This window comes from Cyclospora cayetanensis, unplaced genomic scaffold, assembly GCF_002999335.1.
Source record: "Cyclospora cayetanensis isolate NF1_C8 unplaced genomic scaffold, CcayRef3 CcayRef3_contig_1, whole genome shotgun sequence".
NCBI lineage: Eukaryota > Apicomplexa > Conoidasida > Eucoccidiorida > Eimeriidae > Cyclospora > Cyclospora cayetanensis.
Genome location: NW_020312036.1, coordinates 681,204 through 749,138, shown reverse-complemented (window position 1 = coordinate 749,138; position 67,935 = coordinate 681,204). Strand labels below are relative to the sequence as shown.

At 48.3% G+C, this 67,935-nt stretch overlaps 11 protein-coding genes across 11 annotated transcripts in view; 4 read left to right on the top strand and 7 right to left on the bottom strand.

The window, feature by feature from the left end:
• The first annotated feature begins 15,104 nt into the window (after nt 1-15,104).
• On the top strand, nt 15,105-20,410 carry LOC34618526. The gene is made up of 13 exons (XM_026336939.1): nt 15,105-15,578; nt 15,687-15,749; nt 15,882-16,311; nt 16,640-16,807; nt 17,008-17,060; nt 17,124-17,333; nt 17,782-17,950; nt 18,157-18,300; nt 18,680-19,098; nt 19,342-19,432; nt 19,572-19,659; nt 19,791-19,918; nt 20,058-20,410. Exons 1-13 carry the CDS (start codon nt 15,105-15,107, stop codon nt 20,408-20,410), a joined length of 2,790 nt encoding a protein of 929 aa, XP_026192724.1.
• Nucleotides 20,411-21,871: 1,461 nt separating this feature from the next.
• Nucleotides 21,872-24,547, bottom strand: LOC34618525 (aspartate aminotransferase 1). Its single transcript, XM_026336929.1, has 7 exons — nt 24,402-24,547; nt 24,194-24,230; nt 23,825-23,962; nt 23,372-23,471; nt 22,560-23,072; nt 22,147-22,214; nt 21,872-21,949 (listed from the first exon to the last, which is right to left on the bottom strand). The coding sequence occupies exons 1-7, from the start codon at nt 24,545-24,547 to the stop codon at nt 21,872-21,874; spliced, it is 1,080 nt and encodes a 359-aa protein (XP_026192714.1).
• A 5,702-nt stretch (nt 24,548-30,249) lies between these two features.
• On the top strand, nt 30,250-32,301 carry LOC34618524 (ATP synthase subunit gamma, mitochondrial). Its single transcript, XM_022731850.2, has 6 exons — nt 30,250-30,321; nt 30,513-30,605; nt 30,725-30,791; nt 30,923-31,152; nt 31,582-31,812; nt 32,155-32,301. Exons 1-6 carry the CDS (start codon nt 30,295-30,297, stop codon nt 32,299-32,301), a joined length of 795 nt encoding a protein of 264 aa, XP_022592009.2. The 5' UTR covers nt 30,250-30,294.
• Nucleotides 32,302-34,763: 2,462 nt separating this feature from the next.
• On the bottom strand, nt 34,764-36,759 carry LOC34618523. Its single transcript, XM_026336920.1, has 3 exons — nt 36,585-36,759; nt 35,457-36,402; nt 34,764-35,034 (listed from the first exon to the last, which is right to left on the bottom strand). The coding sequence occupies exons 1-3, from the start codon at nt 36,757-36,759 to the stop codon at nt 34,764-34,766; spliced, it is 1,392 nt and encodes a 463-aa protein (XP_026192705.1).
• A 395-nt stretch (nt 36,760-37,154) lies between these two features.
• LOC34618522 (thioredoxin-1) lies at nt 37,155-37,535 on the top strand. Its single transcript, XM_022731848.1, has one exon. The coding sequence runs from the start codon at nt 37,155-37,157 to the stop codon at nt 37,533-37,535; it is 381 nt and encodes a 126-aa protein (XP_022592007.1).
• Nucleotides 37,536-38,254: 719 nt separating this feature from the next.
• LOC34618521 (DNA repair and recombination protein RAD54) lies at nt 38,255-41,713 on the bottom strand. Its single transcript, XM_026336904.1, has 12 exons — nt 41,369-41,713; nt 40,433-41,153; nt 40,238-40,373; nt 40,041-40,168; nt 39,964-39,986; nt 39,734-39,904; nt 39,546-39,608; nt 39,156-39,335; nt 38,739-38,974; nt 38,661-38,682; nt 38,480-38,602; nt 38,255-38,449 (listed from the first exon to the last, which is right to left on the bottom strand). The coding sequence occupies exons 1-12, from the start codon at nt 41,711-41,713 to the stop codon at nt 38,255-38,257; spliced, it is 2,343 nt and encodes a 780-aa protein (XP_026192689.1).
• A 1,661-nt stretch (nt 41,714-43,374) lies between these two features.
• On the top strand, nt 43,375-43,950 carry LOC34618520. The gene has a single exon (XM_026336893.1). It carries the CDS (start codon nt 43,375-43,377, stop codon nt 43,948-43,950), a length of 576 nt encoding a protein of 191 aa, XP_026192678.1.
• A 3,364-nt stretch (nt 43,951-47,314) lies between these two features.
• LOC34618518 lies at nt 47,315-52,962 on the bottom strand (the record flags this gene model as incomplete). Its single annotated transcript, XM_026336882.1, has 3 exons — nt 47,315-47,432; nt 47,653-47,749; nt 52,947-52,962. Coding segments are annotated over 3 exons (231 nt in total), but the record flags the coding sequence as incomplete, so codon positions are not given.
• Nucleotides 52,963-58,612: 5,650 nt separating this feature from the next.
• Nucleotides 58,613-60,981, bottom strand: LOC34618517 (the record flags this gene model as incomplete). The annotated part of the gene is made up of 7 exons (XM_026338205.1): nt 58,613-58,720; nt 58,887-58,973; nt 59,213-59,349; nt 59,579-59,692; nt 60,202-60,282; nt 60,447-60,816; nt 60,940-60,981. Coding segments are annotated over 7 exons (939 nt in total), but the record flags the coding sequence as incomplete, so codon positions are not given.
• A 1,531-nt stretch (nt 60,982-62,512) lies between these two features.
• LOC34618516 lies at nt 62,513-63,366 on the bottom strand. The gene is made up of 2 exons (XM_022731842.2): nt 62,787-63,366; nt 62,513-62,646 (listed from the first exon to the last, which is right to left on the bottom strand). Exons 1-2 carry the CDS (start codon nt 63,364-63,366, stop codon nt 62,513-62,515), a joined length of 714 nt encoding a protein of 237 aa, XP_022592001.2.
• Nucleotides 63,367-66,716: 3,350 nt separating this feature from the next.
• The window catches only part of LOC34618515, a 17,874-nt gene continuing 16,655 nt past the window's right edge, over nt 66,717-67,935 (bottom strand). Inside the window, exons 17-19 of the mRNA XM_026336863.1 lie at nt 67,696-67,788; nt 67,260-67,467; nt 66,717-67,116 (exon numbers count right to left, since the gene is read on the bottom strand). Of these exons, the coding sequence (XP_026192648.1) occupies nt 66,717-67,116; nt 67,260-67,467; nt 67,696-67,788 (701 nt within the window). The remainder of the gene's footprint in view (nt 67,117-67,259; nt 67,468-67,695; nt 67,789-67,935) is intronic.

Below are 67,935 nucleotides of genomic sequence, written 5' to 3'. Positions count from 1 at the left end.
TTTTAGTGAAACTTCAAGAGAATCGTCGGCTGAGTTTGGTCTCCAGCACTTTGAGGCCTGGACTTGGGTAAGTGGCGGGGAGCCATCTGGGACTTCTTCCTTCGTTGGTTCAGAACAGCCTGACGTTGAGTCTGAAACTTCACAGCAGCAAGCACAGTCGGTTTCGTCTAATCTCAATGCTTACGCCGCCCCTTGTTATTCGTCGTGGTACGAACCAGTCGAGGTAGGAGAGGGGACGCCAGAAGGGTGGGTGGGTGGAACAGGTGAGATGCAGGAAGGGTTACAAGAGGCTGAGGAAACCTCTGCAGCACAGTACGACCCTCTTGAGCAAGGTGGTGGCCCAGGCGAAAAAGCAGATGGGCGAAGGAGACTGAAAGCGGAGGAGAAGGAAAACAGTCAAATCTTGACTTATTGAAGCTTAAAGAAGAGCTCGAGTCCCTATTACTCGAGGACCATGTAGATTCGGATTAAAGCCCAGAAGACGACGCCTAGACATTGCAAGGGGGCATGTGGTCAATACATCTCTAGCTTGGAAAAGCACTTCGAACAGAGCATCGAAGAGGAGAAGAGAAAAGAAGGCAGGGGGCACTGCATGTAGGAGCGAGGGGCTCCGAGTCGGTCAACGAGCTGTTGCCTTGACAGTTCACTACAAACAAGCATTTGTTCTTGAAGTTCACTGGAGAACTTGGCGTTTCTTGGTTCCTCCTTTTGCGGTGCAATAGATAAAAGGGGTGAGGCACTGGAGTTTCTAGTTCCTTGACAAGTCGAATGGACTCACTTCTCGCGAGCTGCTGTACTGCATCGGTCCGGAAGAAGGCGTAAGCCCAGAAAAGAGATTTATTTCAAAAGGAAATACAAGGATGATAAAGATCGAGAAAAATCTACCCTCAGTGCTCGCTTGAAGGTAACTTTCTAAGAACCCCAAGAACTATGGTGTGAGAGGTTTGCTGACATTTATTTACTTGTCACTAGGGCGCCCATGTTCCCCATGGTGCCCAATAGCGTGGGCTTTTCCATGCTCCCTTTCCAGCCTCCAGCGATACCCGCCTCATTTTTCCTAACATTGGTCATCCATACTCTTACTTTTGAAGAGCTACATCCTTGTGTTTCTAGTTTACCTAAGCACGAAAAATGCATGGGCCGCCCTAGCGTCTGTATTGATGCTTCCGTTGCAGCATTGATGACTCTCGGTTTCCCTTATCACTACTTTTGTCACGCACCACGTTGTTTGTGGGAATGTAAAGCTATATAGCTGCCTTGCTTTGCTTACGGTTTAGCTCCGGATGCAGCGGGGCTTCAAAAACGATTGTTTGGAAGCTGAAAATGCTAGCGTGCTGCCTCTATCCCCATATAAAGTCTGTTTGAAGATGTTGCAAGCATGTAGGGGAAGCAACAAACAAACGGACGCTTCTCTCCTGCCTTCCCCTGTTTTCTTTCCCTGCCCAAATCAGCATGGTTTGTGTATTTGCAGAAGGTGATCAATCACATGAACTGCAACTGGGCGACGTCCATGGGTCCGGTGTCAGTTTTGTTTTCCTTTCTCATGACGTTCCAAGCCTTTTTGAGCACGCAAAAGCTCCCCAGCTGCATTTGTTATGCTGCTCGTTCATTGTCGCGTTTTGAGGGCGTTTTCGTTTATGGCTAAAGGCAGCTGGGTAGGTGCGACTTCGATGTAAAGGAGCAGCCTTCAGAAGCTCCTTACATCAATAGTGCCTAGAAAGGGCGTGCAGCAATTAGAACAGCTCTGGGGCGATTTGGGATGATGGTTGACTAGCGAGGAAGATGACTACGAGGATAAAGAAAAGTTAGAATAACGCCTATTACAATAGATACCAATCGCAACGATATATAGCCGAATGGATTTACTGCTTTATACACGCAAACTGACAGGCGGAAAGAACGAATCCGTAGAAGAGGCTTCGATTCTAAAATGGCCATTCGTTGCGACAGGATCAGTAGGGGCCTGATCCTCAAGACAGTGAAACACTCTATACATGTGCTACCAGGCACTTTAAATAACGCTTGATATGACCACAGGGCGAGTAGATTTTGTGTATCATACCTCAGAACATGTATGTATGTATCTGATGATTGAGTTTGACCTCATCTTCCGTGGAAGATATAGCGCTCTGTAATCAAATACAAACGAATATGGCTTTGCAATGCATTTCTACCTCCATTAACAACTGCATGCACGTGAAAGCAGCTGCGCTGTATCATATCTTCGGTGCTGTATTTACTTCCCTGCTTTTGCTTTTTGAGAAAATAACTCCACGCCTGATTGCATAGACTTCTTCACGCACAGGGTTTGAGTATGAAGATGGGCAGATAGGCCTCGAATTACTTTTATGTACTTTCTATCCACGCGTGTATGAGGCACTGTTGCAAAGCCCAGCACTACACCTCAATTTTGCTACACCCCGTGTGTCCTTTTCTAGGAGCTCCTCAGATAATTTCTGTTAGGCAGCATTGTTGCTTACCACTTGGTGATATACTATACATCGGCTAACCACTATCAGAGCATCCTCAAGGCGGCAGCATCTCTTTCCAACCTTTCTGTATCATACCTCAGGGGAGCTTTGCCGTGCATGGGCTGGAGCAGGGAAGCGAGACAGAGGCAACATTCCTCTCTCCGACCTGCGTACGCTAGCTCCTCTGACTTCTATGAGCTAGCACAGTCATTATTTCTCTACTTACTACTCAGGCCCACCAATCTCACGTCCATAAGAGCAAAAACAATCACGCTGTGATAGTCAGGTGCAGCCCTAGAGATGAGTCGGCGTAGCACTGCCGGAAGTGAGATGGGAGGTTCATCGCTTCTCAGCGGAAAACGTTAAACACCCTGCTTCCATGATCTATTATTGTCTTTCTGAGGCCTTATGAATAGATCCTTTTGACCTGGAAAGGAAATATTTGCGTGGTTCTTTTTTGCACAGACTTCTAGCCGCCGGTACGAACACTGCAGCCTTTCGATGCAAACTCCCGTACCCTATACGAAATTTAAAGGCGTTACAATGATTAATGCGCTCAATGCAAAGCATCCGGGATGCGCAGAATGTCTTGTGGTCATAATTCATGGAATCATTCTAGAAAAAAATCGACAAGGAGCCGAAACATCTTGTGGTGCTACCTCTATTCTTTGGAGGTGACTCCACCACTTGCTAAATTGTTGAATCCGCACGCGCCTTTACGCCTACCAGCTAATATTGCCCTGTATACCTATGCACAAAGGTGTGCCAACTGGTTTCCCAGCCAAGTCACTTGTACCTGTGATAACCGTCTGCAGGGTTGCAAACGCCCGTAAATCTGCCAGAAATGAGCAGAGGGCTGGTGCAGCGAGCAGTGACATGGGCGTGACATAAAAACTAGAGGCTATACCCTTGCAACATATCGGAAAGGTTATCGTACAGCAGTTGAAGCTCAGGGCTTTTAGTCTCTTCGTACTACGTATCCAGCACCGCTTACATCCCCATAACGAGACAGTCAGCCCTAAGCCCTACCAGATTATACGAAAAATTAATTAGTGCTGCTTTGGAAAGGGGAAAATTTCCTTGGCCTTATTCCACAGAACTCAGAAACGAGGAGGAAACAGAGTTCAAGAATGGAAGTACTCGCATCCTCCGATTTTAATGTGCCATTTACAACATACATCGGGAGAGACTTCATCCAAGACTGAATGCAAGTTTGTGGTGGAAAATTATAAAGTGTTTTCGAAAGGACCTCCCTCCTTGTCTGGTCCATTCCCCTCAGAGTGTATGTCTGAGGGGAGTAGGACAACAAGGGTGTGTGCCGCGCACCCTCTATGCACTCCGGCTATCAAAAGCCAGTAAATGATAACATCCGGACCAGATGCACAAAACTTTTCTCCTGCACTAAAACTAAGATATACGAACAAGCTGGAGACTTAATTCCTTACTACGTGTTGGTCAAATATAACTAGTGCAGTAGAAAATGCGAAGTGTAGCTTGGCCCGCTACACGTCCACCACTTCAAGCACCCGCCCTCGCGTTCCGTACAACATGGAAACGAATATGCGTGCAAGAACGCGAAAGTTCCCGCCATCCCTGCACTATACATGTGGGCAGACATGCGAAGAACAGGGTGACAGATGGAGCAAGCGATAATTAACCCGTCACAAGGAATATAAGGGTCGAAAGACACAAATAGCCAACAGCGAACATGGGACAAAGCAAACACGAACGCGTTCGCAATTTGGTTTGCTGTTTATTGTAGCGCTAATATCTGTAAGGCTCTTGCTAAGGGACACATAAAAGGAGCATATTTGTGTCAGCTGCATCAAAATACACACCAGTGCAGCAGTACCTCATGAAGCCGTATCTGCATGCAAATACAGCCGGCGCTTGCAGCATAGTGGAACTCAAAGCACCAAAGTGCATAAGGAATAATGTGTGGACATTGGTTTGAGTGTCTGCAGATAAATCTGGATGTGGCAAACATCTTAGCAGTAGTGCTCAGAATCCTTTCGAACACTATCCACTGTGTATGGTAGCGATTTAAAGCAGGGAATGAACTGGGAATGGACAATTACAAGCGAATTTGTAGAGCACTGTCCGTGAAGAGTATCACTATGAGAGAAACAAAAATCCGAATTCTCCGGCAGGCAAAGTGGCTCACAAGTACCTCTCCTCCAGGCTGGCTGCCTAACTCTATCTCGTTAGAGCCTTCCCCCTGATGCGGCATTGGCGCGGCCGGCTAAGCTATACTTAAACACTCTTTATCACGTCAATATTCCTTATCAAAAAGCTAGTAAAGAATGTATCAATTGTTGTACGCTCATACATCCTATTTATTGCAGAGTGCCACACGCGCGATACAGGAAGACGCAGTATTATGTGCTTGTGCTCCAGGTGCTATGCACAGCTAGGTGTAAATGCCCCAAGTGCTTAGAGAACACACCCCCACGCATCCTAAGTGTACCTCTCCCCTCACATCAGAAGCTCCCAGAGGCGCGGGCAGGAGAATGCCAGAGTGCGCTTGGACACGGTACGAAAACCTTTTTAGTATGTACGGGATGGAGCCGCTCATTACAGACCCTAGCTAGGGCGTTACAGCTATAGTGACGCTGAGGTAAGAGGATGATTTCAGAAAAAGCACAAAGGGTTCTATCCTGGCCGCACTCCCAGACGCCTCCTGATGCACATTTTAATGCGCACCGATCCTTCCAAAACGAGTTTCTGGGCTCGAAACATACCTTCGACCGCCACTTATCATACAATCGTGCTTGTCCCTCTTGAATTTTGTGCATACCTCCGCGTGTACTGGACAGCTGCTTCCTGATTCGCTCTCTGCTTATGGTGGCTGCTGAGCCTGGACCACCAAGCACATACCCAGATTCAAGAGGGACACCTCTGTTAGACTCCAGGAGCGGGAGAGAAACGGACTGGCGGACTTACCTCCATATTACAGCCTCGCTGGGTGTGCGGAGGAGAGCCAAGCAATCGGCTGAATTTGTGTGAGCATCACGCTGCAGATAGTGCAGAGGAGGGGGCGTGATCCCCTCTGTCTGCCCATCTGCCTCAGGGGGGTTCGCAGTGGTCAAATTATACATTCAGCAGGCATGTAATGAAGGCAATCCAGAGCATGCCGACTATGTTTGATATCCTGTTCAAATCAATATTCCTGTGGAATTTGTACAACCTTCAAAGGTGAGTGTAAAACAACAGCGGGCCCTGTTGAGCTCTGATCGTGCAGGAGCAGAAGATGAAATGGGCATATATGCTGAGTGTCAATATTGACGTCGATTCTATTATATTCCCTCACCTCTGGAAGTCCAGCAATAAAGCTCAGTGCCAAAAACGTCGAAAACTTATCAGAAATCGAAAGGCTTTGCAGAAGATAAGGCTCAGAGCTTCACGACCTCAGCTGCTGAGAGTCCGAGGTTGACATTGCATGCTCGTCTGCCACGGAATGTATTCCACTTACCCAGAAAAGATCATGAGACCTTGCTTTCTGTACTCTGAGCTCCATCATGGCCTGAAAGAAACAAAGCATGTGCTTTGGGGAGATAGCCATCGCAGATCCAAGTCAGGATGCACTGAAAAATGCAGTCCCGCTGGGCTTTGAGCAACTGCCGGGCATCGTCAAAGTGGTAATGCTTCACCCTTTGCCATTCAGGACTTTGGAAACAGTAGTGGATGAATGTGTATCAAACGCATAAGGTGTGAGCAATTTTGATAGCAAGCGATACCCACCCACACCAGCCCGCCAGACGCGTGCCTGCGCTGTACGAAATTGAATTGATGGGGCATCGCGAGAGCGTGTCAGCGATCACGTCGGTAATGCCCTCAATATAGTTCACTGTAAAGTGGTACAGTAGGAGATGTCCAAGCTAGCGGACAACCTAGGATCATCAAAGTCCTGAAAAGCCCTTTGTCAGGTGCACTAAATACCGGTGATCCGGGTGAACATTACCATGACGCCCATAGAACTAGTGCCAGCATTTTTTCACGGTTATATGTACCACGGAGAGGATCCTTTTCTCCATCTGGAGACCGCTGCACTCATCGGTGACGCAAGGTCATTAAGCAATAACCTGCTTGCTGGAGAAGCCGCAACGTGTTGGCTCAAAAAAGCACACACTGAAAAGTCCGTATCATCTGTTGAAAGAATACATTGTCAAAATCAGACAGCACAAGCATCGGAGTCGTAAGGCGGCCACAACACGTCCATGCTGCAACATTAGCTTCCCTTCTATAGGCTACAGCACATCAGTAGAAGTAGCAGCGATCCATGTAGACCCTGAATTGAAATTTCGGGGAAGTACTTTTAGAATATTTGATGGTGATTAAAAAAGGCCACGCCTTCTTTGCTTCGAATTTCGAACAGGCCAGTTGATGTCCTGTGGCGAATACAAGAAATAGGAAAAAAGATTTTAACAAAAGTATAATGCTGGCGTACATTCACCCACCACTCTTTGTGCAAAAACTATAGCGCACCCCACAGGTGCTCTCGGTGTTTTGGAATGCATCAACTAAATGTCAACCTTCCACTCGCTTGATACCCCTTTCAGCACTCCGCAATACGTACGCATAAATCCTGCGTAGCTTGACGTTGCAGGAGCTGGGACATCACCAATTTCTAATGGCATACAGGTCTACGTGAGTGTGCGAGTGAGAGTGTTGAGCGGTTTTTGCGCCATTCTTAAGGGGGAAAGGAATTCAGTTGACACCGCCTATCACACGACTGCCGAGTCAGTTAATTCTTGTAGTGAGTGAACTAATGAGTGAAGATGAGCCATCACGAACTTCTGCCTAGCAGCAATCTTTTCCAGGGGCTTGAAGTAAACGCACGTACGCCACCATTCGCCCATTTTCATTACCTTTACCCGTTTTTGACCAAGTGCGCTGGTTTTCCTCTCTTCAACAGCCTAAATGCCTGCCGCTGCAGCTCCGCTTCATGCTGTGTCGCGTTTAATTTTACCATGCATATTTTGTGGTGGACCCACCACCAGATTGCCAGCCTACTGGAAGCTCGCCATTTTTGACGATATTCGCAAACTCACGTTTATGAGAATTATCCACTCCTTCTGTTCTGCGACTACATTTACGATCTAATTTTCAATAGAGTTATTTGTAGAGCCACTTCAACACGATGCATGCTCAGAACAGATTCTGCCTCCTGTGCTGTTGAGCCGCCCGCATGAGGACTGGAACTCGCCTTGTTGAGGCACTGACTCTGCCTCACTGCCCACAAACGAAATAACCATTGTTGAGAAAAACAGAAGGTGCATCTGCCTAGCATCACTTGCCCCACTAACGTCCACAGCACGTAGCTGCGGCCTCATGCACGCCACCCATTGGTTCGCTCATGGCATACGTAGAATTTCGCGTCCCTTGCCATGCTGGTATGTAAATCTCGAATCCGAGTACGAATGGCATCAAACTGACGTAGGGTATCCAAACCTTGCGTTCTGCTGCCTCTGAGAAAATCTGAGTTCAACACACTTCACTAGCAAGCGAACACGCAGATTGCTCTTCTGCAGCGTGTCCATGGACTGCAGTTTCTTTTCACATTTAGTGTACAGAGAGGCCTGTAATTCTTCACCGTTGATTTGAACGTGTGAAAGTGCAGGATTGAGCAGTGGTAGACTTACAAATGGGGCTCTATCGATTGCGGTCCCCTTCACTGCGCAATAGCCTCAGTGGGAGCTTCGGTATCCCTCATACTCCTGCTTTGCTTGCCAAGCAATCTGATTCCGCGAGGCCTAGTACCATTGCCAAAGTTCTTTGACCTTTCCTATGCGCATTGCAATTACGAATAAAATGCATCGATTTCTCACATTACAAGCAGGAGCGTTGTTTGGGACTGTACGATCTGGGACCACCGGTCCCCTCTGGTTTTCTTTTTTCGTTTACCCGAGAGTGTGGGCTGGGGTTGGAAACACAGTCCCCATAGCCCTTGGTTCCAGATCCCCACTTTAAGTTTCTTGCCAGCAAAAGGCGCAGAATTTGAGCTTATTTGCTTCTGAAGCCTTGGTAGTATATTATTTGTGACAGCTTCACCAGTGAGTTGCTTCACCACTGAGTCAGTGTCCATCCTGGGAAAACCTACAGTGACACTTCGGATTGATCTGCAGTAAATCACTGCTGACGCAGCTGCTCGTCTGCATCGTAGCTTTAAAAGGCCAAATTTCAATTCCCGAATATACGATTGGGCGCTAGACTCTCCTGCTTAAACTTTTCCAGCTCTCCGAAGCTTGCTGTTGAGCTTTATCTTCGCATGAACTCTGCTAGGACGTGTACAAAGGCTTGGTCCGTTGTAAGCCCTGCAGGCAGGCGACTTCCTCAGCACGAATAAAGCCTGTACTAAAGTGCCTGCCCAGCTTGCCATCTTGCCGCAAGGAGCAATCGTTTCTATTGTTCTCAAAGGTAGAAATCGAGGTACTTCTCCAGCCGGATGAAATCGTCAAGTAATTTCACGTCCATACGGCACTCACTTTTCCTGCTCAGCATGATCTTACCGGCGCATTCGCGAACACTCCATCCTTCGGCAAATTCTGCTGCTCTACCAGCTGTGGAGCCATTGCGTCCACAGCAACTTGCAGGCCGACGGCTGTCCACTCAGCGGGTGCTGCACCATGATGTAATTCCATAACCACAGGTTCATTTTCCTGAGAGTATTGCCAACGAAAAGGAATGTAGTGAAATACCAAAGAATCGATCGAAACGACATAGCTGCTGTAGGGAAACCTGACACGTCAGCACATCCACGAGTGAATGTGCGGGGAGCAGCTGCATGGAATCACGCCACAATATAGCTGTAACTAAGGTGTCCCCAAAGAGAGGCTCTATCCCACACACAATATAGCCTTTATGAAAAATTACTCAGTGTGTCCAAGAGAACATCGGCCTCATCCTACCTGCGCCCCTGGAAGCTCCTGACGTGAGAGGAGAGAGCCAGCCAAGGCACGTCTGGCTGCGTCCACTATGCATTCCCAGGGCTCAGAAAGACTTGCACTCAGCATCGAACCCAAATGTGCACCCGCGTCTTCATGTGTCGAGCTAAATGTAATCCGCAGTTTAAAAGGATGTACGAACATTAGAGCCAAGTACCCAAGTGTCTTAGCGTTATAAGTAAAGTATAAGCAAGAAGATTAGCCGTGTTAAAGTGTAGCAGTGTATGGTAGCCCGCTCAATGGGTCTTATCTGCAAGCAACATGCGCACCTGTGAAGATTCCAGAGTCGATGACCATTTTTGCTCAAGATTCCTGGCAAACCACGGCAAGTCTATCTGAACAATGAGTTAATCTTTTCGGACTTCAACCAAACACGCAAAGTCTCTTTAAAAGACGCCAGTGGAATTGCTTTGTCCCCATTGTAGCTCTCTGAGCTAAACTCAGTATCTGCTACAATAGTATGTTTAGCTAAAGATTAGTAATAGGTTGATTTTGTTGATGCGTCCGTTCGTACTCCATGCAGGTCAGTGATACTTTAAAAGAAGAAAGAGCAATATTTTTTTGGTAGATGCTTTGTGCGCCTAGGTGTGAACGCTCGGAGTGCCTAGAGAGTGAAGCCACGCAGACCTAGCTGTTTCTCGCCCGCTTGTTGTCAGAACTTTGTGGGGCGCAGGCAGAAGGATTCCCTTTCGCGAGCTCACTCAAAAACTTTTATGCTTCTCTGTAATAGGTCTGATCAAGTGCCCCTCTAAGGAGGCCTTCGAGGCAGCGTTACAGGACTAACGCTCAAGACAAAGGAATTGTCTATCCAACAAAAAAAATGTTCAAAAAGGGAATATCTGTTTAACAGCACATACGACCACAAGCCAGCGCCAAGGAAGGCACTTTTTTATTGCTACTTTGAAATTTACTTATTTGAGTACGGATTCAGGGAAATTCGGAGACTTATGGATCCGTAGCTGCAAAATACAAAGGAACTTGTGCTTTTTTTGTCGCATTGTACATTTCTTAGCATCTCTCTGTGAGCTGTAACTTGCTGCGCTGCCTCGGGTGGTTGGAGCCTCCTTTTTTCCTCGCTATTCTTCTATGTATTAAATAGCCCAACAATGTGCAGATACTCTACTGGAGCTTAAGAATGTGAAGAGAAGCAAGCAGATGCCTGTATGTATACATGAAATTTCTCTCTGCTCTTATGCAAGGACACTGTTAACAGTTTACCCAGCAGAATCCAAGCTCGTTAAACCATATTTGCTGTTCTATAGTCAAACGTGTGTAGGTAGATGCTTCTGGGTTAAGATATCTGCCTCTATCTCCTTGTGACTCTCTAGGTAATTACCATAAACTCCAGGGTACCCAATGTCGCCACTTTGTCTACACTGTGATTACTCGAGCGGTGGCCACAACATTTAGAGGGGGAAAAATCACATGAACTTTGAGCGTATGAAGTGGTAATTACAAGGACAGATATCTGCACAACTATTACAGGGACTGAAGATAGCCACATAAAGGATCTCCAGGCTGAGGGATGTCGTGTTGCCAACAGTATACGAAAACAAGGCCTGTAAAGCCAAAGACGCTGATTAACTTGAGAAGATCTAGGAAACATGGGCGTCAAACCACAGGAGAGACACAAGGAGGAGCCAAGACCACTGGTGTCATAATGCCCATGTACTCGATGACCGTGCTGAGTAAATTTATTACAAACTTCATTGGGTAACTTGTAAGTACCTGGCAACACTTCAAAACCTAAACTATTGGTTGAAAATGATTCGCCATTGGGCATCATATTAGTGCCCCCAAAGTGCTATTCGTATTCGTGCTGACCTCAGCGGACTGTAGGCGCATAAGCAGCAGCGGTCTTTTATACATTGAGCAGTTATCTCTTGCCTTGTGGCCTTTAGTAAATTTATGCTTAGAGTATACTGATAAGGCCAGCTGTATGCACGCACTCATGAAATTTTCTGATTCGCCGTTCGCATGATCCTTTTCTTCCAATTTCAAAGCAAAAGCTTAGCCATGGGTTTTATAAGCAGCGGACCTCACTGGAGAATCCTAGAAAAGAGCGGCCGCGATGGCTCCCACCAACCAATCGCTTTGGCTAATTGTATAATGAATATTTTCCCTTCAATGTGTGCTTACTCCCCACTACCCTCTAGCTTCTTGGGCTTTCTCTTGCTGCATCCCTCGCCTTCTCCCACCCTTATTCAAACGAGTGCCTCGTTGACTCTATTTAGTTACCTATCTACAGGTTTGAATTTGTCTGTACTCTGGTCCGAAGGTGTTCTTCCTTTTTTTTCTGTGTCTTAGCCCTTCGTACGCCCTTCAGTGCTGTGCTCACCAGTTAGCGTGTGGACGGAACAAATTTCAGATTCTGTATGTAAAGTGGGCACAGTGTCCCGCCTATTCCAGTCCTGTCCTCAAAAGTATCACTTCTCTTAGTGCAGCCGGATTGTGTAACGTAGTCATCCACTACCAACGCATAGGTGCTCCATATAGGTCACTACGATCTAGGGGGACTTTCCACGCTCTTTCCTTGGACTTTCCCGGAAACAAGACACTCACCTTCCCTTCTTGCTTATTACCGTGCCTGCTTCATTGTGCATATGAGAGTAGCAGATATTGAGTGCTTACTACTTAGTTAGTCTACGCTTTGTTGTGGTGGTCCCAGCTGATTGAATAAGCATGCCCCGCGTATATTCGGGTGTAAGAGGGCGCAACAGTAACAGATTCATTCTGATACTGCAGCTTTTCAACTGGCATAGATTCCCACAGCCAACTGATCGAGACTTCTGTGCCTTTTCGATTATTTGCGAGACAATTTTAAAACAGGTGGCGTAGGCTGTTCGGCTTCTGGGCCCACGAAAGGCTGCTCAGCAGCTGGCTAGGGTCCTAGTCCTCACATCCACTTTGCAGCACTTTAGAAAGAGTATTTAGACGCTCTAGGGAACATGGACAGTCTTTGTACTGGTGCCCCTTATTTGCCTACAATGTCCGGACCCATGGAGAAAATGCCATAGGATCCCTTCACAGAGCTTCTCAGAGAGGCACTCTTTCCTCAATGAAACGTTTAATGGTGTGGCGGGACATCAATTTCTAAACCGCATCTCCGACATATTTTGGATTGAAGGCTAGACTAGAATAACAGAGAGATTAATTCTTTGAGAAAGTAGCTTTCTGTCAGCATATCGGGCAAAGTATTAGCTCTGATAGCCAGAATAAACAGTCCGTTTTATTTTTAAATGGAGGAGCTTTTATAGGACACGTTTCCTTGAAGTCGATCTTTTGGCCAACTTCAACAGCAATTATCTAATTTTTGACACTACATATCACTTTAAATTTCTCTGACCAGATAACATAGCTTATGTAGAGCTCTCAACATCTCCTGTACATTACAGTAGCCGTATTATCAGATGTATGAAGGCTACTTGATGCTTTGAAGGACTGTTGGGCTATGTGTTTTGCAGAGACATCTGAGCGTATGGATTGTGACTCCTACGGAAGCTAGAACTATCTGGTGCTTTAGTGGTATGTAGTGTGGCATTTCTGTTTGTCTTTCACAGCACAAATGCATTAGACCACGACTTGAAGCACCATGGATGCCTAGATTATTGATCCCTCTGCCTCCTGGAAGCGAGCACTCTCTTGTTTCACTGGAATTACACAGCGGACGCCCTTTCCCCAGGTTTCCCACATCGAAAGACTCCTACCGCTGCACCGAAAAGACTCAACCTGGATGCCCTCAGCGTACGCCTTATTCTTAAATGCTATCATGAAAGCCATCTTAGCGTACCAAAGAGACCGAGCGACAGCACACTGCGCCACTGGTAGACATGCGGATCGTTCTAAAGCTACCCGTGAAGGAAGCGACAGCAAAGAGGGGCTGTCTTAAAGTCAAATATTTTTTGATCTGCTTGGGCAATCATGGACTGCGTAGATTACTACATAACGATTGCCCGTCTCTCGATTGCAGCCTGGAGGCCTTGAATGCAGAAATTTCCTTAGAGGGTCAAGCGAGATCGAAATTTTGGAACACGGAAAAAGTCGGGTGTTTCAGATTTGAGACCTCACTAGGGTTTGGATGCCATTATGGAGTTTTATAAGGATAAGTATACACTGCTTGAGTAGCACTCCAAGACAAGCTATGCTAAGCAATACATCAACAAAATTGCCCTCTTCCAGGGCCCTCCCCTTATTGCCTAAAAGAGCGAATGACGACCGGCTGAGGCCATACACAGCACATGCTGCAGAGGCTCTCTGTAGTGATAAATGCGCTGGGCCAAGACACTCAAAAAGTGACCAGTTGAGCTGTGTTTTAAAATTGACGTGTTTAAGTCATGAACGTGTTGCCTGGAAGGTCTTTCGCTACACTCGATACGGAGCGTAATCTATCTCGTAGCGTAGTAATACACGCTGAGTGACTCTGCTGTAACATAAACTGAAAACTGTGTGTGAGTGCCCACACCGCTCGACGGGTGCTGGCTGTCGCACTTTGATCTCCTGAGAGCCAGCAGGGAGCGACCTCTTTGGACAGCAATAACAAGGTTTTGCTTCGATATGTTATTTGTGGTTTAGGCGAAGGTCTCCTTAGCGCGATCTCAGGAGGAGCGTTTTATTAAAACAATTGCATCAACACGGAAAGGCAGTGCAGAAAGCACCCCAGTTGTTTTGGCTTTGATCAGATCGTCGTGATAATTTTGAATTCTCTTGACACTTTTTTTGTAATTCCATAGCACTCAATTCTAGTTTGTACCTCTGCACGTGGTTGGACGCTGCAACCTAAACACGATCGAGCCAAACATATCATTGCCTGCCTGGGATTAGCACCCATGATGAGCTATGAAATCCCTAGGGCAAAAATTAGGCTTATGTACGCAAGTATGATGGCATGGAGTCCAGGAAGTGGATGCAGGGAGTGTCGTGTGCGCCAAGAAGCATAGGGTCACTTGGACGTGTAGAGGGTGCCCACATTAGATGGGAAAGCAAAGTGTCACTTGGTGAAAGCAAGAAATCCATTTACAAATCAAATTAAATTTATGATTTGAGTAGTATGCGCACAGATATTGGTGGAATAACCTTAGAAAGGCCGCATGTATACGTGCAAACGCACAGGGGAGACACATGGTGGTGACACAAGACTTGAGCGGTCTTTTTATTTCCCAGGCTATTTTTGATAAAGTTTATCCTGTTTAGACCAATGAAACAGGTGAATTTCGGGTCTATTCTGAGGCCAAAAGAAGTATAGTAGATCGCACATTTAGAACAGACTACCTGCACAGGCAAGGCCAACAGCGCCCCACATAAGGGAATCGCGCTTCAACTTTGCTGCTTCCTCTTTCTTTCTTCCTTTTTCTACGATGCGCTTCTGCCAGCATTTTAAGTATACATTTTCGTGTTGAAGGGATTTAACTCTCACCCAAAAAGGCAATGACAGGCTGGCAGAACACGGACTCACCACGCCAACTATGAGGTGGACAGCCATCGCGGCCCTAGGTATCAATTGACAGGGAATGAGGAATGCAATCGACTTCTTCCGATTCTCTAAAAATCACTCAGCCACTAGCTTGCTTTAGGATTTCCTTGTAGCAGCTGTGATCACAGCAGCAGCCCCAGTTGCATATCCCCTGCAGCAAGAGCACCTAGCGTGTTCATCAAAAAGCTAAACCACACAGCAGTAAATCAGGGGCAAATGATGAGTGATGTGGTGCACCGTTTTCTTGCAGGCCATCAATGGCCACTTCGCTTCTTCATTCTATTCTTGCTTGCCTTATCCCCTGCAGTTTTCGGTCAATTGCGAGGGGGAGAAGAGGTAAACCAGAGACTCAGCACAGTGACACCTACAAACAGCTCTGCCTCTACTTCCCTGAAACCTTCTCCGACGGCCAATTTAAGGGCTAGAGCTGCACATGAGCCTGCAGAGGTCTGGGCGCCCCTTGCCCCAGAGAGCATGGGTGGTAGGGGGGCCCTCCGGGCTCAGTCAGGAAACCGTTCCGAGCCTTCACAGCCAAATGAGTCTCAAAATATGCAGTCAACACCCCCTGAAGGCCCCACAACAGGGCCTGCAGTAGTGCTGCCGTCCAGCGGCCTCCATCCCTCTCCATCGTCTCGAGGCAATATCCGACCGTCACCCAGCCCACGGGCACAACCACAGACAAATACCCAGCAAGTGGATGGCCAAACCTTATATACAAATGCCCAACAGAATGAAAAACCCCCAGAACAGGAAATCACAGAACAACACCAATCACACCACCACCAGCTGCGGCGGCAGCAGCCAGAACAGCAACTACAGCAACAGTCGCAAATACAACAGCCACAGTTGCAACAGCAAATGCAGCAACAAAATCAGGTGCAAAATCAGCAGCAGCCCTCTCAGCAACAGATGCGGTATGAGTCCCCCCAACCCCCAAAGCAGTCTCCTCCAGTAACTTCGCCGCACGTGCATCCCCCGGAGCAGCTTTCTCTGCAGGACCACCCTGCCTATCGCCAGGATCCTGCTCAGCCCTCTGAAGGAGCACTTGCAGGGGTATCCCATGGCTCAACTAGGACGGTGGCACCTACAGGTGTTGAGGATACACAATCGGCGAACGCGCATTTGGCGTCTATGGTTTCTGCTATGTCCGAAGGAGCAGTGATTTTAACTGACGAAACGTTTGATTCGTTTGTTCAGTCCGAACCATTTGCGTTGGTATTATTCTACGCGCCCTGGTGTCACTGGTCCAGAGCAGCCCTCCCCGAGTTTGACGCTGTGGCACGCTTCATGGCAAAGGTGGCCTCTAGACCGATTGTGCTGGGAAAGGTGGACTGCGCCGACAACCCATTGACGCAGAAAAAGGAGCATATTATTGAATATCCAATTATCAAACTCTACATAGACGGCAAACCCAAGCAATATGTTGGTCCGATGAGCCACTAGACGCTAAAAGGGGAAGGGGGAAAACGGTAAAATGGGAGGGCGAGCGTGACAGAGGGCGCGCTGTAAGGCAAGAGTTGGCATATGCACAAGACATGCTGCACGAAAGGGCAATACAGATACATGGAAAAGCTATAAGCGCATCTTTGCGTATTCACGGTGTCCCCTCAAGCCAAGGCTGGTTTTCGGCTGGTTTTTCTCAGCATTCTAAATTGTCTTCGTAGAAATCCTTATGAGCTACTAAAGCTTGTATTCTGCCAATTTCCGGCTTTATGCAAAGCATTCGTGCCAACATTTACTGTGTTTCTTCTTAGGCGGACGCCGGAGGACTCAGATTTTTGCGTGGCTGAACCACAATCTACAAAGGGACGAACGACTGGACACTCTACCCCATTTCGAAGAATTTATGCGCAACGGAGCGGATGGCCACCAGTTGGTGGTTGCTGTAACCACTTCTTCCAATACGGGTGGCAACGGTAGCGGTAAGAATCCAGATAGGGGAATACGCCGCCTTTCAACTCTTCTTAAAGTGTAGATTCTTCGAGCCTTTGCGAAAGCAGGGCATCGGACCGTAACAAAGCTTCGACACCTAAATGGAGACCCTTAGTATACATCTGAGTAGTCTTACCTGTTTCCAGGTATCTGGCAGTTTTATAGCGTGCCCAATGTTTGGCTTTAAGAGTGGCGGTTGAAAGAAAAACTGGTTTGTCGACTAGAGGAGCGTCTCTGGGAAGCGTATGCAAAAACTCATAAAATCCTTAGCGTTGTTTTGCATCATTTTTGAATTTAAAGCCCAAGGGACTTCCATGCACGAGTATATATCTGACCCCGTCTTACGCGTGCTTGCTTATTTTAGGGGACTCGTCACTGTTTGACCATGAGACATTTCGCCACGTGGCGCGCACTTTCTCTGATGATGTCCTTTTTGGGGAAATCCACGAACCTGTTATCTTCCAGTACTTCCTGCATCAATACATATTGCCAAAATCTAAGACATCTGCAGAGATGGTGAGCGTAAATGAAGTTCTCTGTGCCACCTTAGGTGGGAAGGGGAATGAGGATGGGATCGAGTTTGGCCGCTAAGTTAAGCAATCAACATGCAATGACCCCAATTTAAAGTGTTCAATCGGGTTGTTGGGGCTGTGGAGCGGAGAGGAGAGGCAAACCCTACTTATTCTGGTGTTTGAAGCTGCGTTCCTCCTTACGTTATGGCATGAATAGAGACATGAAGCTCAGCATGCTGAGGTTAGGCAAGAGGGAGCCACTACGTGGAGCCTGAGCGGTGTTCACATGTGTCTGTATCTTAGTCCAGATATAAAATTCGTATATGTATATGTCTCAGTATGCAAATCATGGATCTACACCTTTTCGCGTCCCTCTCCTCCCCTTCGACCTCTCTCGAAGTTCATCCCCCCGCGGGAGTGTTGTCTTGTTGGCTGCCTGCTTGTCTCCTCAGTGGCAGCCGCCGTTCGTGGTGACTGCCCCATTGGACCCCTCAGATCCGCCATTTGTAAAATATTTAGGGCAAGGAGATGACAGGAAAGCGCTGGAGGGGTTTGTTCATAAATACAGATTCCCACAAGTTCTTGCCTTCGAGCCGGATACTATTGAGGACATCTTCGAGGGTCAGCCAAGCTCTCTCGCTTCTTCTCTGGCTGTATGGTCTGTACCTAGGTATCTCTATCTGCCTCCTCCAATGCTCGTGGCTTTAGCTGGTTGCATTCTCCTATTTTTCTGTGGCTTGGCTTTTCCTAATATCCCTTTGTGTTTGTAGCATTACCTCCTAATCATTATCTGTTCTCTCACCTATTTGTGTATTCCTGTACTACAGATGGTCGTTCGATTTGTATATTGCTTTTGGATGGGGACAGAGCTGCTCGGTCTCTGACAAGGGAGGGACTTGTGGATCCGGTGGTTGCGGCTTTCCATCAAGTTGCTGGGGAATTCAGGCAAAATCTCATCTTTACAATATCAGGCAGGTTGACAGTCGTGTACGAAGGCTTCACTTTTGAATGGGGCAGCAATAGGGAATCACCATCCAAAGTATACACATGTAGAAACAGTAAAATACCGACGCGGGAGCTGGCAGGCAAATAGTGGATTCTGAAGGACACAAAAGGGTTGGGTGGTATATTGACAGAGGAGAGGTCCTGGAGACACTGGACAACCCCAGCTTGGCAGAGCTCCGAAGCTCAAATACAAGTAGATCGAAGGTTTTAGCAAGCTAGGAATATGCAGTCCACGAGACAAACAGCGAGCAAGACAGTAATTAGACTAGACCTTCGGGCTTCGTGTCGAGTCCCTCCCAGCTGCTGTAACCTCACTTTCTCATTCTTCTCTCATTCTCTGCACAGGCAATAAGGAAGCCCATGAAAGGCGTATCTTTAGTCTCTTAGGTGTTGATGACACCATAACTAGCCCGGAATTCCGAATCGCCACCTTTAACCCCAGCGGTAACGGCAAATACTATCCAGCAGAAAAATACAAGCCATCCACGCCACTGAACAGCCGCTCACAAAGCACAAACATCAGCGTTGAAAAGGACAACAGCAGTAGCACTACTGACAAGGCGAACAGGCCCGCGTACTCGTTCAGAAATACATCCCCCACGCATAGCCTCATAGTCAACGCCCTCAGTACCTCTGCCAAAGCACGCAACTCCTTACGCTCATCAAAAAAGAGTGGCGAGGGGCCCCCTGAAACCCCTCACGGGCTTCGTCATGAAACGGTCTTTGATGCACAGCAGAGGCAGGATCAAGGTGCAGCCGAAGAGGTGGGAACTGCTGATTCGCGCTACAGGGCGCAAAAGATGACAATCAGTCGGCATATGGGCTGTTGCTGTTATCCGTCTGCATATCTCCTGGTCTATGGCACATCTGAGCACGCACCTTTGCCTCTGCCTCTGCGCACTTGTGTGCCGTCGTCAGTTGCCTGCATATCTGAATTCGTCTTTTTCCGTGTGCCCCTAACTTACCATAGCTTCCTCTGTGTAGTTTTGTGCTACTTGTTTCCTCAGTATATACGAAACTTTGTTTGGGCGTTTATTGAGGGCGATTTGGAGCCGTACACGAATAGCGAGCCAATTCCTCCGGTCTCTCAAAACAGCGGTAACAAAACACACCCAACATGCATCATGCCGGGGAGCCTCCCCACTTAAGTGCCACTGAGAAAAAGTCATCGTGACCCTCCAAGTGCTCCTACATGGCTGACTAGAGGCAGCTACAGGTTTCGGCGGGGACTGTGCAGGCCCTGTAAAGACCTTCGTTGGCCTCAATTTTCAAAAGGAAGTTTTGGATTCCCCACACGATGTCTTCGTCTCCTTTGGGGCTCCTTGGTGCGATGAACCTGAAACCATGAACTGTAGCTTCTGAAGCTTTCCCGAATTTAAACTCCGCATTCGCACTCATATGTTCAACACCCTTTGACCTGATTTCAGTACACAGGATCTGTTGTAGGAATGTGCAGGTGCGGCCACTGCCGGAAGTTGGAGCCGGCCTTTAAGCGGGTGGCGAAGATTGTAAGTAAACGATCCTCGCTCGTCCTTGGTCGCATTGACGCTACCCTCAATGAAATTGACGGAATTAATCTATCTGGTAAGCTAGATGGTGCCCTTACTGGTCCTTCGCATACTTAAGGCGTTGCTGATGTTGGATGATGAGGCTTTTTTGGTCGTGACCTTCACAGCATACCTGTCATGTAAATTCCAAGCCATGATACACTCCATGAAGACAGAGAAACATAAACCTCCCTCTAAGTCTTTTGCGGCCGTTTGCTTCAATTCATGTGCCGCGTGCTTTCAGTTCTTTATAGATCTACCCTTGTATCTCCTTGATTCTTGTTTGCTGGGAGTACTGTGCGCAGGGTACCCGACTCTACTGCTCTTTCGAGCTGGGTCAAAGAATCAACCGCTGATGTATGAAGGAGATAGAAGCGAGTCTGATATGCTGTTTTGGCTGGGACGTAATGCACAACACAGCAAACTTGACGGTCGTCAACTACAGGAGGACCTTGGGCTGCTCCTCACTGAGGAGAGCGGCACACAATCCGCCCGACGGGCAAATACAAGCGTTCTAGAAGAACTTTAGCCAGAGTTGGAAACTCATATTGAAGCGATAGAAAATTCGGTGTTTCAAAAAACAAAATACTGAGGACGCGCTGAATCAATGTGGAGAGACACGTCCACACTTCTTATGTTGTATCGAATGCAGTTTGTTTTTGCCGTTGCGGCTGCCGTTAGCTGTTCCAAATAGCTGCCATTTTCATTGGAAAATATATCAGGGGCCTCAGCTTTATGGTGAATCCTCCACCACGGCTTTCTGGATGATAACCTGTGGGTCCCACACCACATTCACCCGCATCCCAGCCATATGCGTATCTGCAGAGCGTTCGCACTAAATAAACCAATGCCCAAAAAAGTCACACAACCGGCCTCCCGCTCCCCCAGCGCCTTTTATTCTGCCAAGGCACAGGACACACGCTAGGGCATGCTTTACAGAACCATTGCCCAAAGCTGTGGCTCCCCCTTTCCTGTTGGTCTCATCTGTAGCGCCTTTCTCACAAACGCCTACTACTGCTCTCAGCCAGCTTCTCCTCTAAGTCAGCATGCTCACCCTATGAAATAGATGGGAAATTTTTTCTCTGAAGTGAGAATCAACCCTCCCTTAAAACGTGCTTTCCGTCCTGCAGTAATCCCGTGTAGCTGAGCTACGCGAAGAGGCGGATATGGGGGCTAGGCACGTGATGATTCTATAAAGGATCAGAAGAGGAGGAAGTAAACTGAGAACGTGTACATTTGAATTAGTTCTGTATGTACACATACACACGAAGGGATGGAAGCTGCCTATGGAGAACTATGTGCAATTGCAGTTGCAAGATGAGAGAGAAGGAGACGGCTGCGTAGCTCTACATTTGACCAGCCCAACTATGTATTGTGTAGTAAGCTCGGTGGCCTGAAAACGAAACGTTTTTCTGAAATGCCAGTATCCCAAAAAGCGCTGCACCACCAACCTCCCAAGCCTGCAGCGGTAGTTGGGGTAAAGTTCCATAGGGAGGCATTAAACTCCAGAATCGATCAAACTCAGTCAAGAGGTGCTGAGTATTCCTCCAAAGCAGCCACCTCTTTTTCCAGCCAATACCTCTCACGATTCCGATATGAGAGAAGAAAGACAGAGAGGGTGTGCACAGCTGCGCCCTCTGAGAACTCCGAGCATTTAAAACTAGTTGTGCATTTGCTGCTAGTGCACACCCACACAAAACTGTGTCTTCTTGGATAGACCTAACAATGGTTCGTATATTTCGTCATAAATACAATATGTGAATAGGCAAGCCAATTAGTCAACTCTGTACTAATTCTTATTTAAATATGGGTGGTTTAATAGAACAATGCAGACGTGTACAATAGCTCGTTAGTCATAATACAAAAGCATTCACACCTATGAAACACACCCTGCTAACGGAGGCACTCCCCTACATTCATGCGGCGGTGTTTCGGCAGCCAATAGAAAAGCTAGGGGGTGGATCAGCATGGGAAGGAAACAAATGGACCATTAAACTGAGGGGATCGTCCTGATGACGTCATCCATAGCGTTCACAAGGTAGTCGATGTTGCTGCTGTTTACACCAGCCTGTTCAGACATCACAAAAAATTCCCCCAAATCAAGAATCCTTAAGATTGTTTTATTGCAACACCCATGGGAATCATACGCGATATGTTTGACAACAGTGATGTGGCCAACTGAATGCGGCAAAGCATGCATGGAAATCTCGCAATATAAACCCTGATCAATTTCCCCCAGACTGTTCCGTAGCGGCTGCCTCTCACCATGCTGATACGACCGTTTTTCAGGAGGTAGATGTGCCACTTGCTAATGAGCAGTTCGCACTGCTCTTCTGAGGCCAAACAAACGCAGCACAAAACAATATGTGAAGCCAGAAGATGCAGTAAACAATTACACGCACGAGGACTCGAGAGAAAACACTGTTACGGAGATCAAAAGCAATCGATGCTGAATCATTCTTAATCCCTGTCTCGTATTTTCTCGTTCAGTGCGGATCTGCCAGCATTTTCCCATCGTGCTCCACTATTCTCGTTGCTCTCGTGTCTGTGAGTGCGTGTCTGCCAAGCTCTGTACTTGCGCTGCGTCTGTATGCTGCTTTTATTCTTCCTTCCCCTCCTTTTGCCTGCCGGTGCCCACTGTTGCTGCCCCCCCCCATCCCCTGCGTTGTTATGCCTACTGGTCAAGCCGGTGTATGAAAACATTCCGATTTGGTCCGTGATATGATTCCACTGCCCTGGAGTTCCCTTCTGCTCCAGTCCCTTCCTTAGAAGCCTCCTCATGTCTTTAATTCTCTCTGCCACAAGTTTTAGTTCCTCTTCCCACTGTCTCCTTAGCTGCTCGTCCCCCAGCACCCGTGCTACAATACGGGCTCCCTGAAGGGGAGGACTGCTGTAGCACCGCCTGGCCACAATCTTAATCTGAGACAATACTGCTTCTGCCTCTTTGGGACTGCCGCAGATCGCATGTAGCATACCCACTCTCTCTCCGTACAATCCGAGGTTCTTAGCAAAAGACTGTGTGACGAACAAGACTCCTTGGAATTTCGTGGCAAACAAGCGCACTGAAAACGCATCCCGCGAGAGATCCCCAGACGCGAACCCCTGGTAGGCCGAGTCCAGTACGGGCAGCAGCTGCCGAGACTCACAAACAGACAAGATTGACTCCCACTGAGAGACACTTAGGTCTACGCCTAAACAGCGCACGCGAAAACAGACACAAGTATCACACATACGGTGCAGTAATTACACAGTGTGCATAGATACAGAAGAACAGAAGTGCGCAGCTTTGGAATTAAATGGTGTACGCAGCGCGAGGAAGCTGCTCTACCGCTGATTTTGCAGTTTTCACTGCTGCTGCAAAGGGAACTACTGCAATAGCACCAGTAGCAGTGAACTCCGTGAGCCCATTTGCATCATTGGATAAAGTCCAAGAAGCCCGCATCTTGCTGCACAAATCATCATTCGGAGTGTCCGTGCAGATAGGGCATACCTGTTGGGTTATGTGCGCAAGCGTGCAGCACAACTGCTGAATTGAGTGGGGCCTCCTCCAGGGTTTTCATCATCCTCTCAAAGTCCACATTCCTGGTTGCCTGCGTTGAGCCGCAAGACCTGGAGACAATGCCGTGTATCTCGAAGGAAAATGCAGTGCCTCTTGGCTTTTAGCTCCCCACTCCGTTGAATGTATTGAGGACGATGCAAGTCCCTTATGGCACCCTTAAAAAGTTCCCTGGTGTCCACAGTCCTCACGCTATTCCAGTAAGGGTATTCGCGGATGGTAAGGCCTGCGCCCGGGCCAAAGACGTTGTGATGGTTGGACCACGTAGGTGTGCTCATGTAAACAAACTGCAGCCAACGCAGTAGTCCTGAAAAAATTCAATACTGAGCTACAAATCCCATACGCCACACCTCAGCATTTCGAAATTAGCTAGAGGGGTTGTCTGACCTGACAGGCTGGCAAAAAATGCTTGATGAAGTCTCCCACTAGCCGCAAAGCGCCTGTTCCCGAAAGAGACTGGGAAGAGGCGATGCGCCCTTCCTTGATGGCAGGGCAGTTGGTGCCAAACAACACATTTTGTGTTAACTGAGGGGGCAATACAACGGCAACGATACCGACTGCGACATGTATGCAAACTACGAGGTCCAGCAATTCTTTAGCAGCGATACCCAATGAGTCCTTGTTTTAGCCGATGTGCTTAGGATTAGGAACGTGACAGGAAAGCACGTAGGACATTTTCACTTTATGGAATGTTTCTTAACCCACCTGCTTCAGCTCTGGCAGACCATCAATGGGCAGGTACTCCTTGTCCAGCACCTCCTGCAGTATGCCCGCCTCAGCGGTCCGCACTGCTCTGCAAATCTCAACAGCAATACCCCGAGAAGCAAGCCTTCGCCATTAAACCTCCGTCTGTATTTACTGGCAATTAAGTGTGCGTGTGTTATTGGTTCGCTATATTATAAGACGCCCCATTGTCATCAGTCCGCTCTTCCGTCTTTAAGTGTCCTGCAGTCAAGCCCCTCACTGAAAGACGTAGGGCCTTCCGTCATCGGTGCGGTAGGCCCCGATTCCCAGGTTAATTTTCTTGGGGTTGGTGTCTGCCTTGAAAGCCACGGCTGTGCCAAGGATGGGGTCCGGAGCTGCTAGGGGGACTTCTGAGAAAAGTGACATTTTCCCGCGGGATGTCAGGGGTCGAGGCTGGTCACGGTGCTGGAAGGCGCGGGTAAGGTCGTGGGACTGGGAGCAGAAAAAGGGCTCTGAAAGGGAAGTTAGCGGGGAGAATATGCAAGAGCTGCGAGATAAAAAAACGATGATGATAGAAACAGGCTATTGAGGCAGACCGAGAGGCAGAAACAGTCTAGTATGGACCCTCCAGTCATCTGTCTCCAGGAGAGGCAAGAGGGCCCCTGAGTGTGCAGGCTAGCATTCACGAGGGGAGAAAGACACTAACAGGCAACGCCACGAAATGTTTTTGCCGTTAGGGACAGTTTGGTGCGTAGCTTTCCCGCATATGGGAAAGAAGACAAGTGGCCTTAGACAAACGGAGTCTTTAGCCCATAGGCTCGTGACAATCAGATTCCGTTGGAGAGACTCATTAGTTACTTAGGAAAGACTCAAATGATCAATAGCTGTTACATATACATCGAGTCGCACTAGGGAATGGGAAGTGAGAAGAAGCAAAGTTGGTGGCACTAGCTCAACGGCAGGGTGATATTTATCCGTGCGTTGAGCGATGTGTCAATAGTACCCCCAGGAAAGGACTTTATCTAGTACTTTCCACTCCATAAAAAGTATAATTCTGCCTTCAATTTCATTACCAATAAGGGTTTATATTAATTGCACAGAAATGCGTTTTTTGGGAATCTACCAGCAAAAGTCTCTACTGGACCAACACTAATGCAAGCGTAGGTGAAGGGGTTCAGCGTACAGCTAGTATCTTATTACTGCCACTCAAATTCGAGGATAATGTAGAGCATAATAGACTGAATTGCTTTGAGACCATTATTTTGAGCTAGCCTATGCGCAGGGTTACAATTGCTATAGGTGGTATGCATGAGGGGTACAGATATACCCAATCCTCTGTAGGATTAGCCTATCAATTGAAGTCGCGGATACGTAGAACGCATTTCGTAATTAGATTGCTACATATGGAAGAGTCCAAAGTGAGAAGTACATGCGACTATCTGCGGCGTAATTGTCCTCCGTCAGGAAGCAGAACCACTGTTCCATACGGTGAGGAGATAAAACGACGCTTTGGGAAAAGATGTGGGGGCCATTAGGTCGATTTCAAATGCTTACTAAGGCGTACAATGTGACAGCAGTCTACTTGACAGCTGGTTTCACATGCGCATTCCCACAAATCCCCATTTCCACTGAGGCAAGACACAAAACTACGCGTTCGCTCTTGCAAACCCGTATGCACTTTCAAATTTTAGATGCCCTGCTGAACTGCAAGGCTAGCTTATTCGGGGTGCCAATGCGCTTATCGAAAAGTGGTGGACGGCTTTCTACATGCGCGTTGTTAGCATTGAGCCCAAACCTTCATAATCACGTAGAGCATCAACAGCGTGCGCTTCTGCTGTTGTGAATCCAGCTTTAAAATGTAAAGGCACTCAAGTGCTTATCTTTTATGCGACCATTTGTGTTTCCGGGCTCCCGTGTCTTGGCTATAGGGATCGAGCCAGACCCGGCAAAAATTTGAAGCACTAAAGAGGTGCAGTCTTTCCTGTACACAGGAACGAAGAGGCTGCTCCGTTCTATCCAGTTTCATCTCATTGCCAAGATTTTGCTCCTCGGTTTGCTCGGATAGCAGCTCGTCTGACTGAACTATTGGAGAAAACGTCGTCGATGAGCTGAACGGGTTCTGCTGATGCCGGAAAATGAAAGCTCATGAGGCTCATTTCAGCTTCTCCGATACCCGCACAGCCAGCTTGTGCGCTCCATTTCCTTAATACAACCGGTGCTGGTGACGGAGCTGCGGGTGTCGGTCTTTTTCAACAGCCGACGAATTTTCCAAGTACTGAATCATCGCTTGCTGTTATTACCGCATCACTGAAACCGAGCAGCGGCATCCACTTTGGGAAAAGGACTCCATGCGGTATGGTGAGGAATGCAATTGCTGGCGCCATTTATATGGGCATCATTTTACTTTTCATGCAGATCAGCAAGCTTTAATATTCGTGCAGAAGACTGTATAGAGCCTTAATAATCCTGACATGTATCTTGGCTTGGGCACCTCCTGGACTATAACGCGATACAACAGCCTATTGAAGGCATCAAAGTCGCCGCGGAGACGCTCTGGCGATGTCTCCGCCCCTCATTTTTGTGCATTCGCTCTTACCTGCGACGATTCACTACCTTTTTTTCATATTTCGTGCGTCTTCTGATTTTGGCGCCCATGCAGCTGTAGCTATTGCTCAACTCCTAATTGGCAATAGAATAAAGCCTCCTTTACCGCCCTAAGGATGACCTGTTGTGGCTCAAAAGAGGGCAGGCATCGTTCGTACATGTCAACTTCGCTCCGCAGTATAACTGTGCCCACAGCACATGGTACACCGCAACTTTACAGGCCTCATTCTTTTGATACAGAGCAAACTCTTCTGTGCATCAAAGCGCAGGTACGAACTGTCGAGGTAGTCAGTGAATTCTTCACAGATTTGAAGAAGCATGGTTGACGCAGCAGAAAGTGCTGAAGGGTAGCATGGCCTAGTATACATACTAGTGCGACTCACTTTACAGCGGAGTGCTTTCACGGCCCTTCCGGTGGCATGGGATGCGTTCCGCGGCAGAGGACTATGAAATACATGCCCATCCTGTCAGCAGCTGATGCCACATATTTCTTCTGATCCCTAGCTCTCGCAAAGCCTTCCGACTCCTTAAGGTAATCAAAGTGATCCAGCTCTGTGCTTTGCTGTTGGACTGCTGAAGTGCAAGTGTCAGGCTATCAAATACGCCTTTGTCGACAGCCTTAACGAATATGTCCACTCCTTCCCTCTCTCTTGCTCTGTCACAGCTCAGAAGGCTGCGCAATTCTCTTTAGCCCATGTCCAGAAACACCACGGATTCCCCAAAAGTATTATCAGGTACAGGAATCCGAACCGTATTAGTTTTTTCTCCAGCGCCTGTTTGACCTGCTCACACACTTACCACGATGGGATTACCGCGAACTACCTTGGGGCACACGGGCCAACCGACAGCACCAACAACACGGTTCTGCACTATTTGCGATCCATGCTCAAAAAATGCAGCGGATCGACCTTATTTATTTCCATACGCTGATCTGTGTTACAATACAACCCTATAATCCCTAATCATTGTTCTTCTTCATCCTTGGTCTACCCTAAGGTGTTCCTGCTCGAGCCGGGCATGGATCGTTTCCGTCCGAATTAAGCAGCCCTCCTTAGTGGCAAGGAGATTTAAAGAGCATTCTGTACTCCACACGCAGGCGTGCGCACAGCACAAAGATAGCAGGCACGAAATTACGATTAGTGGGAGTCAGCTGTGTGTTTCGAGCCTGAAGATTTGGTCCTGGTGGATCGGCAGGCCCCAGAGATGCACCAGAAGAAGAGCAGACGAAGAAGTTGGGGGCCACGCGGCTAGAAATCTTTTCCGTTCTCTCACGTATTAATGCTTGTGTAGACTTTATCGACTTTTTAATGCTGGAGCTGTCACAAGACCATCAGTACTGGCCTCTATAAAAGTGTTCAAAACTCCCCGAATCGTACGTGGGCTTTGCTAGGCAGGCAAGTGGCCCTTGTAGGCGGGGGTTTCATCGGAGTGCGTGCAGGTGCTAGATGCAGGATTATGTTGAGCGTCGCGGCTACACTAAAAACGACCTCTTTAGTGGAAAGGGGTTGGAAACGCCATCATCAGTGGCTTGTTGGGGAACGGTTGCGGGCTTCCTTACCCATGGGAGAAATTGCGGTTTTGTTTGGCTACCAACGGCAGTCACCATAAACGGTACTCCTTCTGTATCTCGGTAACTGCTTCCATCCAAAGCTAAAATTCTCTGAAAGCTATCTTAATCGATGGATACTCTGTGGGACGTCCTCATTTACTATCTCAAAGGCTTTCGCTGCACTCAGATTTATGCGCCAGCACTTTCAGGCATATTGTCTCGATAACTTCGCACATGCCTGTGTTGGGGTTTTAAAAATTACCACGTTGCATGCAGTGGCTGAACTTGCATGCAGAGAGTACTCTACGGGCGCGTGCTGCTGAATCAGTGTGCACTCTGAGCTTATCCGTACACTTCGCTTATTTTGTGTTTTCTCGTAACAGGAGGCTCCCAAACTTCACCGCTTTAAGAGGAGCGAGCCGTCACTACCCCGTTGTTGTGTTCGTTTCTTCCCTGGCTCGCTGCTGGCTAATATATGCTTTTCTTCCCGTCGAATTGACCGTATCGGTTGGCATACACATTTGCTTTTATCATTTGCATCGTGTTTGCGTTTATGCCTGAATGAGTAGTGCCGTTAGGGTGCAAAGCTCCGAATTGTTTCGCACGCAGTCGGTCTCGATGTGCAGGTACACAACATCAGGGCGTATGTAGGATTGTGTCTTCTTTTTTCTAGTAAACAATGCTCCGAATAATGTGGTAGACGAGGGAAAGAACAATATGCCGACTCCATTCTTATTTTAAAACTTAAATTGAGCTAGTATGATAGAAAGCGCCAAAGTCTACCTTATCCCGCCGAATATTTCGACCCGATGTCGTGTGCGTATATGCTGTATGCTATGCGTAACTAGCTGTGAATGCGAATAGCGCAGTCGCTGCTCCTTCCACCTCATGTCACGAAGTATGAGGAGAGGAATCAGGGCAAGTAGGCGCTCTTTTGCGAGTCACTCAACGTCTCTATGTGAATTTTGTAGTGGGTCGAAAGTTACATGTCTCCTTACGGGGATCTTGGATCTCAGAAGGCGCATGAGAAACGCTGTGGGGTCAGGGACAGGAGACAAATAGAGCTTTTAACAGACATAAGAGATTGTGTGAAATTTTGTATTGGATTTGGGGCCGGTTGTCTTGTATGGAGGCCCAGGATAAAGAGCGATCCTAAGTTGACAATCTAAGCCCTCTACAGAAAGTCTGTGTCCGGCGAACCTAGAAGGCTCTTCCTTTGCTGTCATATCTTGTGTTCTCTTTCAGATCTGCTCAACAATAAGGATATCGCAAAACGAAAGCAAGTAAGAGGTAATAACCTACGCATGGGCTTTCTATTCCTTAGTTCCCTAAACCCTAAATATGCCAAGGAGGTGACAGGGGCCCCCGGGGTGTCGGTTTTACGATTAGCTTCCTTTTCGCTTTGGGATAAAATTTACAGACTATCGCCTTTCTTAGAAACTTACACGAGCTCCTTAACGAGTAAAATAATCGATATTTCGTAATCCTATCGGCTGCAGCCTGCGCGGTATCTTGCTGCATGCAAGGAGTCGGGGCTGGGGGACAGAGCACAGTAAAGACGGCTTGTTTGCTGGCTGAAAGAATTCAGGACGGCGGTGAGACCCCCAGAATCTGCTTTGCCTTTTGTCTATCCGTTAGCTCATTGGAGCAGAGTATCGACAGACTGGGGGCGACCCGGCTGCTGGTTTTTTTGCTGCAACAGTCGACACTGTTCCTGCAGAAAACGCTGTCGGGGAAGAACTTTGAGGCGCCTCTAATCGGTCATAACATTAGCCCACTATTATCAGAGGCAAGCAGAAGTGCTTCTACACCCTAACTGCGCTGTGTGTATCGGAAGCATCCAAAAATGGCTTCTCTTTGGCGAAGGGGTATCGCTGCATCCCCCACTCAAGCATTGATGGGAGCCATCCCATTTGAGGGGCCCTTTCGAGCTGCCACGGGAGGTGTACCGAGCTTGGCCCCGTGCTTACAGCAGCAGAGGGCTTTTGGCGCAGGGGACCTGAAAACAGTCGCCGCCAGAATGAAGTCTGTCAAATCGATTCAAAAAGTGAGAACACTCGTGCATTCTAGCTCCCAGCTATCTAATCGTATTTTCCTCAAAATAAATAGATACCAGGGAGTATACGGGTGTTGAAGGGAGCAGGAAGAACCATTAAGGGATGTTGATACTTAACACTTTTAACTCCGAAAATGCAATCGAAAAACCTGATTTTCCGAGTGTTCGAGCGCGTCTTGCAGATCACAAAAGCAATGAAAATGGTTGCAGCTTCCAAACTACGGATGGATCAAAAACGTCTTGAAAATGGAATGCCCTTTGCCGTTCCGGTTCAGGTAGGGGTTCTAGACGTGCTCAGCTATACGTTAACTGTGGCATGCACACACCTTAGCGGGTTAAGAGCAACACACTGATTAAGAGTAGGCTTGTGTATCTACCTTATTTTGCGGTGCAGCGTATCGTGAACAGAATCCCCGTTCCCGAGGAAAAGACAGACCTCACTATCCTTGCCCTGACCTCCGGTAAGGCCCCTACAATCATTCTGTAGGTGTCATGACGTTTCGTTCATTCTACCATTTGAGATAGAGCGTGTGGCTTTCGGGGTCAACGTGTGAACTAGATGGTTCATCTCCTGTTTTGTGTCTGAGTGCAGATAAGGGCCTCTGTGGTGGCGTAAATTCGGCGGTTTCTCGGCTGGTGCGAGACACCGTGAAGGAAACGGAGGGCGGAGGACAGCGCACGTGTATCATTGGCGTTGGGGACAAAGTGCGCTCCGCCCTGCAGCGCGTATTCGGTGACAGATTTAGCAGGATGTTGACAGAGGCCACACGTTTCCCGTGGAACTTTGCCACTGCGGCAGTCATCGCCGACCGGATTATCAAGGTGAGGTTTTATCAGACAAAAGGTAAAAAGAGGAACGGTTTTCAGGGGTGAAGCTTCAGCACAACCGACATGATAATTCTGTTGAGTTGTTCAACGCAATGATGAACCACGGCACCATCTACTAGCTGTTCCTACCATTCAAGATGGCATCTGAACGGACTCCCCTTCTCACCGCCTGTCTCGGACTTCCTTTGTGTATGGGTCCGGATGCCTGTTGTTGTGACATTTGTTGTTTATATTTTTCTCGCTGGAAAACCTCGTTCAGCCTGCATTTTCTCTATCTGCTTTGGCGCGTCCTCCCTGTTTTGCCCCCGTCCTCGTGCCCCCGCTATCCGCTGTGCGAGTGCCTATCGTTCTGCCTTTGCTCTGTCACGTCATTCCAGTATCGCGCACACATAATTTGTATCGCTTAATGCTATAACTCCTCAGGATGATCCGTCGCGACTGATTGTGGTGTACAACCACTTCCGCTCTGCTGTGGCCTACGACACCATCTCCCTTAAGGTTCTTACAAATCAGCAGGCGGCAAAAAGTGCCAAACAAGAACTCGCACTCTTTGAGGCTGAGCCGGAGCTGCCTGAATTGTGGAAGGACCTCCATGACTTTTACTCGGCCTGCACCGTGTACGGTTGCATGCTGGATAACATCGCGTCGGAACAGGTAGGAACAGTGTGCAACCACCGCTGCATGTGGCTCGCTGATGAACTAGTTGAGGGTATTTCCATGGCGAAACCGGAATTTAAAGACTACATGTGTCGCACTGAGGATTGGGTTCATATTTGTGAACCGTGTATTGCCCCAGGGTAAACTAGGGCTTCGCTGAATGGAGCAGCAGCTGGTATCCACCAGCTGAAACTACTCTTACGGCAGCCCCTAGAATTTGTTGTATGATGAAGATCAGCGTAGGCTGTACACAGTTGTATGCAGTACCATGTGACTCGATCTCGTGGTATGCTTTTCTTTTGTTTGCTGCTGTTTGGTGGTATTGTTCAATGCATTCAGTCTGCGCGAATGAGCGCTATGGACAATGCTTCCACGAACGCCGGGGAGATGATATCGGCTTTGACCCTCAAGTACAATCGCGCGAGGCAGGCTAAGATCACCACAGAGCTTGTGGAGATCATCTCAGGGGCCAACGCACTCGAATAAGAAGGCGCTAAGGATGGGAACAAAGCGTCGTAGAGGCAAAAACAGGAGGCGAAAGAGGCGCAGGGAGAGAGGATTGTAGAATGACTTGCACAGATAAACAGCCGTTGGGTCGAGTTCATAGGAGGCCTTTTGTGCGCTCCTACTTTGGGGTGTGACAAGAGGCAGTCACTAGCCGACGTTCTATATGAACATTTGTGGTTTAGTGTGTAGCTGATTTGGCTGCGAACAAAATAGTTTTAAATGTTTAATCTCTGTTTGAATTGGTTCTTTATGCTTAAAAGAGATGGGCGCCCATAGGGCTGCCAGATCTGTCCTCGACACTTAGTATCAAATAGCCAAAACTTGGCACTACTATAATATTTTCCGACTCCATGGGGGCATGCCCCAGATCACTCTGCACCCTTTTAGGTCCCACAGCAGCCGGACAACAATGCTAGCAACATGTGTGGGAATTTATGGCATTGCATGCTGCATTTGTGAGGCTGGTTGTTGCCAGCAGCAGCAGGAGAGCGCGAGAATTGCTAGTGGTTTGTCCGTTGCTCCTTCAACGATTGCCAATTCCTCGTTGTCTTCCTTGACTACATCTACAGGAAGGAAGGCCACTGCCTGCGTTTTACGGGGGTCCTCGTCGTCCATCCAAGCCTTGCGCGAACTGGGTAAGAGGATGGGACCCCCCGCAAAGCCCAAGGGATGCGGCAGCGGCCATTCTCTCCATACTGCATGAAGCAATGAGCACCTATCATCCAGGATATGTGTGTGTTTTGTAGAGAGGGAGGGATGGGGCACCAGGAGGAGAAAGTTGGGGCCTAGCACCAGGCTCTGGGCCGCGGTACTCAAATCTACGGAGTGATCTGGTATTGCATTTATTATCTGCAGCGACAGCATGCATGCGGAACAACAGAGCTCCCATGAAACGCACGCACGCAACAGACAGCACACCCATTTATGTAGTGAACGGGAGTTGAGCATTTGTTATTGTTGGAATTGTGCAATGATCTACAAGAGGACTACTTCACGCGACAGTTGGCAAGATGACCAAAGCCTCATGAGTCCCCCTCCCACGAACTTTTGCCGCCACTGCCAGGCAGGCATCCCTAACAAAGCTCCAAAGGCCCTTGCTGCAATAGCTACTTCTAAAGTGCTTCAACGATCAACCTTGAAGCATCGCAGCGTGTTTTTAGTGTGCTACACCCACATGGATGGCTTGCGCATAAGCTTTGGCAAAATTTAGGGAGTCGCTGTCCTTGTGGTCCCCCGAAGGAGGGCCGTCCAAACCGTTAGCCGAGGGGTCTTTTGATCGAACGCGGACAAGACAATGAAGAAATGGCAGCTCCCTCACAAAAGCTGAAGACAGGCACAGAAAAGCCCCCACCTTTTGTACAGCGCCAGTAGCCTGTCATCCGTTTCTCCTATTGTCGTGTTCTTTCCTGCCTCTCTGAGTCCCTGTCAATTTGTCACCACCAAGTACCTCGTAACGGGATGTAGTTTTGCATTTGGCTCAATCACACTTGACTAGATATAAAATATTTGTGCTAAGCGGTGAGCGCGGCTGCTTCTCCATGAGCAAGACAGGTGGAACGAGGGAAAGTATAGTGTTGCACATGACTGACGGGTCTCTTTATCGAGGGCTTTCCTGATTAGATACTCGAATCTGAACTCTCGCACTGGGCAGTCTGCTTCTGTTGTCCCCACAGGAAAGGGAAACAGCTGAGGCCAAACCAGAAAAACTTGAAATTTACTAGAAAGACTGGCCTATGAGGGGATAGCACCACGCTGCGTCTGTTCTTCCAGACCCAAATCTAAACTCGTATTTTGGAAAGTCTCGTTTATTTATAGTTGGGTATTTGCGGGGGATGGTAAAATTGCAAGCAGTGTCTCAGTGTCTCATTTTATAACCTGGAAGTGGGTGTCGAGGGGCCTGCGTGTGTCTGGCCAGTTTGAAGGATATAGTTGGAAAGTCACGAGGCCTTGCAAGGCCCCTAACACTTCGTTAACTGCCGCCCTGTGTAGCAGCACATCCTCTGGAGACTTCCCATGGCTCTCTGTGCAGCATTTGCAGTGACTAGGACCTAGGCGTTAAGATAGGGTGATGGCAGGTAAGGGCTTAATCTTTTCTTGAGCACCAGTCTCGTGTGTCAGGAGTCCTAGGTAGCCGCTTGTCATGACGCCTGAAGACCTGCAGATTGTGTCCTTCATGTGTTTGCGAAAGGCAGTCCTGCACTTCACCGCTGACAGCAGCGGCGATCTGCACATAAGCCAGCGCGAAACCGCGAATTACCATCGGCTTCACAATAGAGCACTCATGCTACTGCGAAAGCATCGCGTCAAAAGGGCAGCCGCCTGCCTTGCTTCTTTAGAAAAATTCAAACTATAGCAAGTCCCAGCTCGTTACCTCTATAACTACTTCCTCTGGAGGGAGGACTTAGTCACAAGTATTTACATTTTGTACGGCGAGAGTACGTTTAGTGGCTGTTCTCCAGCTGAGGGAAAATTCCATCGTATTCATCATCGCGTGGTGTACCATGGTGGCAGAGGTTGTTTACCTGCGCAAGGTCTAGGGTGTCTATCTGAAGCTGTCTTGCCAAGCATCCAAGAGCAATGAGGGCCTGTTTCGTCCCTTCTAGAATCTTATCAAAGTCTCCGAGGATAAGACATATATCCACGGTGAGTTCTGCCACCTGCAGAGCCTGACTCTCTTCCTGCGGTCCGCTCCAGCACTGAATATCCTGTTTGCTTTCATCCAGCTTTCATTGCCTCGATCTCTTCCCCGACCGTAGTATACAAGCACAACCACCATGGTTGCCAGTTGTGTATACTCGTATGCAGCGTAGAGGCACATGCGAATATCAGTACTGCAGAGAGTTACCCCGGTGATTCATAGTTGTAACTAGAACATAAACGCGAGGAATAAGAAAGGGATAATTTCAAACAGGAGAAGCGGTTACAGAAACGAGTAACGCCTTACAAGGCAGGAAGGGAAGCCGCAGAAAACCAGACACTCTGCAGGGAGGGTCTTTAAAAGGCCTCGTAGTTTATGCGGCTCTTCTGTCTCGAGATCACGCATGCACCTCAATCAACTTCGGAGATTGCGGGGTACATAGGCCTTAGCCAGATTCTCAGCCTATCTGTCGCAATGGTGCATCTCACTCAGCAGCTTTCCGGCTTGCAATTTGTGTATACCATCAGGGAGAGAGTCGCCTAACAGCTCATCTCGAAAGAACCATGACACAGTTTTAGACATATTCTGGCACCTGATCGCGACGTCACATAGGAGGGTCTCCAACTGCGGCTCTGTGGCATAATGAAAACACAGCGTGACCACCGACAAAATCTTCGTATGCCCCTCTTGGGGGCTAAATGCGTCGGCCAATGTACACTGTGCGGCCACTGCCAAAGGGTCGGGGTAGTTACCAGCAACAAGAGCAATCACTTTTATTTGTGGTTTGCAAAGCCGAAGCGTCTGGCGAAGACACTTGCAAGGCACAAGGGCCATTTGGTTTCGGGACAGAGGCTCATCGTGCACCAGCAGGCGGAATTCGCAGGCACTCCCAACAGAGCCTAGAGGGATAGTTGCGTCTAGGAGCAAGCTCCCCGGCACCATTTCACTCTGCTTCTGTACACAGTTGCTGCCTATTTTACTCCTCTTGTGAGAAAAAACAGAGCTCCAAACGGTAAAGTGAGAGCCGCCATCTACAGCCTGCGCAAAACGAATGTCGGGTATCAGCTTGAAGCCATGAACAGGGGTACCTTTTTCTCGCTGAAGGCACCCTGTCTGCGGTGGGTCACCCCCGTCTTGTAAAGGCGCGTGAACTGGTAAAATTGGCTTCATAAGCGAGGCGGCAGCGAGTGCCTCAGTAATCGCCTCTGCCTGATCTTTTATAGGCATTCCGTTGGACTGCAAATGTTTTTTGCGGCGCAGTTCTGCAGTGTTGAAATCGACTGAACCTTGCAAGGCCACTTGCATCGCATCACCCTCTAGGTCAGGCTCTGCCTCCTCTATTTTGTATTTATCTGTCACAAAACGGATGAAAGCTTTATCGTCCCCCAAAAATTGTCCGTCAGCCGTATATATTACTGGCGCGCCTGAATTATCTGTTTGGTCTGCACACACGCCCAAGGTATTTTCCCTTCGGGGTTGTGGATCCCTCATCTGTGCGCCTTTTCCCCATGTATATCGTGGCTAGGAACAAGACGTGCTGCCTTTGAGTCTTGTCCTTAATGCTCAAAAACATTAGGGGACAAACACTGAATAGCTCTGTGTGTAGGCAGGGATGGCGACTAACCGCAGGAAGGGAAGCTCCGCGCAATGCATTTGAGTCGCTCAAGGTACGCTTCAGGCTCAAAGAGGTAAAATTTTACTGAAACCGAGGGGATAAGCGCCGAGAGTCTTTCAGACAGCAACTGACAGCGCGCGAGTCGCGCACAGTCGCATCGCCCCTCCACAATGAAAATTGACATCTGCGGAGGGACAGGGAAATGTGTTGGCCGTCGTGGCTGATTGAGAGTGAATATTATAGCATGGGGCATAACTTAAGCGACTAAAGGGACGCTTTTGTGGAGGAAGATGGATATGGCAAAGAGCAGTAGGGGCTTGAGGTCACCTGCTAGAGGGCAGACGCACCGAGGCTCAACTAGGCGCTTGTTCGGAGCGCTGGAGGGTGGTTTATTTGTATTTTCGCAAAGAAACAAGAGTTTTCCGTCATGATTCAAGCCTGATTCTACGGTTCTAAAGACATCCCTCAAAGTGCAGGGCAGAACGGAGATCTGTGGGTACTTTCAGCTACCCCATGTTTGCTCGGGGGGTCCAGACATCTTGAGAGCTTCTGTATATATTTTGCAGTTTTTAGTTCCAAATGGCGGATAGACTGGAACGAATCCAAATTGCTGACGAGCTTCATTTCAAAGAGGTGGTTAAGTCCCCCAATGATCCCAGATTGTTTATCGTCGACGTCTACTCCGCATGGTGCGGGCCCTGCAACGCGGTGATACCCACCGTCAAAGCTCTTGCAGACTCAATGGACAACTTCTCGGACAGGTGTTGCTATTTGACAGCTGATGCAGCTCTTGTGCCTGAACTCGCCACACCTGGTGCCACCTCAATTCCAAAATTTCTTCTCTATAAAAATGGGGCTGTTCTCGAAAGCATTACTGGGGCTAATGCGCCTCTGCTGAAGCAGAAAATAGAAGAACTGGCTCCGACTAGCGAAACAAGCGACCTCCCTGATATCTCGTGAAGGATCTTTCGAAACAACGCGTAAGCAGCGATTGGCATCCTTAGAAATGGGGACCATAGCAAGCTGTAACTTCAGCAAATAGTCGCATAGATGGGCCAGAGGCATTTCCATGTGCTTGCCGACTTTTGGCAGGCCTTGACGCCACGTGGCTCTGCGCATGCTGCCAAGATCTTCGACATGAACAGTGTTGCTGCAGCAACTCCTTTCCAGCTTGAGTGCTACCATGACCCTAGAGATGATGACCATCAGCTTCTCTAAGGATGGTGAAGCCTGAGGCGCCTTCTAGTGTTATTACCAGAAAGGGACGGTGGCCCGTCAAAGTCTAGCTGAGTCGACTGCCATTAAGAGTGGCGCCGATAAAGCCATCCGTACTAACTCCTTTAAAGTGCAAAAGGTCACACTAGAAACGTATCCTTTTTGACAATACAGTAATGAAACCGGTTGGTCTACCAGTTTTAGGTAATCGCCGCAGCGATTGCTGTTGCAAACATTCGAGAAAAACTGGGGAGCAGGTAGGAAAAATGTGCTTTATATCATTTCGCTGAGTCAGCATTGATGCACTGAGTATCCTCCTAGCATCATATTGAGTGCGAAAGCCAGGATGGTAGGAACAAGCCCGGTTACCTCCAGTTCAATTCTTCTGATAATCGGCACGTCCCAGGAAAGATGAAAGCCATCTAGCCACACGGGAAGAGTGCCACTTCCTGGAGTAAAAGCCCCTATAAGCTTGCTGTTATCATCCGCATTGCTGACAAATTCTGAGGGGCTATATAATAAGTGGGTACTGAACAAGCATGTGTAGCAAGTGTACCTCCAATTGGTCTGAGCAGGTCAGCTAAGTGTCCAGCTAGCCACTGCCCTTTGGTTCCTCCCTTTCCATCCACAAACGTCTGTGCGGCTCCTTGTCCCGCCAGCTATGAAAAAAGGTGGCATCCATTCGTTACCTTTGCCAGTGAACTTTTAAACAACTGCCGTTTCATGATCTGCACCTCAACCGTCTCCGCCCCGACAAATCTGTATATGTAAACTGGCATCACTTGCCCATCCCTCCAGATTCGCGCCAAAGCCTAATGGCAAAAATTAACTGAAATTGAGCGCTCTTGCGCTAGGTGCTGTTTTGGACACCTGCTGGTCGTTGGCGGGGTTCCTAAGCAGCACGTTGCGTATGCCTGTATCTATGGGAGTACATAACCTATGTCTTACCAGTCAGGATCCATATGAATCAAGCGATTTGCCCCTGTAAGATTGAGACCAGTTCCACCTGCCTTAGAAGACAGCAAAAACACCCGGGTAACTAAATCCGTGTTGAATTTATCGACTATGCTTCCCCTTAGAGGCTGTGGTGTAGAGCCGTCAAGACGCAGAAACGACCACGTTTCCTTTTTTATCAGCGACTCCACTTTGTCCAGGACCGCTGTCGAATTACTCACAATAACCGCCTGAATAAATAGCAGGTGGAGCTTTCGAAGGCCAATGTGGGCTATCTAGGTGCACTACCTTTCCAGGCAGGTCCTCTTGAAGTTTATAGAGAATATGCATCAAGACAGCCATCTTATTGGACTGCTTCTGTAGGCTAAAAGCCTATTAGAGATAGTACAAGGGAGATGCGCTTGAGCTCGCGTACCCAGGATGGGTTGACGGTTGTAGAATGCCTCTTAGAGCTATGTTCTGCTCACTAAGCTCTGCGTCTTCTTCGTCTTGAATTCCATTTTTAAGAAGTTCACGAGAGGCGAATTGATCAGTCACGAACATCTCCGGAACGTTCACAAGGCGGCTGGAAAAGGCAGCCAGGTTGACACGCTTTCACGGTCGGCCCTTGTGACACTTTGTCATACCGCAAAGTCGTCAGTATGCCAAGGCAGTCCGTCTTTGCTACTTCCAGGCGCGTAAGGCATTCCTTGCAGAAGTCATTGTAAGCAAGCTTGTGCATTGGGGACAGCTCTACATGCACAGTCACCACACGTTTCCGGGGGACTAAAAGTGGTCCTGAACTTTTGCATAACAAGAAACCTGAATGGCAAACTCACGCAGTTGCTCCAATACCTCAGACGTTCTCCTTAACATGAAATGAGACTGAGAAAAATAGAGTTGCATCTAGTCACGAACGCTGTGTAAAACTCTGTGCATTTGATGTGTCGTACAATGTTGCTCATCAGCTCCGCTTCCCTCTGCCTTGCTGCAATAAAGCTGTATTAAGCAGAACTCTCACCATTCCCCCAATTTGTACGGTGCAAACCAATAATAACTTCAGTTTCCGTAGCCTCAGGCCGACAGCCTCGGATAATTGGCTCAAGAAATACTTTTTTGAAGGTTTTTTCGTTCGGCAAAGTCCCTGGGCAAACAAAATGGCAACAGCTGTACAACTCTTCCTAAGAATGGGAGGGACAGGTCTGCTGCTGAACTGAACCAGAGTAGTATTATTTTTTACCAGATTGTTTTGGAGAGGTGTTCCTAAAAGACTGTCCATATGACACGACGGCTGGGCTTTTGTGGGTTCACGATTACCTGAAAGCAGTAAACGGCGTCGACTGCGTATCTTTTGTAGCTGCATGTAGGTCTGAGATCGCAAAGAGCGTAGCCGATGCCCCTCGTCGCACACCAAAAATTCAATGCTGCAGGGAACGTCCACTCTTCTGTGAAACAAGTTTAAGCGGATAAAAGCCCCCTTAAACAGTGTTTTTGCGATGTGCTGCAAGGCCTACCGGATGTCATCATACGAGGCAATCAATGTTTGATCTCGTTTTGAACAGGTAAAGGTCTGGATCACTTCAGAGACCTGCCGAATATCACCACATGCTACCAAGGGATCGATTCTGTTTCCAAGCCATTTTTTGAACTCTGCATATGTGCATTCCTGGATGTGCATGTGCAAAATGGTTCATGAATGGCAGACAGACCCGTCCTCCAGTTCGTTTTCAAGCTCGTGGGGCAGACAATGAGAGTTTTGAAAGGAGCAGCATTGTGTTGCACGACATGTTCCCTTAGCAGAGACCATAGAAGAGCCAGGGCCTGCAGAGTCTTCCCCAAGCCCATCGTATCTGCTAGAATGCAACCCCCACCAGCTGCAATGCGAGAGTGCATCCAGTGAAGTCCCATCTTTTGGTGGGGTCTGAGTTTTTTGTCGATAAAGTCTTCACCTAGTGGCACAAGCCCGCTGGATGCAACAGCGTTGCTCCCCTCAGATGCTTTCCGTGGCGCTTCACATTGCCAGTCGTTAGGCCCAGAATCATAGTGTTCATAGAAAAGAACGCTCGCACCCCCTTCTCCCACGCGAGCATCTACGGGCTCGTTTTCGCAGCTTGGGGTTTGGCCTTGCTGGCAAAACCCAGGAACCTGGGTACCACTTGTTCTGCGAGGTGTCGACAAAGCTAAGGCCTCCGCATTCATCGTTCTTGCGGAGGGTTGAAGAAAACAACGGCCACTGACAAAGTCCTCCGGCGCAAGAGGGGAGCTGCATATTTCTCCTTGAAATCCCCCAATAGCTGCCAACACGTTCAAGAAGAGATGCTGGGGTATTTGTCGCCACCAGCAAACACAATGGGACTCACTAAAAGTGTCTGAATCTTTGTATGGCGGAGCTGCTGATATCCGCAACTGAGATTTCGTAACAGGTGCGCCCTGGAATCCAAAATATTTCTGTTGCAGTATTTCTGCGATTTTGACTGAGCTTTTTGTTTACCCAATCATTCAGAAGAATTGAATGGAGAGGCTTTGAGAGCAGTATCCCGTCACTAACAGTTGCGGCTGGTTTGGCTGCAGATACGAAGAAGGAACTGACAATGCACGTACTGGTATGTCTTGTGCTTTTTCAGGGAGCGTTTGCAGTACAGAACCTTATAAGGGGTGACCTGAGGCTGGTTTTTGTTTGCAAAGCTGATGGCATAGCAAGCGGGTAGCTTTGGAGCTGAGTAATGTTGCATGCTTTCTTCTTTGTAGCAAGACGACGTGACTATTTGAGCGGTGTTAGCACTGGTTTCTTTCGATTCACACATATCCTCTCGAAGCTTCGGGGCGTCAGTTCGTGGATTGTTGCCTTGGTCAGTGGCCGTAGTTGTGAATGCGCGCTTCATTCCAACAGGGCTACGACTCTCTAGTGTCAGTTTTCCAGTCTTATAGGAATCTATCCGCTTTTGCCAGGGGGGTTGAAAATTCGCTCTAAAGTGAAAATGACCTTCCATGTTTACTCAAGGGCATATATCAGGAAATAATTATTTGAATGCAATAATGTACAGGTACTCACTGACCAATGTTATGGTCTGTCAATAAGAATCAATAAATTCTCCACGGCTCCCCGCCTCAGCCAGTTTCAACTGTATATGCAGCCACCTGGAATTGAGGAGAACATTCATGCCAGTCAGATAATTGCAATAGATACTCGTACACGCCTAGTGCCACGTTTATTAAGCTCTCGGGTCTTGTATAATAGACCTATTATCTGCATTCGAGGAATTCGTGTGTGGTATTGTATTCTTCGTGAACTTGTACTTGAGCATGTTTTAGCTAGCTTTACATATCGGGTCATCTCGTCGCTAGCTCCCATATCAAGTTTGATATGTTGGTATAGCATCGAAAACAGAGAGCATAACTCCTCGCGAAAAAGCATGCAGGAAACTGCGCTTCATTAGAGATAAACTCGCCCAAAACATATCATCATTGCGTGCGAAGGAGAACCACTCTGATCTTAGAACTTTTGGCAGCTGTGTAGTTCGCAATAATTGAAAGTCTCAGCCATACGTGTTCAAGAGCCTTCTTTGGATTAAAATATTTTGAGAAGTAGCTGATGATATTATGTCGATTCTAGGTTTTCAAGTCCACCATTAAAAAGGTGCTTGTCTGCCACTACAAAGCTCATCTTTGGGATCAATTTTCACCATTATGTGTTTTTCTTCATGGAGTTGGATCCTTTCTTCAACCCAACTTGTTTTTGTCAGTGGGTAGCCCCAAAGTTTCACAAAGTTTGAATGCTTTGGCGACTCCAAGGATTTACACTCCTAGATGCCTGCCCTTTGGCTCCTCAGATGACGCACATCCCCTCGTCTCGCGCATTTTTGGCACTAAATTGAAAGCATCATGAGATGCGCGAATTGACACAGTGTCGAACTCCAAAAGTTCTCGGTTTTTGCAGGCAAGCCCACTAGCTAAGAGCTTTAATGGGCAGATAAAATCCGTTTATAACAAGCTATGATGTGAGTTGGTTAAAAACTTCTTGGGATAATGCGTTTCTGCTGCCAAAACAACACGATCCGCAAGTGTGATCGCCCCTTTACACCTTCAGCAGCAGTTACCACGAAATGAGCAAATGCCTCACTCATCTAACGGCAATTATACATCGAATGACAAACGGAATACTCAGGGTATCTGCAGACGTTGTATGATGTCGCTCAACGGTGGCGCGTCTGTCACTCGACTGCACGAGGCGGAAGACTAGCCGGAAGGCATTGCCTACCCCTCATATTGCCAGAACATTAATTTATCTTCATCCTGCACTTGTAAGTAAGACTTCAGTTTGCCGCTATGATTTTTAAATGAGCTCGGACTTGTGCTGTATTCCACAACTTTTACTTCCTCTCGATGCCCGTGCACCGTTCATTGCTACTTTGCGTAGACCGCTCTGCGTTCAGTGGCTCCGCCCAACTCATGCAGTGCTGCAGGCACTCGTCAAGCTGCCGTAGAATTAGGGCCTGTAGGGGCCTCTTGTCCTGTGATGAGCCCTTCCACCCATCGGATACTTCGCTGTATTTCTTCTGAGAAGAGCAAACCACTGGTCATTTCCTTGGCACAGCCGCTCACACACCACCCCTTATCTGACAACTCCTAACTACAGCCATATATCTTGGAAATGAGTGATGCCCTTCATATGGAGGAGGGAACTCGGGTGGGGGAACCACCTTTCCTGGTCCAGCAGGGAGCCACCCTGAGACCACGTAAGGTCGAACTGAGAGAATACAAAGAAACAGCCCCCGCTCCCACCACTGCAACAGGAAATATAATAATTGACTCCCTCAACGCATTGATAGACACCTTGGTTTTTGGTAGCGAGGAGGTGGAGCGTCACAGGAGGGACGCTGCAACAAGCTGCTACGCGGCGCAACCGCAGCAGCAGCCCAGGGAGCCTCACAGGCAGGAATGTGATGGAAGTACAGATTACAGAGCTTTCTTAAGTGGCATGTGCGTATGCCATGGGGGTGAGCCGACCCTGCCGCCTCTGCCTACTCCACCTGCTGCAGGCCGATTTGCAGATTTAGATCCTTTTTCTTGCGAAGTCCTCGGCCAGCTCTCGAAGGAGGAGCCGGAGTTTTATCTTCCCTATATGCATTTCCACCGCATAACCCTTGCACACCAAGCGGACTTCTCTGCTGAGGGTTTAAAAAGGTTCCCTCAAGGTGAGCCTCTCCCTCAGCCAGGCAGCAAGTAGCCTCGTCCCTCAACTTAGGCTATTCTGTTTTCACATACCGCACGTGTTTCATGCCGACAGACAGTTGAAAGCAGGAAGGTGCCATTTCATGTTGGAGGTTGAGTCTCCCACGCTATCTGACATGTTAGAGTCGAGCTCCCTTTATCATCCTCAGCCAGAGCGGCCGGGGGTCTTTCTTTTCCCCCTCCCATGCTTTGTTGAAAGCGTAGTGTTGAAGGCTTCGTAAAATGCAGTACCTACGAGGAGACAACTACCGGTTTGGGGGCCGACGTGGACACTAGTAACCGCGTGCCTCATGCGTCAGAACACCTCGGAGGCAAAATCCAGCTTCAGATTAAAGTTTACTCTCCCCAGAAACAAGTTGTATTATTTGTGGCTTCATCTCTCTCGGTTGCCTTCAACTCCATTTCTCTGTCACCATGAGAGATGGTAGAGCACATGCCTTCACCCTTGATCCCCCCTAGCTACTGCTGTAAATCTGTTTGTCGGGCCTCAAATGGCAAATTCTAACCATTCAGCAACAGCAGCCTTTTGTGAAGCTTGGCTTGCAGCTATCGAGGCGAACAGCGCTAGGGAGAAAAATAAGCTAGCTAGAGAGGGCGTTTTCGCCCAACGGGCCCTGTGAATGATAGACTCTTGGCCCCTTCATTACAGTCAACTAGCACACATGAACGAAGTGGCCGGTTTGCCTTCAATAAATAAGGATCAATGTGTTACTGCGAGCAGCACTCGACTGGGCTGCACCATCGATCTCTATTCCAGGCAAACAGAACAAAAAACGCAGCATAACTTGCCATTTGCAGCTTGTGGAGGTCAAAGAAAAAAGTTAGGGAAATCAAGGCCTTCCCCATCCTCCGGTGCCGCGTTCCCTACATATTTCTGCCATTTGCGAAAACAGGTACATTTCTGTCTAGGCCGTCAAACAGCTACATGTGGCTGCAGAGGCATCCGTTCTGCTGAACACAATCTGAGGACAAAGAAGGTAGTATGCAAAAGTCTGCTTTTCCCGCCCGGTCCGTAAGAAATAGGAGCTACCGACACTGGAACATATTGAACCGTCCTGTTTCGCTCCCATCTTCTTCGGCAGTAAAAGCGACCATGACGCGGCGACGCATTCAAAGGGCAGGTAGTGCCATTATTTCAATGAAAACAACCGCATGCAAATCTGCAGCTCCCCAAGGGATGCACCTGCGGGCTGCTGCTGCGGTTGCATATCCCCACGCCCCTCGTACTGCTGCTGATGGGGAACGCGCAACTCCTGCCGTCCCTTGTCAGACTCCCTACCCTCCTCTCTCTGGCCTCCACGGCCAGCAGAAGGATCAGAGACACACGAACTGCTGCCTAGGGGCTCAACCGCTGAGTAGCTACCGGCCCTATGCCCTCCGACTTCACGGACACTTTCGCCGGGCCCCCTATCAGTTGGAGCGGGATCTATTGCGTTTGCATTTCGCCTTTTCGAGGTCCAAGGTGAGGAGCGAATTTTACGCCGCTGCCGCCTTTGGGGCCCTTGGTGCTCGGGTTGCGTTTCTTCGTCTTCATCAATTAGCGCAGCTAACGCTGAAAGCAAGGGATTGTCCCTGAAGTCTTTCTCGGATGGAACTCGATTAATGAAAAGAGGATGGTCCTCCACAGACACACCACCGCCATCGTTTTTGATGAAAGCATGGCTGCTGCAGCCTCCACTGTCCGCCTCAACCCCGCCCTGTGTGTCCCCCTGCATCTTCCTTAGTCCCTGTTATGCTCATCGCGCGAGACCGCAGAGCTGCCACCTCAACGTTTTCTTGGTCTTGAGCAGACTCAGAATGCAATACCCTAGATGCTTCAGTTCGTCTGTAGCCCCTTCCAGTGTGGGCCTGTAAACTTCTCAAACAGCGCAGTAGGCACTGTTGCTACTGCTTCCGTGATTTTGCTGTTTGTGTTGCTGCAGCAAAAACGTGCTGAAAAGCTCTTAAGTGGCGAGCATTCTCGTGGAGCAGTTGTCAGCGCTGCCCTCATAAACTAGTAACCGCCGTGTGTCTCATGCTGTATCGGTGTTGCAGGAGCAGATGAGGTCCGCGAAAAGGCACGAGTAAGAGCTTCATCAGTCGATCCGAAACACAAAAAGACTGAATAATGGTCCAACATGAAGAAAACTTGAAGATGAAGAGCACGGTCCATTGAAAAATGTTGGCTGCGGCTGTGCTGGTATACAAGATGCATGCGGAGAGAAGCCTCATTGGTGCGGGTTTTAGAGAGGAACAGCACAATTTATATATGTATAATGATAAGGAAACGATATAATCATGCAATGTATAAGAGTGATGTGCATCAACTAATTGAAAATTTTGTCACAGCTCCCACCGAAGGATGGGCATGTGCTGTTCCAACCGAAACAGTGGCAGGTGCCAAGGGGGGCGAGAGGGAGGCAACCGAAAAAACTGGCAAGGAGAAATGCCACGAAACAACGCACTAGATGAATAAATAGAACAGTCAGAATATTGGGAACGATAAAGACCGAGCAACAAAGCAATCGAGGGGGGTTACAAGGGTCGATAAAACCGAGACCAACTGTTCGCTACGCTAGAATGACAAAAGCGAGAAAAAGAAGAAATGCCATGCCTTAACGAGAAAAGAAGGCAGCCACTAATTGCGCAGCAGCTTTTCTGAAGAAGACCCGCCTAAGACAAAGAGGACAGGGAGACCTGTGGACATATACCGGTGAGAAAAAAAGCTTAAAAAGGGGCAAGGCGGGGAGCAGATCAGCATGAACAGTGAGGGCAGGAGGGATGAAGTCAGTACGCATTATCGGGCACTTGAAGTCCGCCTGCAAGCAAAATAGGAAAGCGTCTGTCGTAATTCATGAGCAAAGTAGTCAGCCAGAGAGTTAAATAACACGCACAAGAAAACAAAAGACACACACACTCTTCCACAGTCAGATATGACAATGAAGAGTGAAGAATAAAGTGTAACAAAGCAGGAAACAGAAGTACGCCACGGAAGTGACGGGGAATGGAAAGCACTGCACAATGTGGATATCAAACGTAGAGAGCCCAGAGACGTCTACCCTGTTGCTACTCTTGCTTCTTAATTCTTACTAGCTTCTGCTTGCTGTAGTCCTTTATTGCTGTGCAAGGAGGCAGATGCACGCCAGAAGTCACAGAAATGGGCAGGAGCACAGATTTTCAGAAACTGCAACACACCTTCTGCAAACTAAGCATGCACAGACAATTCTTTTTCGAGTCCTAGTAGCCACGGTCAGTCAGCAGGAGTAAGGACAGTAAGTAGATTGCTCGTCTATCTGAGTGTCTAATTCATTCTCTTCACACATTTTATTCTGCATCGTGTTTCGTTTTATCATTATATTAGTTGCCTCTTTATCTGATCCTCACGCAGGTTCCCAGATGCCTCTCCTCTCCCTGGGGGTTGGGGCCTCGGTGTCTGAACTATGAAAAATCTCGGGTGCCGCTTGTTGCGCCTTAATCGCCTCTCTCTTGCGCAAAGAACTGTGTACAGAGCCCCCAAGCACAAGATAATGGAGCACATGCATCAAGCGGCGTCAGAGACCATAGAAACAGGTGTTGAATTCTCAAATTTGCGTAGGGGGTATCCACTGGGCTGTATTAGGGTTAATGTTCGGAGAAGTACAGGTAAGGCTTCAAGATGGACAAAGCTGGATACTCTGTAGTCTGGCATAGTGGGTCTGTGCCTGGTTGTTAGAATTACCGGACGTTAAGGCAGTGCACACAGAGGGCAACAATAGCGGCCGCCAACAGGATCGCCAGCAAAATGATGAAAGGCATAAACCATTTTTCGCGTCCAGGTTCTCTATCTACGAACAGAACAAACAACAACCATAAAAGGAAGGATTCACATAACACAAACCCCACGGCATAACCAATGTGTAAAGAAACACGGACTTAAAGGCCAGCAGAGGTACTGCACAGACAGAGAAATACAACGCGATGCGGGAGGGGGTAAGAAGAAGGTGGCGCAACACAGGAAATCCTGCAGCACGGGTCCGGCTAGTGGTGTAGGCCACAGAGCATGGAAGCCTAGACAGATAGGCAGACCAGGAGACAGATAAGCAATACATATCAAATAAGCACGCACCCCAAAACCAACAAATTGAATGCAAAAAGCAATGAAACATACACAAAGGCGCAGGGGGAAGTTCAATGTGTGCAACTCAAAAGTCAACAAAAACACTTAAAACCGTCCACATCGGCTGCATCATATCTGTCTGGTGACGGAAGCACTAATATGGGTTTGAGGCAGAACAAAGCAAAGAATCTCAGAGTCTCATACGTTCGATCGCTCACCGATTTCCACCTGTTGTAGAAGCGAGTGTTCTGAAGGGCGTAGCGTTCCCTTGGATTCAGTAGTGTCAGACATGCGGAGGCAGAAAGTCAAGGAGGTATACACCAGCAGAACGAGGCCAAGAAAGTCTCTCACGGCCCGGCGGTAAGTTCGTCTTCCCGTGCCTCTCCTCCGCTGCCCTGTCAGTCCTTCAAGTACAGGGAGAAAGGAAACCCCTAGAAATCCGAGGCAGTCCGTAGCGAGGGGCATCGTGCTCTTTCCTCAGCTCAGCCTACACCTTAGATGAATCCAATGCACTGTCCGTAGCAAGCAGGAACGACAAGGCCCACAGAAGAAATCGAAAGGAATCGAGGTAGTGGTGCATGTAGCCGAGTTGGCATCAGGCGGGACCAGCCTGTCAGTCTCATTCAGAAGGCACGAGAAAGCGAATTGCGGTAGCGACGCCTAAGAGGAACCCCACAGTTACAGAGCACCTAATCGCTCAGTATGAGTCAGGAAGCTCTTCTTCAATCCGATGATCCACAGAAGTAGCAGCCAGTTGATGTCAAGAAGCACCCAAATGAGTGGGTTGCGCAAACTGAGGCTTCCCTTTTTGGCGGTGTCTGCATCAAAGCCGAAGCGATGAAGCAGGAACTACCGTAAAAGAGGACGAAATCATTATCTGTATGATAGCATATCAAAAAGCGTCAGGTGTCCCTGCACTGAAGTGCATGGGAGCATGCGCTCTCGGCACTTTTACAAAGTAGGAAGCGTATGGCTTTCACTGGCCGGGTATGCTCCGCGGGCAAAACTTTTGGTCCAAAAAAGCTCCTTAGAGTAGCAAGTAGAGGACGAAGGTGGAGAGAAAAGGCCGAATTCAAGCTACTCGGTAATATTTGCTTCGAGACTTGACGTTCTAAGATTGGGGATGTGGCATCCCGCCGTCAACGGACCAGATGGCATGCTGAGAATTCCGAAGTGTGTGCCTTGCAATTCGGCCTCTGATTCCCGTCTACGGCTTCATTCGTCATAAGTACGGGTTCATTCAAGAACAAGGTGAATATCTCTCTTTACATCCCACAGCACCTGAACACTGGACCACGGATCACTCTCGGCTGGTGGCAGCAAGAAACCGAGGGAAGAGTAGGGACAAGCGAAAAACCAAGCAATCTTTAGGGCGTTATATGCCGAATTTTGGGAATAATAGAGACGAAGGGAGCAGGGAAAGTATAAAACCAAAAGAAGGGCGGCTAGCCGCCACGAGTCGATTCTGCTGCCACAGGGCTGGCAGCATGCGGAACTGTGCGCTTACGACAGTCACAGAGAAAAAACCCCTAACACGTTATAATTACAAGTAATAAGAAGGTAATGAGCTTGCGTTAGTGGCAGCGCTCCGGGAAAGTGTGGTATGTTGCCGTACTGCCACAGAGCGAGACAAAATCCTTTGGAGTTGTACCATGCTGGGCTAAGCCGTTGGTACTCCACAAGCCTTCACACCTAATCCACTATAATTAGCCAATTGATGGTCCCATCAAAGCCTAAATCTTAATACCAGCCTTAAATGCTGAAAATGGTAGTGGGAACAGCGAAACCCATGCGGTATACGAAACGTTCGTCGTGCGGCCATTGAAATACATGCTGAAAAGGTCCGAATACGGTTTGCATGCAAGAAGTAGGGTTGAAGAAGTATCCACAATTTTATCTGAAGAAGCTCTTCCTAATGCATTACTGAGCGGTGAGTCGGCAGGTTACACTGGATGGCGTGAGATTACGTTTTCCACGAAATACGGTCGTCCTCCTTGCGTACCAGCGCTTGAGGGGCTGCACGCGAATCGAGACCCCATCTCTACAGACAGCCATATTTTCCAAATATCCGTTGTTTCGAATTCTTAGTATACGTTTCAGCACTTCTTGAATCAGCTAGCTGACCCGTTTCTAGCTGTTATAGCGACAATACCAGCAAAGGTGCTTGTACATCGGTGGGGAACAAGCTGTGCTTACAAGACGATCAACAGCGGGTCTTAACCACGAACCGTACGTTTGTTGTTCCCTTCGAAATTGTTTCCAGTAATATGTCCAGCTCCGTGCAATAAGAATCTACGTTGTAAGCACTGCGCGAAATTGTTGTGTATGGGCGCGAGCAGCCGCTCACAGTGCTCACACCGTGCACTTGCGTGCAAGCCATCTGCCCTTGGTGCCCACAGGCAAGAACAGCCTATAGGGTCATACAAAGTAAGCATACACCAAAATGGAGATAATGCAGTAAACTGTTTTTAAAAATCCTTACTGAGTTCAGGAGGGTCACCTTGAGGGAGAACTTTGATGGAGCGCTGCATTGGGGAATTCATGCGTCCCCTACCCGATTCTGGGCATATTCACACTGCAAATACCAAATATAGTATGCTAATTCTCAAGTTTTTGACTCCGAGTTATCACAATGCTGTGTTGGTAATCATATATGCTTTGGATAGCAATCGAATTCGCATGTACCTACATAAATAGCCTCTTAGGATCACCACCAACTTACTAAACCCTACCTTTGCATCACAACTGTGTACATATCAGGCGAGACACAATTAAGGTAGAGCTTTGACTGAATCAGAACTGTAGTCAAGCTTTCTTCACACTTGCAAAACCTTCTCGCCACTTGCCCCTGCGTGATCTTCCGACATATGCATGCCTAAGGTAGCTCAATTGTGCCAACCAATAGATTTAGCGATCTTGATTAACGCTGTAGGCAAGGCAGTACATTTAGGAAGGTTCTGCTCTCGTAAGTCGCCTTTTGGTAAGGACAAGCACTCGTAACAATTTCGGTGGCTAGTGAAAGATGGGAAGCATACGACTGCTGGGTTAAAGAATCCAAGCAGCGCTTTCACTTGCGTTGAAAAAGACATTGCCGCTACTAGGTTTTTATGCAGTCCTCTCTCGAGAGCTCTGACCAGTTCATAACTTAAATTTTCGGGAAAGCCTTTAATTTAAATGCTGGAAAATCGCACTCACTGTCTTAATGCGGGCTTTTGCGAACAAGCACTGTAGCCGGCTGGCCAACACCTAGGTTTTTCTTACTATTTTGGATTAATCTGAAGAAAAAATAGTAAAACTTTACCGATTGGTTCGGCTGTTTGTGCATCTTGTGCAAGGCAGTTTTACCTGAACACGATAAGATGCATTGTACTTTTTGCGATGATTCCTTCCTACACGCAATTAGGGACATATGATGAGTGCCTGGAGGGTCCAGAAACGAGCACCTTATCTGTTTCCCATGTCGGACCGCTCAGCGTCGTAGGCTGGGTAAAGAGACTGCTCTTTTTCTTACCTGCGCTGCCTTTCTGTTACGTTCATATTGAGTCTGGAGTAAAGTGTCTCCGCGAGACAGAAAGTGTTAGCCTTGACAACAACGCAGGGTCCATTGAAGCTGTGCCCAGCTCATCCACTGGCTGTGAGACATGGGATGTCAAATATCTGTAGAACAACTGTCTTGTTGGGTGCAATTCACTTGGCAATCCAATTGCGTAGTGCACTTTGGCAGCAGTCCAGGGAAAGCCACTTTCTGGGGATGGACGTTGACGGGAGCGCACCGCCTGTAGGAGCGGCCGAGGCAGGCTTGCATGTTTATGTGAACGGAATAGCTCCGGAGCTGTTCCAAAGGCATGCTGTGTCATCAGAGATAAAATGTATGGTCGCGTCCGTGTGGTGGTGCTCACCGAAAAGTTGTGATGGCCATACGGATGAACAACTACTCTAAAACTTCATCAGCTCGCAGGAGACGGACCTCGCTTACTACTACTCACACAATGACAAAATTGAGACCCTTGAAGCATGTTCGTCGCTTGCAGGAGCATGCCAATACTGTCTGCACTTACACAGAGGAATTCGCCTATCTGTAGTGGTATTACATTTCAACCTTTCATACCAGCCCTGATCATCGGTTTGTGTTGAGAGCAGCTTGCAAGCAAGCTATGACAGAGCTGCGCAGAGCTCAAGTAGGGAAGTCTATTAATAGATTTGTATCTTTAGAAGGATGAAATTTCAAATATCAAAGCCACAGAGGAGAGCAGCAGCTGCTTTGCCAGATATTCATATCTGGTCTAAGCCAAAGTGCTACTTCTGGTGTTCTTTAGTTTGGCGGCGACTCAGCGATCAGACAACCTACTGGTGAGGCGTCCGCAAAGATCGGAATATTTGAATTTTCAACAGCAAATGAGCGTAATGTGTCTGGCTATGTGTGACCAGAAATAATCATGTTGAAATTTAGGCACTATGCGTGTCGGGGCAATGTTAACCAGCCCTAGCCCACAGTCTTCGGTGGACGGTGAATGAGGGGCCGAGGAAGCCAGATCTCTTATGCGACCCCAGGCAGCTAACAAGAATGTCCGGCTGTGTGTATGGTTTTCCTCAAGAAATGCTCACCTTCACACTAGATACAAAGTTATAATAAAGGTATTTAGTGTTTCCCGAAAGAGCTTCCCCCTTAGCTTGCCCCGCACTCCCCAAAGCTCCCGATACGGAGAAAGAGGAACAGCTGGACTGCGCATTTCCCCAACGCCTGAACATTTTGGTTATTCATATATAGTCGTACACAGCATCTAGTCCAACTCTATGCCTCACTGCTTAGAACTTACCGGACTCCGCGATAAATAAGAATCAGGACGAAATAAACCAAGGATTCAAGGTTTTCGCTCTTTCCTTTTACTGTATATGTAATCAGTGTGATAAAACATGCTCAGCTGTAGCGTTTTATGCAGAACCTGCTAGCATTTGGAAGCATGCGTTCTCCTGTTCCATATCTGTCCGTCTAAACAAAGTACCTGCGAGCCAGCGAAAGAGTCCCCATCCTTTCGCCTCTCCCCAGTGCAGTATAAACGTGCAGAAGGGAGCCAGTGAGCAACTAAACAGGTGCGTCGGACAATAATTGATTCAAGAGAGGCAAGATGCACACACAAGCCAACAACGAAAGAAGGACCAGAATACACATCAACACTGCTGCACGATGACTCGTCGTAGAAGCGCTACGATTTGTGAGCCTCTTCCTACGAGAAAGCGTACACGCAAAATGTGTAGAGGGTATTGAAAATACGCCCGTTCAGCAGTTCCACCACGCAAGGTGCATCAAAGCTCAATAGGCCTGGAATTCGCCACTTCTATGGCTTCATGTGGATCCTTTGTCTCCAGAAGAATCACCAGCTCCCCCAGCTGGATCCGCGAGCCAAAAAAAACTTGTGAAACTTCTTTAGAAAGCCAATTTTGGTAGCTCTGTAGTATTACGAAGTCTCTGAGAGATCGGTAGAAAACGAGCATTGATTCGCGCAAGAATCCCAAGAAGTCCTGGTCACCTGGCGGCAAACGCTTTCTTCTGGCCACCCTCCGCTGCATGTCATAAAACCAAATCTGTCGGCTCAAAACACTCATTTAACCGCCGCTTGTCGGAATAACGGATTAAACTTGCTCTTATTTGTGCATACATTTTCATGCACTCGCCGGTTGTTCTCTCGGTTCTCGGCTGATTAGAATGCCTACTTATCCTGGACCACCAGATTTAGGCTTGGATCGCAGAAGCGCTCGTCAGTTTAGACCTGGACGAGGGAGAGCAGTAGACAGATGCATGTACAATCGCCTATCATAAATGCCCTAAGCACAAGGAAGAGACTCTAGCCAAGCAGTCGTATCTGTGCAAGTGAAGCGCCATATGTGTTGCGGAAGAGTGAGCGTGTCGCACCCTGTCTGTCTATCTGGCTGAGGAAGAGTAGCAGTAGTCCAGATCTGGTAGATGTGCAGGTGGGTCACAAAGAGCCGCCAGAACGCACTAAAATGTTTGCCTGCCTATCCGTAATGATCCTCCTGGCTATTCCGTGAACCTTCATACATCAGGTTAGAATGATTTTGGTCCAAGCTACCTATGGCACGATAGAAGTACATCAAATATAAATTGGGCATATTTGGTGAGTCGGTCGACGACCAGGTAGATGCTGTCCTGACCCTTACCCTCCGATGGTACAGCGATGAGGTCGTGAGTGAGATCAGGTCGTGAGTGAGATCATTGTCCCTCCAGGTACCGAACCGCTTTGTACAAACTGGATTTAGAATAATTGTGCAGTTTCAGGTGCTGAACATGTGGTCATTCTAGTGCAAACACCTCTGCGTCGGGACAAACCAGGCCACCAAAATAAGAGTTAGGCATTTTTCACTGCAGTGTGAGTTTACCGTTGGCCCGAAAAAGCATGATCATTTCTTCGCACTAAATGACACTGCGAAGAGAGGTTGGAATGTACCAAAGCCTGTGTCCTCCCTTAAATTCGCAACATAGAACGGCATCCTCAACATGTGATGCTTCACCCGTTCACCATTCTGAATTTTGATAATACTGGAAGAAGGATGTACATCAAGAGCATAGGACGCAAGCATTGTCTATGGAAGTCATGAATCGTAAGAGACAAGAGCGGTGGCGCTGCACAACAGTGAACCACCAAGGTGTCCAGGGCGCATTGGCGAGCATATTGTTAATGCCCTTAAAATAAATCACTGTACAGTTGGAACGCAGGAGGCACCCACGCCAGGGAACAATTTGAGGACTACCACGAATTTGAAAACTATTCCACAGAAACACTGAAATCTCATGGTCTGTATGGACAGCACAATAATATTCACATATCCACAGCCAAAAAATTTCATTCCCCCGCCAACCACCATCAAGCTCTTCTCCCGAAAACGGATGCAGCTGCACAAGTTTGTTGAAGCGATGAAGGTAACACGCAATAGCGTGATGCTTTGATAAAGCGGTAGCCTGTCGCAGGCTTTTTGCACCCACCGCTGCATCACTAACATCGGCTGCTGGGAAGATATGGCACCCACAATCGGTCCGCGGGGGTAGCGGCGAGTACTAAGAAGCCTTTTATGCTCCTTTGCTACGGCATAAGCCTCGTTCGTCCTAACCACGAACTGCGTTTTCACAAGTAAATCAGTCAAAGGAGCGGCACTCCGAGCAAGCTCAGGTATGAAAGGTGGGCAATAAGATGCAAGTAAATAGAACCTCCTAACGTTTTCGCGGGTAGGTAAGGGTACAGAAGACGGCTTGACTGCCTCGACTTCGTTGGATCTGGCCCGATTTATGCAGCCGAAGCATAAAATCCTCTAAATAATCGTTCTGGTAGAACACGAGCACTTGCGTGCCTTCACACACCATTGCTGGTGCTATAGCGGCTAAAGAACACCCCGTGGATGATGCAGGTGCTCGTGAACGTTTTTCATGACGTTCGACACGTTGTTAATGTGAGCAGGCTCCCGCTCCTCCTGTATAGGCTTTCAGAAGTACCAAAAACAAGTTTGGAGCGCTGCTTCGGGCCTGTATTCTGGGTTAATGGAAGTCTGCAAGAAGACAGCTGCCAAGTTAGATGTGGAGTAGACAGTTGGCTCGTGTAGCTAGTTTTACACTTCAGCATAATGAGGCATCGAAGTGTTCTACTCCACACTGATTTTTTCCAGCTACTTGAATCCATCACGTGTGCATCGTCATTCGTAGCTTTACGGCACCAACACCGGTTCATGCCCAACGGTGCCGGCTGAGTGTTGAGCTATTCCTGTTGTAAGCAAGTCCTCAGCCTGCCGCCTTGCCTTTTCCTGATACTGTCGCACCTCTTGATACTACACAGCATAGCTTGGAGCTGACCTAAGAATTATCTCAATGAGGTGCACTCGACGACAAGTGGGTGACCAAAGTATATGCAGCTCGTCATTATGCAGCAGATCCCAGAACTTGATATACGTCCATTCTTGATGTTCCTTCGCTGAACCATTCAGCCAAAGTGCTTACTATCAAACAAGACGCGGAGCCAATAAGATGAGTTGCATGCTCAGCTCTGTTGCCTCATATTGCTCTGTTGAATTGCCAGTACGGAGTATGCCTCACCTTGTTCACCGACTCTACTTAACTCTCAACAAACGGAACGAGCGCTCCTGATAATACTAGGGGTCGGTTCCTTGTGTTACTCCCGTTTCCGCATGCGCGCTTTCCACTGGGCTGCCTACGGTATACATAAGATTACGTCATGTACGAATTCAGCATTAAAGTCACAGGCTATGCTTATAGGGTCCGATTCAGATTTGAAGTCAGCTTTGATTGCTGCAGCATTGGGAATCCTTGCATTGTGCCTGCCCCCAACAAACTTATTTCCTAGGAGGTACATTAACGCGCGGACCGGCAGATTGCAATCCGCGCCATCTCCTCGGATAATACATCCGTTGTGCATCCAGTGCCAAGTTATCCCAGCAATGGTTGGCCATCGGCGTGAATGTGCACCAGCACAATATTAACCGGTAATGGGCTCCCAAGTGTCGCTTTCCCCTCTCGACTCTTTCAATGCGCTGCACCCTAATTGGGAGCATTCAGTTTTCCGATGCACGTCTGCTTACCAAGCAGCCTGCTCCCGCGAGGCCCAGTCCAGTTGTCCAAATCCTTTGGTTTGTTGCATGCTGTTTTAGTTCCAAGTTATCAAAATAAGCTTTCCACAAACAGACCATTCTTTTTGTTTGTGGTTCTCTGGGGCTGCTTAAGAGCGCTGCCTCTCTCAGTCTTTTATTCTCGGTCCAACTTAGATTGTAGGCTAGGTAACGTTTACAGAGTGCCAACATTCATAGTTTCAAAGTTCGGAGTTTACTCTTATCATTCAGCCAAAGAATTAGAAGCTGCACTGAATTGCCTTTAAGTCCTTAAGTATTGCATGCTTTGTGGTAACCCCTAGGGCCAGCTGTCTGCCACTGAGTCAGCGCCCATTCTGTGAATTTCCCGCGCGACACTGCAGGACGACCAGAAACAAAATACTTATATACAGTTATTCCTCTCCTCTGTGACTTTAGTAATGCAAAGTGTTACCTTTCTCTTTGTACAAGCCTATTGATAAACTCGTCTGCTTGAGCTCTCGCAGCTCTATCAAAGCTTGCTTCTAAGCTGACCTCGGCATAATCCGATGATTCAGGGGCATTATGATGGCGTAAACTGTAGTATTCTTACAGCTACGCGAATTGCATTGAATAGACACAGCCACCATTTGGGCACTCGTCCGTTCAATAAGCACGTTGTGAGGAGCACAACTTTTCTTGTCTGGGTAGTAAAAGCAAGGTATATCTCCACCCGGCCGTCGAAGTCATTAAGCAGCTGCCCGTCCTTTGACCTTTTTAATGTTCCTGTCAGTACTCCCATATCGACGCATCCATACATATTTCTTCGGCTGACAGAACATGTCTCTCTGCCACTTGTTGAGCTACTCCTTCACCTTGGCCTGCAAGCCTACCTCGGCCGCTCCTACAGGCGGTGCGCTCCACTAAGCTTCCATCGCCAAAAAGTTTTATTTTTCCAAACTGTTATCGAAGGGCATTAAGTAATCGAATCGCCAAATGCATTGACAACAGCAAGATAGTTGTTCTCCAGATATTTAACATCGAATCTTTTCGTAGCCAGTGGATTATATGGGCACAGCTTCAGCGAACCGTGTGGTGTTACCAAGGCTAACACTTCTTCTGTCTTCTTAGCGAGACACTTTACTCCAGACTCAACCAAGCGCAATGGAAAAAAGCTGTCTTTTAGAAGGCCTCTCTCCTCCCTGCCTGCGCCCCTCGGGTGTTCTACAAAAATGAAGGACAGCTGGGGCGGCCTCTCCAGTATTCTCCAAGAACAAGTATTAATAGCTAGTTGCACACAGAATCTACCTTAAAGCATATAACGATTCGTCTTACTGAGTCGAGATAATGCTGCCTTACACAAGTAGCTTACCTAGTAGGCCAATTCTTCCAAATTTCAGTTAGTGTAACGTTTAGCAGAAGCTGCCCAGGTGTGGCTACGCCCGCTACGCCTCCCTCCCTGGGCGTTAAGGCGTCAAATTTTACAATCCAATATTTAGAATTCGTGCCTTGAACCCGTTTCCGACTAGTTTTATGCTGAGAAATATCGAATTTGGATATTACACCTCCAGAAATTTTTGAGTATAATGGCACATCTTCAAGATTGGGGTTCAACCATCATCGGCCTTCTATGGGGCGAGCACTGGCAATCTATATCTGTGCTGCCTCTTGCAATGGACTCGTGTAGAGAGCATAATGCGCATTTAAGCATGCCAGGAGCGATTCCTTTAAAGCTTTAGGAATACCAACTCACAGTGTGTCAACAGTCTTTCAATGCCCTGCTGAACCCCCCTTAGTGGCATGAGAAAGGTGGACTGATGCAGGAAAACGGGGCTTTCAAATGAGTTTTTTGTATTTTATTTTACTTCAAAGTTGATGACTGAACAATCTCCTACACCAGAGAAGAGGCCCCTGAGGAAAATTCGGAGGCTCCACTCCTCTTAGCCCGTAAAGAGTTCACAGGCTTTGAAAAAGAAACGTTCGAGAGGGTGAGACACTAGGAAGGCCTAGGGAACTTGCGGTGGTACCAGACATCCATCATATTACCTCTCCTGTCAATAAAGTTAGGATCTTTCCAGTCGGGAGGCAGGGAAGCCTCCGGCAGCTGAAAGAGGGCCCAGACGCAGCAGCAGAAGACAGTCAAGCCATTTAGGAGCAAACAAGGTAAGTAGATTCCTTAGCACACAGGAGGGAGTGCATCTTGATATCCTGAACCGTAGACACTGAATCTTTAACTTGAACAACAAGAAACAAATAAGCCCTAGACTCACCGAGCCAACTTCGTATGCCCACGCTACCTCCTCCTTGGGACTTAAAGATGGAGGGAAACGAGCAGTGCCATCCGTAGGTAACTGACTCTGAGGCCAAAGGCACACCAAGTAGTCGCTGACTCAAACATTAAGCCCTGAATCCGATAAGGCTTAATATTGGACTTCCGCAATAATAACTCAAATAGAACACCCAAGATCCGAATCTGGTCTTGATGCACAAAGGTGGCTACGATATTCGAAACACCGAATCTGACTCTTTGTCGGCCTCTGAGTGCCAGCTCATAGCCCTTTACTTGAATGCACAAAACAGGGGATTCGCGCCTTACAGCCAGGCAGTCCACCGTGATGGCACTATAAGGTGGGGTGAACTCCAATTCCGAGACATCCACCAGAAAGGGAGGCGGCGGCTCCAGCCCCACAAACTGCACTGGAACTGTTGGCTTTGCCAGCTCCACGTGGTATCCTAAAGCGAAAACCAAAGCAGCAGATACTACAATACCAGTGCGCTGTGAGCGGGGACGGACGAGGAGGCAATGATAGTACGAACAAAGAGATGAGTCATACGGCGAGCCGTAAGCCGCAGTGTATCCCAAAGAAGGCCCAAGGCCGCACCGGCACAGAACAAAACGCAAAGTCTGCCGCTAAGCGTTCAAAAAGTTGGTTAAACCTTAGGGCCTAGGAATCAAAGCTACCTTTATGATATGCTGGGCAGGCCAGGAGTCCAACAAGGGTAAGGGGCAGCGATACTTCAGTGAGTTTTCCTTCCACGTGTCGCTCAAAGCCCACAAAATACAGATGCCGTGCCACTGCATATCAACCCAAATCGTAGACCACAAAGCGCAAGGCATACCCACACGTAAAGCGGCAGTCCTACTCCGTTTTACCGGAGCATTCTTCCCTGCCGTGCCCATCTAAGTTCTATTATTTTCCCCCATGGCTTTCGTTTACATTGACAGACCGGGATATGGGGTATCACTATACGTGCGATCCAAAGTACGGGCAAACGCATGCACCTATATACAATTGCACGCAAATACTAACTAATACTTGGAAATATACAGAAGCATAGCTATGTATAGAATGCTTGAAATCAATACAGAGAGCTGTACACGTATACAATGTGGGCGATGCAAGAAAACGTTACCAAGATGTACGCCCTGCTTTCAGACCTATACAAGCGCCTGTTTGCACGACTACGGATGAGAAGTGAGCTCTTCACCACAGGGATGAAAACAAACCAGTGGGCTGAAAGTGCCCCACTCCAGAGATAAAGCTACTTTCCCACCTAAACCCAGCCCCCATGCCCACTGCTCACACGGGTCCGCCTTCACGTCCTTCGCCACGCAGCACTCGATGAGGTCCCCCATACGCAGCCGGAAAAGCCGGGCGCTAAATACTGTAGGCCAAAATAGACGTAGCACCACGCAAGTAGTATATTTAAATCCCTGGTCTTCACAGCCTTCCTCATGAAGCGTAAGCAAGGAGCTCCAGTACGCAAGCCTTCGGCGCTACAATTTCTGTGACTGCGAGACCGCCCCTAAGCATTTCCTCTATCCTTACAGAGAGACAAATGGCCTTCTGCCTCGTCGAAGGCGAGGGCTTCCAGGGCAACCCTCGGGATGGCGCAGCGCCTGTAAGGCCCTTGGCCCTTGATGACTGCGGGGACAAACCCTGAGGCTTGTAGCTGCTCGCTGCTGACAAATCGTTCCCACGGCATACAGTCCACATCAACAGTACTGCTTCGCCAGAAGGACACGCCCTCCTGATGTTTCTGACCCCGTTGCTGCTTATCGTGCTGCTGCTGCAGCTGCTGCAGGCTCGTCGCAGGGCCCTTTAGCTGTTGCTCAAAGAATGCGCACATATCTGCCCTCATGAGAGGCCACTGTAGCTGACGCATTGCGCGGTGAAAACTGGCTATATCACGCTGCTGCTGCCGATGTCCAGCTACTGCCGGGAGATGCGGGCCGCTGACATGGCCACAGGCTCCCGTGTGCCGACTCCAGGGGAGTGCATGCGCCTTCGGTGGCGAAGGAATTTTAGCACAAGATCGAACATGCTCATCAGGCCGTTGTTTCTGCTGTTGCTGCCGCTGCTGTTGCTTCAGGAGAGGCTGCAGCCTGGGTCGGGCTGCCTGCAGATAGCGGACAGGGGCCGCTACACTTGCTCCAACACCCCAGAGCTGTGACCAATGAGGCTTCATGGCCTACTGTTTCTGGGACTCTAGACGTCCATGGGGGGCATTCTTACGCTTGCCGGGTTTGAATGGTGCTGCTGCAGCAACTTAACTGAAGCAACGCGCTGCTGGGAGAGACCGGAAGCTATTATAGCGAGAACCTCATCCTGTTTGGGGTAGCACTGGCTTAAGGGGCAGTACCAAAGACAAAAGTAGTCCAGATGTAGATATTTCTCAAGGGCTTCTACTCATGGGATGTAGGGATATCAGTGCCAGGGCCCCACGTTGACCCTCCGGGGCCCTTGCATACACGAGAACTTAACATGGACGAAGGGGAATCCTTCGCATTTATTCCATTTTTTCCCGGTTCGCTATATCATCAAAGAGCTTACGCTTACTTTTGCGAGCCCACACACGAATCACGAAGCGCTGTTCTGTTGACACATCGTGACTATACGTCCAGGCCCCTTTTCCGGTTCCACTTGTTCGTTGTTTTTTCACATCTCATCGTACGCTGCGTTCTACACCGTGCGCAGTCGATGTTGCATTACCTACCACTGCACAGTGATTGCGCAATCTGAGGCCTGTTCTTTGCCAATCCTCGAGCTCCATTAGGGACTCGTCCTAGACCCTGTCACCACCTGCAATGCCCATATAGACCACGTTGACTCGGGTTGGCATACAAACCATTATGCGCCATTTTCTGTGGAAGACGTCGAAATAAGCAATGGTATAAACGATGCTCCTCTTCAGTACAATCTCGACTTGTATTACACAGAGCGAGACACTATTTGGCTCCTCTCTCTGTCCTCTTCTGTCATGCATTCGTGTTTCCCCAAAGCGTATAACCTGTGCGCTTATGGACGTGTGGTGTTGAAGTGCATCTATATCTCAGCAGAGCGTGCTCACACGCGAAGCCAAATGCGTATCCCGATCGCCCCCAACTGAGGGCATCTAGCAGATCATGCGGGAACGGATCGAGACGGCATAGACACTGTGTCTACTAAGCAAGGAATACGATGGCACAAAGCTCTATTCAAGGATGCAGAAACGCCTCACCAATGCATCACCCATACCAACAACAGTACCAGCATCCAAAGCCCCATACCTACACAAACACATGCCTCCTAAAGATGTATGCAACATACGTTATTTGCGTCTAGCTCGATAAACGCAACATTCATTTGTGCTAGGGGTACTGCGTTACGTGTATTTTCATCGGAGTTGCACCCTTCCTAGGCAAAGTGGATGAGAAGCGGCTCAGACTTGCATTAAAAAGAAGATGACCGGAAGTCCTGAAGCCGTCGACTATTCCTTCAGTTCGCTGTGTAAGTACACCTCAAACCTTCCGGCAAAAAAACACTACAGTACGCCTATGGCAATTCAAGGCTTTTAAAAGTCCCCAGAATCCTTGAATATAAAGAAGTGCGGTTTTCTGGGTCGGCTCTTGCATTTAAGTGCAGTGCATTTGTTCGGCGCGACCTGCGCGGAGCTGTAGAACTGTAGGACCGTGCTTCATTATGTGGCACTCTGCAGTGTCCAGAACAAAAAGGACAAGCGCAGAAACCCCATGAGTAGGCATCCAAGCTACAAATGAATGGGGCACAGCATGGGGTTTGGCCCTCAGTTGAGACTGGCGATCGCGATTGCGACCCCAGCAACTAATAGTGCGAGCGACTCCAGCGATAGAAACTGCTACTGCTAAAAGAGAAGGGTTTAGTTGCTGCTGCAGGATCCATCTGCTCCGTGCTGCACAATTTGCTGCTGCTTGGTGTCTTGTGTTGCTTGTTGGGTTTTCTCCTCTGGGTAGCAGATGGGGTGGTACTGCGACAGGGGCATCTTGAATGCCTGCTCAAAAGCCCCCTGCATACACTGCGGGAGGAGGGATGACAGCACCTGCCCATGGCGAACATGCTTCAGGTCCCTAGACACCTCGTTATACATGCACAACTGGCAGGTCAGTGGCTCCGACGACAGATAAGGCGCGCAGACCACACTTAACTCAGAAGCCTGAGCCCCAATCTGCTGTAAGTAGTCCCTCAGACCTTCCTCATACATAGCCCTGTCGCTCGCTGGCACGAAGAAAGAAGACAGCGGTGCCCCTGACGGGCCTCCCTCGGGGGATCCAGTTCCTGCTATGAACGAACACCGCACAACGCCGCTGTCTCCTGCGCCGCTGCCTTCCCCCCCGCCGCGCCTACCCCGCCCTATGTCCAAAAGAGATCCAGAACAGGCAGAGACACACAGCGCAATGCAGAGGAATGCCAAGCAACACAAAGAGAACGCGCGGAGGGTCAGAAGCCTCATCTTGGTGCTGATGATTTTCCTTCTGCTGCGGGTATTACTGGCTGTGTATCCTCAGCCTTCGCTCCAAAAAAAGTTTTCAAGCTAACTAGGATAGCGAATAAAGACTCTATTGGCTGCTGCAGTGAGAGTGAGTGCTGTAGAACTTCTCGGCATACACCGGGGAGGCGGAGGTAGGGGCGGAGCGAGGCTGTGGTTGTTATTCGGTGGTCTAATTAAGAGGAGGTGATTGAAGAGTGGTACCTTTGCTCGCTAAAAGACAAATGCGAAGGCCAAAAGAAGAGCGGACAGCAGAAGACCTTGGACGCTGCAGACATGGCAGAGTGGGGCAGGCCCCGCAGACCTTCTGGGGGGAACGGGCTTGGGGTGAAATGAGGGTAGCCCTTCAGGATTGAGCAGCCCTTAGCCTTCTGTGCCATATACACTTGGGGATACTTTAGAAAACCAAAAAGCGGGTCTGATCAGTCCCGTAGCTATCCCTAGACAGACAGCACGGTGGTTGCTGCAGAAGCACACCCCCAAAGCAGGTCGTGGATTACGCTGTCTCCTCATCGATGCCGAAGCGTTCCTTCTGTGTTAGGGGGCCTTTGTACCAGTAAAGAGGGTAATCGTGCGTATTTATATAGTGTATAGGGAAGTGATTGTCTTCGTAGGGCCAAGGACCTCTCCTCTGGGGGGCCATTGGGGGCAAATGGGAGACATTACTGTTTACGAGCACAGGTCATGTCAGCGCTTGCAGCCTACACCCAAGCAGGGCAACGGTTAAGAAAAGCTCAGTTCTAGAAAAAGCAGTGCCGAAGGCAACTGCCAAGCGAATCTCTCCCCGTGGCAATCGATTGACTCGGGGTCACTTGCGAAACCCCGATGAACACTTCGATGTGTTTGCGGATCCATGCTACACTTGAAGCCGATATGCACAGAATTGTGTGGCTAGATTGCCTGCAACAGTACGTATGTACTGCATACACGCATGCTTATCTATTTCACGGAGAAGCCAAACAGCCGACTGGGCACGGAGCATATCGGGCAATGCTCGTCCGTTGCTGCCTCCTCTAGACTAGCCTGGTGTTTTTATAAAACATCAATATAGCTGAATGTACGTTTTGTCTTATGATCTACTGGATTGAGTGCATGAAATACTTATCTCTGAAACACTCCTGTTCTTTCGAAATGGCTACTTCCTTCGTCCGCTTTCGGCTTTAAAAGCTCCGGTATGAGGAGAGAGGCACAGCTAGGAAGCACGTTTCAAGACTTTAAAGGCACTTCGATCAGTCAGAGCTAAATCCACATGACGTTCAGTGCGCAGGCACACAACACCGCGATAATAGTTTGGAGCTTATGGTACTCTGCAGCACAAAAATGTTTCCCCAACGGGCAAAACAATCAGCCAATTCTTACTAGTTACTCGTTTAGTATAGCCACTGTGCCAGGATCTTTAACAGCGTAGCTTAGCTCGCTCTGTTCCCCGTCTTCCCCCACCCCTATTTGCCCCCCGCCCCCTAGACTTATTATTTTTCTAGGAATTACTAATTCGCCCGTCGCAACCAACTGCATGCACGACAACGGAAGAGTCCGACCTTATCACTACTTTTCGGGCAGCCAGGAAGGCGGGGAAAATGCAAATGCGAAAGGTATAGTGCTTATTAACTGGTGAAAAGAAATAGAAAAAAGCAAGGCACATATCAGCCACAAAAAAGAAGTACCATACCAGCGCGATTGCGGTTGCACGAGGCCTTGCACTACTTGGAGCGCTGGTATGAGCTAGCCTCCTGCTATAGGAAGACCGAAAGTACACAGAACGTAGAAAAAAGTATCATACACACCAGTTCAACAGTTCCTCCGCGCATCGTTGAGCGACGTCTACATGCCAATACAGTCGGAACACGCAGCAGAGTGGATACCAAAGTCCCAAAACGCAGGAAGGATGTAGAAACAATCAACCTTGCAATACACGCGCATAAACTTAAGTCTAGCAAAGCTCTTAGCAATAATAAACTGGAATGTTTCCAGCAAGGTTCCTAAATGAAAGTGAAGATGTGAGGTAGAGGACAGGCTGTGGAAGGAAAGTTACCCAGCAACAAACTCAAGTAGCACCTTCCAGAAAACCTAGGTTTGTTGCGCAGTTGCAAGCCCTCCCACAGCCATCAAAGACCACAGCTGCTCCTCTCTCGACTACTAAGTTTGGTGTTCACACCCTTTCACTGCATACTCCTGTCTACGGTGGCATGAAAGCTCCATAGGCCTGGAATTCGACACTTCTGTGGCTTCATGTGGATCCTTTGTCTCCAGAAGAATCACCAGCCCCCCAAGCGGGATCCGTGAGCCAAAAAATAACTTGTGAAACTTTTTCAGGAAGCCAATTTTGGTAGCTCTGTAGTACCACGAAGTCTCTGAAAGATCGGTAGAAAACGAGCATTGATTCGCGCAAGAATCCCAAGAAGTCCTAGTCACCTGGCGGCAAACGCTTTCTTCTGGCCACCCTCCGCTGCATGTCATAAAACCAAATCTCTCGGCTCAAAACACTCATTTAACCGCCGCTTGTCGGAATAACGGATTAAACTTGCTCTTATTTGTGCATACATTTTCATGCACTCGCCGGTTGTTCTCTCGGTTCTCGGCTGATTAGAATGCCTACTTATCCTGGACCACCAGATGTAGGCTTGGATCGCAGAAGCGCTCGTCAGTGTGGACCTGGACGAGGGAGAGCAGTAGACAGATGCATGTACAATCGCCTATCATAAATGCCCTAAGCACAAGGAAGAGACTCTAGCCAAGCAGTCGTATCTGTGCAAGCGAAGCGCCATAAGTGTTGCGGAAGAGTGAGCGTGTTGCACCCTGTCTGTCTATCTGGCTGAGGAAGAGTAGCAGTAGTCCAGATCTGGCAGATGTGCAGGTGGATCACAAAGAGCCGCCAGAACGCACTAAAATGTTTGCCTGCCTATCCGTAAGGATCTTTTCGAGTAATTCGTAGGGCCTCCACGCATGCAGTACGAGAAATCGCGCGAAATCCTGGAACACGACAGAGCTGCAGGGGAGGATGAAATCGATGTACTTGGTGGGTCTGTCAGTGACTACCTGAATTTTGTGATGACGTCCGAACGCCACACAACAAAGGTCATTGTCAGATAATTCTTTATCCTTTCAGGCACCGAATGGCGTTGCACACGGCAGGACTCAGGGAAACTGTCCCGCTTCAGTTGCTGGCAATTTGGGCACAACCGTGCAAATTCCTCAGTATTGCAACGCATCCTAAACCATCAGAACGACCTTGACAGTTTTTACTGTAGTGCAAATTTCATCATGGCCCGGAAGAACATGGTCATCTGCCTCGCACGAAATGGTGCTGCTGCTGCCTACCAAAGCTGCAATGTGCAAACAACTGAATCGTGGCATTGTGCTGGACCAGAGCAAGTCGTTTGCAACGTGGTAATGCTTAATCCTTTTAGCGTTCCCGATTTTGGCAATAAAATCGACGCATGAGTGTCGAAAGCACTAAAACCTAAACGCTGTCGATATAAAATAAATTGTGAAGCATCACAGGCAAGAGCGATTGCGCTGCACAATAGTGAGCTGGTGGATTGGCGCGACAGCGCATCGCCTAGCAAATTTGTGGTGGGCTCCATATACTTCTCTGTAAAGATGTACTGCAGGAAGTTTCTGAGGCAGCGAACAACTGTAGGATAACCAGATTTTTGAAAATCGCTATCCACGAACAGTAAAAACCGATGATTTGATGGGTCAGTAAAATGGCGCCTACAAAAACAGTAAAAACACTTTCAATCAGATGCTTCTCTCACACTGGATGCCGCTGCTCGGCATCGGTGAATATATGGGGATGACAAGCACTAGCGTGACACCTGTTGGGACAGAGTAGCATTTACCGCTGCGTCACTAGCATCGCGGCTGCTAGGAACCAATGGTGCCCAGAATCGGGCACCGCGAGTAGCGGAGGAGTATTAAGATGCTCAATATGCTTTCTTGCTACACCAGCCTCGATAATCTTGGTTACAGACTGCGTTTTATTACGTAGATCAGCTAAAAGAGCCACACTCACGGCAAACCCAGGTACGAGATATCGGCTAAAATATGCAAGCCCATACTCAACTATCGTGCCTCAGTATGTCAAGCAATTATGCTGAAATAATATTTGGACGCTTCTGGGATTCTCCAGGATTATCAGGGTGCATATGTAACCAAACAGTTTAGTGCGTTTTAGCGTCCCTTTTGTGGCTTTGGGCCGGAGTAATGCATACAAGAAGAAATACGAATGGTAATGGTAGAAATACGACTCCGCAACTTATGGTTTTCCACAGGGTGTAACCAGAATTTTGCTAAATACGGGTGTACATACAGTGCCAGAGGGATGGCCGGAGGCTCTTTTGCGCACATTGGGGGTTGTGCCGTGCACCAAATTGGATGTAGAGTCTGCTTTTTTGTATGCATAAACACGTTGGAGTAGTATGGGATGAATGTAAAGGGGAGTTAATACGAATCCTCAACAGTGCTATGGCGTTGGATCATTACCGGTGTCTGCTCAATGTTTTGAGCTGAGGATCTTCTCGAAACATCGTC

Bases quoted from the DNA above. Each gene is read 5' to 3' on its own strand.
- LOC34618524 (XM_022731850.2), top strand. From the start codon at position 30,295: ATGAAGTCTGTCAAATCGATTCAAAAA. The intron at 30,322-30,512 runs GTGAGAACACTC...CGCGTCTTGCAG, and splicing joins CTGTCAAATCGATTCAAAAA to ATCACAAAAGCAATGAAAAT. The intron at 31,813-32,154 runs GTAGGAACAGTG...CAATGCATTCAG, and splicing joins ATAACATCGCGTCGGAACAG to TCTGCGCGAATGAGCGCTAT.
- LOC34618516 (XM_022731842.2), bottom strand. From the start codon at position 63,366: ATGAGGCTTCTGACCCTCCGCGCGTTCTCTTTGTGTTGCTTGGCATTC. The intron at 62,647-62,786 runs GCAGCAACTAAA...ATTCATTTGTAG, and splicing joins CGGAGCAGATGGATCCTGCA to CTTGGATGCCTACTCATGGG.
- LOC34618526 (XM_026336939.1), top strand. From the start codon at position 15,105: ATGAGTGATGTGGTGCACCGTTTTCTTGCAGGCCATCAATGGCCACTT. The intron at 17,951-18,156 runs GTCAGCCAAGCT...CCTGTACTACAG, and splicing joins TATTGAGGACATCTTCGAGG to ATGGTCGTTCGATTTGTATA. The intron at 19,660-19,790 runs GTGCGATGAACC...AGGAATGTGCAG, and splicing joins GTCTCCTTTGGGGCTCCTTG to GTGCGGCCACTGCCGGAAGT.
- LOC34618520 (XM_026336893.1), top strand. From the start codon at position 43,375: ATGAGTGATGCCCTTCATATGGAGGAGGGAACTCGGGTGGGGGAACCA.
- LOC34618523 (XM_026336920.1), bottom strand. From the start codon at position 36,759: ATGTCAATTTTCATTGTGGAGGGGCGATGCGACTGTGCGCGACTCGCG. The intron at 36,403-36,584 runs GTTAGTCGCCAT...GCGTGTGTGCAG, and splicing joins GCGGAGCTTCCCTTCCTGCG to ACCAAACAGATAATTCAGGC. The intron at 35,035-35,456 runs GCTGCTGAGTGA...GCTGGATGAAAG, and splicing joins CACAAATTGCAAGCCGGAAA to CAAACAGGATATTCAGTGCT.
- LOC34618521 (XM_026336904.1), bottom strand. From the start codon at position 41,713: ATGGAAGGTCATTTTCACTTTAGAGCGAATTTTCAACCCCCCTGGCAA. The intron at 41,154-41,368 runs GTTCTGTACTGC...TTTGGATTCCAG, and splicing joins CTCAGGTCACCCCTTATAAG to GGCGCACCTGTTACGAAATC. The intron at 39,905-39,963 runs GTAAAAAATAAT...TCCCATTCTTAG, and splicing joins CACCTCTCCAAAACAATCTG to GAAGAGTTGTACAGCTGTTG.
- LOC34618522 (XM_022731848.1), top strand. From the start codon at position 37,155: ATGGCGGATAGACTGGAACGAATCCAAATTGCTGACGAGCTTCATTTC.
- LOC34618525 (XM_026336929.1), bottom strand. From the start codon at position 24,547: ATGTCACTTTTCTCAGAAGTCCCCCTAGCAGCTCCGGACCCCATCCTT. The intron at 23,963-24,193 runs GTGCTGGACAAG...TTGCCCCCTCAG, and splicing joins AGGCGGGCATACTGCAGGAG to TTAACACAAAATGTGTTGTT. The intron at 22,215-22,559 runs GTAGGCATAACA...GTTTGGCCTCAG, and splicing joins TTCATACACCGGCTTGACCA to AAGAGCAGTGCGAACTGCTC.